Below are 72,089 nucleotides of genomic sequence, written 5' to 3'. Positions count from 1 at the left end.
AAGCATCATTATCTTGAGCTGATGTTCGCTCAGTTGCTTTTTAGAAACTACACTAAAAAAAAAAAAGAGATGAAACAGCAGGTTTTAATCACTTGCAAAATATTAGGGGCTGACCATGTGCTCATTTCACGCTTAAAATATGTTGCATCATGTCAACAGGATGCCCATTTCTAATTATAAATGATATTTCCTCAGACTAAACAAAGTTTGATATTTATGCTCCATTTCCTCCATCTCTGATTATAGCCTGTTCTTTTTTAAAAAAAAGACATGAGAAACAAGCAGGTCAAGAGCTTTGCTCTGGCCACTCTTTTTCTGTTCCTGCTGCTATTCAGGGAAGTTTGCTGCTGGGAGCATGATGATGGGATTTTGGCTTGCCTTGGTGATGATGCTGGTGTTGACCAGGATGGGGGTGGGTTGCCTTGGTCACCAGGTCAGCTGTGGTTCCTGTCCCATCTCAGTCTCATCATACGGTGCCCACACATCTCAGGCACTGTGTCTTTAGTTGAACTCATGGAAGATGCTGCTCTTGGCATCTCTGCAAACTAGATGTGGCTTAGTCCCCTCTGGTACCAACCATAACCTTCCTCAGATACACTTGACCTTGGACCATGAAGACATGGCCATTGCAAGATGCAGACAGCTCCACTTAACAACTGCAAAAGAGACACACTTTAGCTAACTCCAAACCAGCTACCAGTAACCCAAGTAACTATGAAATTAATCCAAAAAGTAGGGTGAAAAATGCATGTATAGTTCTCCTGGGACACCTCACCCAGCCAGATGTGACTAACTACGAAGGGGTTAGCTACATCCATGTTATGAAGCAGTGATTTGCAGGATGGGCATAGTCCTGGTTAGTCTTGTCACTCTTGGGTGGCTGCCTGTCCCCAGGGCACTGCTTGACGCCTAGAAAATTGAGCAAGAAAGGAAAATTCACGTAACGGTGCTCGAGATGTTCATGGAGTGCTTGAGGGATGTTGTACGTCACTTGTAGAGGCAGATATTGTGGAAACTGATCTCAGAGTGAGCAGATATCACTGCAGAATATAGATGAGGTGACTTTGGTGATAAGGGTCTTCTGCAGAGTACGAGACCACAGAAGATAACACAAATATAGTGGAGGAGGAAACGATGGTCAGATGTAGGGGTTGCTGGGACATGAGGAAGTGAGACAGGGAGAGAGAAAGGAGAGGGAAAACACGGGCAAAACCCCCAGGCAAGAAAAGGCAGGTTAAAAAACAGGAGCGGCAGAGAGTCCCATCATTCTGGGGAGAGGTGAAATGGGGAAAACAGAATATGTGTTTGGATTGTGGGGGGACAAAACTGTCTCCAGGGTCCTCTGCTTTTATTTTCTGATGGCTGCGTGCCTCAGATTTACACCATTGCCCAGTGGAACTTTGAGGTATGGCTTGCAAGCAACGTCGAGAAGATAGAAATAAGGGCAGAGACCTTCTGCCTTGTGCTTGCCCTGGCAGCTCTGAAGGTCGGAGGCATCCTGCATCCAACCCACATTTTCCAAGTGTCTCTGGCCTTTGTCTGCCTCCCCTACCATCTCCAGGGACGTCTTCTAGCCTGTGCTTGAAACATCCCAAGCTTTATCAAGAGGTTCAGGAAACTGCGCTCCATGTGACAAATCTGGTTTATCTTGAAACGGCAAACCAGAAGAGACTGATGTGGTTTCTCTTGCAAATATTTCTCATATCTCTGCCTGCCACCGCAGTAGCAGGAGGATCTGTGAACCAGGTGGTGCCAAACAAACTGCAGAACAGTTTGCTCTGTCATCTGTGCTAATGGGGTTAAAGATCAGGTTTCTTTCTTTAGATCTCCTGCTCAACTCAAAGTGTGAAATATCATCCATTCTTCTTCCTTCTTTTCATTTTCTTTTGGGTGGGAGAATGAAGAGGAAAGTCGATCTCTCCTCCTGGCATTTTCAGTCCCTGCTATTGACTCAGACCTTGCAAAAATGGCTTTAAGCTATCAACCACGATTGAAATAATCAATTTTCCCTTTTTGTTGTCCCTTCTCTTTCCACCTCCTTACCGTGTTCACTTTGGGCAGGGAGTGTCTCACTGCAGGGACACTATAGTGAAGGGATTACTGGCATTATATCTGCAAGGCCTCGAAGCTAATCATGAAACAGGCAATTTTCAGTTCTTGTGGAAAAAGGTATCACCAAAGTTGACTGAGAGTGTGATCTGCCCTGTCTTTTGCTCCTTCTATGCTGATTTTTTAGGCAAACACTGAAAAAAAAAAGAAAGTTGCAATCGTAATCCTAGGGAGAGAAGAAATGAGTTAGAAATGCTCTATTTTTGTCATGTTCCTTAAACCCTTTGATCCTTCCCATAGCCCCTTGATCCATCACTACGTCATCACTTACTGAAAGCATTTTTTTTTTTTTTTTTATAGCTCACATCTGGATTCTGGGTTATTTCCAAAATGTCTTTGCTTCCTGCGCAGTGCGTTGGCTTTTCTTGAATAATCTAACTCCCACCTCCAATGACGTATTTTGGATTTTTTTGCATGAAGGAAAAATATTGAAACCCTAGGTTAATCCTTGAGCGTGCTCCTTGCTGTACTGAGACAGTACATCATGGGATTCCCCTGCTTACAAAGCTTGGGGTGGAACACAATCCTGGAGAAGAAAGATACCTGCACCATTTATCTAACAGCCCATCTGGACCAAATAATGAAGCAGGGGGTACATTGAGAGACATGAGGGAATGTTAGAGTTATTTCAGTGGAGACATAGGGCAACAGCCTGAAGGAAACAATGCATTTTTAATCCTGCTCATCAGTCTCTTTGCTTTTTCCAAATATTGAAAATTCAATCTGATGCTGAGCATCTCCTTCTAGATTTCAGAGGTGGGATGCACTCAGCAAAATCTTTATAGCCATTGCCAGCTGCCAGTTCCACTAGGAAGTTTAGTGCACTGGAATGGTGAAATATGGAGACCATAGAAGTGCAGATAATTATGCTTAAATATGTATTATCAGCCCCCTGTCAAGCACAGGTAGAAGAACCTAAGGCAGCAGCATTGAAGAGCTGAGTAAACTTCTGGTCTCTCTTTTCTCACGCAAATTTGTAACCCCAGAATGATGTCATAGGTGAAAAAGATGAGATATCTCTGATCAAACGCAGACATCTGCAAGGTTGACATCTATCAAATAAGCCACTGATCTTGATATCCTTCACAGCTCATGGAAGGAAATGGAAGCTCTTCTTGCTCATGATTCATCTCATTCTCCCGAAGATGAGTCACCTGCAAGGAGCTCCTACTTTCTCCTGTGAACACGAAGGGAGTGGTGAGTGACTAAGGCAGACATCAATTCAAAACTAAAGGAAATGAGTCCCTCTTGCAGTCAGAAAACAGCGAACTGTATTTTTTCCTGGTTGTGGGTATACCTCCTGCTGGTGTAAATCCAGCTTTCCTGCCCAGATTGGACACATCGATCACTTAAAATACTTTCCAGGTTTCCTTGGGAGAAGCCACTTGGGCATGGTATTTTTGGATGTGTTACAAACATTATAAGTGATTCTGCCATTCTGTTGTTACTTTGAGAGTCTGACATCTATTACCCCATTGAGCAAAGCCCTGAACAGAATTCCTGCCCTGAGGAGCCTCTGTACCCCTATATAACACCTCCTGGTACGCAAAAGCAAAGATCTTTCTTAGTAAATTGGGATGTAGATTGTGGGGTTGGATTGTACATCCCTTTTCCTCCTCAGATCAAAGGCACTGGGGGTTAGATGATGATCCTTATATATCTCATGACCCATCGTATCTAGAAGGTCTGTCTGTGCCATATCATAAGCATCTCCTGGTTGGAGGAACGTGCTTCTTAGGATTTACTTTCTGGTGTCAGGGCTCTTGTACTTTCATCTTTTCCATAGCGTGAAAGAAAAGCAGAGCAGCTCTTCGCTGATTGTACCTTTCCAGAAGGTCCATGTTCCTGCTAGCACACTTCACGTCTAATGGATGAAATAAGCTGTTTCCAGGACTCAGGGCTGTGAGAGTGGCCACATTACTTATTGGTTCATATCAGCATCGCTAGATTCAGATCTCAGTTGTTTTCAGTTGTCAGGTAGGTCAGTCTTGATCAATGTTTAACACACCCCAGAAGGGACCAGTCCTTTTACTGTACATCAGTGAATCTCCACAGATTGCAAAGGAATAACAATAACTCATGCATACTGGAAAGTGAACTCACAAAGCTCCCACTGGCCTTCCCCTCTCTCCAGACACACACATGCCAGTATCTATTCCTCTTTCAGCCATGGTGCTGAGGAACCTTCTCCTCTTTCACATGTGACACTCCATGGCGGACTTCTCCCAGCTCAGCCCATTACATTCATGAAAAACTCAGTTTCTAAAAAACCAAACAAACAAACAAACAAACAGCATGTTGTGCAACACGAGGTTGCTGTAAGTCTTGAGACTCAGGGTAAGAAAGCCACGAGAGATGGTCAAAGAAAAAATTGGTGATACCTTTCTAGCCACTTAACAATTCACTCATGGACAAGCACGGGGAGCACGTAGGACACCTGATTTACGTATACTTTGCCTGCCCTCTGGTGGTGAATGGCTGCTGATTAATTGCATGCATACATCCATATCTATGTACACACATATCTGCATATGCACAAGCACATATGCATGTATGCACGTATGCATTGGCACATATGGCAGAAAATGCTTGTACCTGAACTGTGCCTCGAGCCTGAACATTGCAGATGTGCGTGGTAGTTAATTATTGTCATTGGCTGTAGCTGGTCTTTTTAATGCTGAAGATTTTCCGCCTTGCTGTGATTGTATTAACATTGAGTTCAGTTAAAATAATTCAGCATGAAAATAATAGAAATATAGTTCAATATTTGTTCCAGCTTGGAGAGACCAGTGAGCTCGTCATGTGTCCTTTCCCTCTCTATAAATAAACTCTGCCGAAACTGGGTGAGCTGTACAAAATCGAGAGCAAAAAATGTTTTTCCAGGGCCAGTTCTTATAGAAAATACAGGGCAGCATAAAAATAACTGCCGCAGCACGGATGTGCTTTTCCCTACGCAATGCCAGTCTGGGTTAACAGGAGGGTACAGAGAGAAGGGTGGCCGAGGGTTGAAAGCTTGGAGGAGATGTATTCCTTCAGCCCCTTAGTGGGGGTTCTTTTCAGGTCTTTCAAAGGCTCATAATCATATTTCCACTCCTTTCCCCTTGTAGCTGCAAAGAGCAGAGGGATTTGCCATGCAGCCTTCCACATCTTCTACGAACATGTCCAGCATCCGGGCACAAGGTAGCAAAGGTAAGTGTGTTCAACATTGCAGCTCTTAGGACTTACATAAATGTAAGAGGCATTGCCTAAACTTGGTGTTCCCAGCCTTTTCTCTTTGAGATGACCTGTTACAGTGGGAAGAGCAGCAAAGGTGGCTTCTCAGGCTGTATTCATGTTGATGGGGTTTGGCTATGTCTAGAGGGAAGTAAACCAGAGAAACTTCTCATCTCCAGACCTTCATTCACCACTCTGCATTTCCAAGTGAAGCTACAGTCTTTCCCCTTTGGGAAAACAACCTTCAGACCTTGAAGCCCTTGAGATCTGCAAACTTTTCTATAGCTTATTATCCTGTTTTCATATTTGCCTTGGATTGTGTTTCGAAGCCATGCACAGGGATGAGCACATCATGTCCCTGGACTCACGTAGCCTTAGGCAACACAAAGGTGATATCTGTAGTGTCCAAATCCACTATTTATAGCACGTTGTCCAGTGACTGTGCCAGTACTCATCTCTCTTTCTGTCTCATGGTAACTCTATCTGAACTAGTGACCAGTTCCTAGGTGCTGGATTCAACTGTTAAATTTTTATCACCGGTGGTCCCTAGGCCAACAAGCGCCACCTCACAATATCAGGGCATGTCTGGGGCCAGGGATATTCCCACCAAGTAGTTTGGGTGTTTGGGAGGGGAACACAGTTTATTAGCTGGCTCCAGTGCCAGGGAAGGGTGTCAGGCAGGTGTCATTTAGTCATTCAGGTATCTCCACTGCTTTCTGAGGATCATCCATTTGTGCTTGTCCTTTTCTGAGTTCACAGAAGCACCGTGCAAGGTTGGTTGTTTTCAACTCTCAGGGCCTCCTGTTGTTCCAGATATGGGGAATGACTTGTTGGAGACCTCTCAGGATGTGAAACCTACTGTCTCACCACAGCTGGAGGACTCCTCATAGAATCATAGAATGGTTAGGGTTGGAAGGGACCTCAAAGATCATCCAGTTCCAACCTAGTTCTAGTTCTAGTTCTAGTTCTAGTTCTAGTTCTAGTTCAACTAGTTCAGAACCTGATGGTGACATTCCCTTGGCCTCTAGCGTGCAGCTGCTTTGCTCTGAGGGCATCCCTTAACTGTCTCACCTGACTCCTCATCTGGGGAGATTCTTCATTCCATTCCTTTCCACTTGCCTGCCTTCTGCTGGCTGGGCAGATGCAAACAACAGTGCCTGAACATACAACCAAGGCAGGTTCATCCCACCTAAACGGAGACGTTTTTGTCTTCTAACCTCACCTAGTTAGGAGGTTATTATTCTTGTGTCTCCTGTCCCTCTCCGTACATACCAGTGTTGGACAGTCTGCACCATTCCCAATGTTCAGTCACCAGGATAAATCTACAGCAGTAGGGGTAGAGAGAAGAAAGTTTTCAGGCTGATCTTTTCCTTCCATAGTGTGAGAAACAGCATTGACCGGGTCACCCTGCAGACTGGACTTGAGGCTTGGACCCACCATGAGTATCGGGTCATATTTCCCTCTTGTCGTGACTGTATTGCAGTCCTGACAGGTGCAGTCAACCAGAGCAACCTTGATGACATCTCTCCATGAATTGACTTTGGCACCTTATTTGGATAACAACCTGCAATTATTTCCTTCGGTGCTTTCCATGTGATGATGGTGTTTGGGGAGCTAGAGTTACAGCCTCGGCCAGGCAGACAATCACCTCCGCAAGGAGCCCACACAAGTAGGTTAAACAAAAGCTTTATTTCCACATAGTGTTCTCAGGACACGGTGCCAAGATTTCACAGACGGCTCGAAACAAGGACTGGCAAGGAATGCTCTGCTCCTGTGATGCTTTCTCATTGCAAACAGCCCCGAGCCAGAAAATTCAGGTTCAGAGCCAAGCCTGAACTACCTTTAAAATCAGAAGTATTTAGATTGACAATTTTCAGGTTTGTTCTTTAAAGCAATAAAGTGGCAGAGCAGAGTTCACATGCTGAGGAGTTCACATTTCTACAGCACCAGTCTCTCAATCCGTGGTTAAAGCTCTCTGGTACTCCAGCAGAAGAAATATTCAATAAGCCATGATAATTAAAGCAGTTAATTGCCGTACATTTGCCATCAGACATTATCCTGTTCGAACTGTGCACTGCTCCCAGTAAGCAAAGACCTCAAGACTGGAGCTTCAGCCACGCAGAGGCAGTTTCTCCCTGCCCACAGCTTTCTGACTAGCGTGGAGAAAGGTCAGTTGGTTTCCTGCAAGACTTCAATATTTTGAAATGTCATTTCAGTTCCAGCTTTTGAATGAAAAAACAAATAAACGAAGGAAATTGGATGTGGAGGTTGGATCTGAGGCATCTGCCTCCAGGGTTGCTTTGCAGCGAGAGGCTGGAGTCGGTAACTGAGATAGCCCAGCAGAGGGGAAGCTGAGCTGTCTGGCAAACAAACTGTTAGGAAAACCAGCCCGTTTTCCATGTGAAACCTGCAGAACATTTGCAACTTGGCAAACTCTAACAACGATAGCAAAAAAAAAGCTTCGACACTAATAAATGCCTTCTGTTCAAGACCAACTGGAATTTCATGCATCGCATTGTGGTTTTCGGTTGTACATCAGGCCTATGTAGATATAACATATTTCAGCCTTGGTCCTTGGCCCTGTATTGACTTTCCCTGAGCTTCTCTGCATATGTTCATGAAAAATGTTTAGGCCATCTAGCTTTGTGAAAATGAGTGTATTTATTTTCAGAGTCTGTTGTACAGGTTTTTTAACAGCTCCTGCAGTCTGTACTATCTAGTTGGGCTCCTGGTCAGCCCCAAGTTGAGAAGAGATAGTGGCAAAAGGGGGATTTAATTCCTTTGAATAAAACTATTTTAATGTGTCAATGAAAGCAGTCAATAAAAGAGATTTTTTGATATTTTTTTTCTTTACTTTCAGGAGATCCTAAACTGGTCCTACGCAGGAAAGAGAACTGTTGCATCAAGTAATGACAAAGTGACGGGCAAATGTCATGGATCAAGAGTGATGTGGAGGTAGGAAGCAAAGAGGAGAGTTGCATAAGCAGGATTCATTGTACAACAACTTTTGTGGGTGGTCCTCACAGTCCCCTGATGGGTCCTGTGCTGTTTAGCAGAATTTAGAAGTGCTTAGAGACATCGGCCAAGGAAGGAAGGAGAACCAAGGGAGGCTGACATCTGCAGATATCATGAAGTCAGGCTTGGGGAGGATTGTGAGGAACTCTAGCGAGTGAGGAAAAGGATGCTGAATGAAATTTAATACCAACAGCTGTAAAGTAATGAGCACCAGAGGAAAAGTGTTAGGTGCTGCTTACACTGCACAGAACATGAAGCTGGTTTCATCAGCTCAGGAACTCTCCCCTGTGGTCATTGCAAGAAGATCGGGGGAGTACCCTGGTGTGGGATGAATACTGAAAAGCTTCACCTGCCTGCCTGTCTCAGCAGTCACCGGCCCAGGAGCCCTGCATGCTGCTGGTCACTCACCAGCTGCAGGAAGCTGGAGGAGATAATTGCAATGACCCAGGGTCTGGAAATCATCCTGAGTGCAACGGCTCATGGTGAATTTTGGGAGGTCTGGTCCAACTATATGTGCTAATCCAGCCTCTCCTTACATCAAACTCACTGTGTCCTCCAGCACTGTTCCCACAAGCTGACACAGCCATCCTATAGTTCTTCATCAGGCTGAGTTTTGCCTGCAAGAGCTTTGTCTAAGGCCACCATTTCACATGGCTTCAGCGTGAGCTTGAAGAGTTGTAGTTCCTTTGCCTTCTCCCACCTATTCTTTTATTCAAACAATTATTTTTAATACGAGTGAGGTCAGTGATGAGAGTCATAGTAGGACTTTGTGGCACAACTGAAGATGAACGCAAGGATGTGTGGCTACAGCAGTAGGAAATCCATAGCCCACCTTAACGAGCGATGCCCCTGGACTTGTATCCTGCTGATGACCACTGTGACAGGGGTGAGAAGGTGAGTGAAGGAAGGGTGAGGGTTTGCCTATGCATAGGACCTTGCCAGACCATGTTCTCAGTTGCATGGACAGAAGGGAGCAGATTGCCCTGTTGTTTCCCATGTGTTCAACAAAGGGACAAATCCATTGCTGGTGTGAGGACATACAGTTGCAGGGAAGGGAAGGCTCCTGCTCTAGTGATTGTGGAGCTGTCCCAGACCTCATCACTGAAGGACATGTCTCTGCAACGCCAAGGTAAATAACCAGATCTGCAGAGAAGGTGGATGTGCTGATGTTTTTGCATGAGGATGTCAGGATAGGGACAACACAGTTTCATGAGTTCCAAGAGAGGTAATGCTGCAGAAGACTTAACCTCATCACTATTCCTGCCTTCACCTGGCTGCAGTCCCAAACCCCAGAGGAGCACCTTGATATTTTCCAATGAGAAATGTGCTGTGGGGAGTGGTATCGCCTTCTCCCCACTTTAGTATCTCCTGTCATGGGAAACATTCCCAGACATAAGTCCTTGCAGCTGTCTTGGCACTCATCCACACCATGGCTGCTCCATACCTTCCTTGGGTTCTTCTGCATCTCCTCATACTTCCTCTGTCTGACCTGTTGCTGGTTTATGTATTTTGAGATCTTTTGGGGATCTGCCTCTAAATTACTGAATAACGGAGTGAATATGTGAACAGGAGTCTCCATAACTACTTTAGCTGCACAGAGAGCTGATAGGTAAGCTGAGATGAAGGTAAATATACAAAAAAGAACAAGATTTTCAGGTGGAGGATAGGTCTCCAAGGATCTTTATTGGCATTTGGTTTTAATTCACTGGTAAAAATAATGTACGAGATATGAACTGTATTCTGAAAGTGTATATTGTGCATAAATACATCTTCTACAGCTCTTAGAGAGTTTGCACGATTATGCTAAAATTCACCCTCTAATGTTAGTGTAAAGCCTCTGGAAATCACGTGGCAGGTTCTTGCTGATAGTGGTTCCTGGAGCGTGCACTTCACTCTCTGCAAAATCCAGCAAATGACTTGTCCACAATCATCTGAGAGGTCTGCTGAGCTGCAAAATTCACATTTGCTGCTTCCAGCACCCATCTTCCTCATTGCAACATCCAAACACTAGTTTTAGGAGCAAAATAACAAGAAAAAAGCCTGATACAGTAATCACAGTCAGCATGGGAAGAAATCTCATGAGTAAACCTAAACGTGTCTAAACAGAACAATGCCAGGAAAATATAAATATGTTTTATGGCTGTCTAACAGCAGAGGTTATCACACTCAAGGATGAGTCCTTGGCTTCTTCCTGTTGAAATTAAGAGGAAAAAAATACCACTGGCTTCAAAGAGAATTAAAAATTATCCTGAGATTACTAAAGTCTTCAGTGATCAGAACTTTGCTTCTCTGCTACCCTTTCCCACAGATTTACTATTTTATTTTTTTTAAATAAATTCAAAGAATGTTGTTTATTTTAGAAGACTACAGGCTGAAGAAAGAATCCAAAAACTGTGTGCAGAAGGGCAGATTGAAATCTTGTTTAAATGGCCTTCAGCTGGAAAACTCAGGTTTTAACTACCCAAAATTTTCTTAAAATTGTCTCTTCTTGCGCTAACAAAAACACACACTCCAAAGACGATTTCTGAGTAGGTAAGTACGAAAAAACCCTGAGTACCACCAAATTCAAATATATATGTATCTGTACATATATGTGGATGTTGAAAGGGAGAATATATGTATAGTGATAGATTGAAGAGGTGTTGTGGTATGGTGTTTTGTTTTTGTTTTTTTTTTTTTTTCTCATGCATTTGCAAACGTTTAATTTGATATATAGCAGAAATAGAAGGTTGCTGTCCCTCCTGCTCACTGTCACATTACCAGCTAAATGGATCGATGGGAAGTGTTTCAGGGGTGATTGCTTCACAGATTTCACGTTTTCTGCTCATACGTATCTTCCTTTCCATCCATTTTGCCTGAGTGCTGAGAAGAACAAGTGTTTCAGAGAGGGTTAGTACATCTAGACAAGCCAAGTGGCAGAGTTTCCAGACCCAGGGAAATGGTCAGGGAGTCCAGCACCTCCTCTGAACCGGTGACGATATCTGTGAGGGAGTGAGGTTCATCCAACTTGGCTGTAGTCATTCATGGTGTAGGCTTCTCCAGCTGAGCTGATTAGTGTGGCTCCTGTAAGAGTCGATGGTAAGCACTTCTAGGGCATGGTTCATTCCTCTGAATGCAGATGTCCAGGATGGGATTCACTTTCAGATTAAGATACCCAACTTCAAAGGTATATCTCACTAAACATATCTGTCTCGTATCATTTCAGAACTTAGTGTCTGCTGTCTGGCTTTCAGCCATTGCAAAAGGATCTGGTCTTATGACTTGTTTATCAGCTCTGTCTGGATGTTGTAGGAACTCTACACAGTTCCTACATCCTAAATAGCATTAAGCATCTATGTTTAGGCAACCGAATTGTATCACAGCTATCTCAGTTTGGGTATCTTTACATGCACTAGGCTCTCGTTGCTTGAATGGAGACCTTTCCAATAGCGACTTTTGGGGGTGACAGTGTTTGCCAGATGTAGGCAAAATGAACTATTAGGCTTTTTGGACTTTTTGACTTGATCTTCATTAACTGTAGCAGGAGGTGAGACGTCCAGCACACAGAGGTATCCGTATGTAGGAGCCTAAGAAATAATCCTGGGAAGTGCCTGTTTCCCTTCCTTGACTGTTAAAGAACAGTAACGAATTTCCCTTCCATTTTCACTTTTCAGGTGTTTATACTCCAAACAGGTCTTACTCTGACAGTGCACATGTTTTGTACTTGCTACGGCGAATTAGTTGTGACAATAGTGTGTTCCTTAGCTTTGTGGAGTCTGGCTTGCCTCATTTCATAAGGATATTTGCAATAATAAAGGAGGTTTGGTGAATGGTTATTGACTCTTATTTATCATCTGAATGACAAAAATCTGCTCTACTTGCTCTGATGAGAAGAGTTCAAATTGAGCTTGAGAAAGGTCTCTGTGTTTTCAATGAGAACCTTCTGGTGGCAATATTGATTAAGTTACCATATCTGCTGTTCTTTTCAGCCTTGCAGAAGAGAGAACAGCAGTCCCCAGAAGTTTGTTAGAAGTCAGATGTTGAACAGGAGTAAAAAACCTGGAAGAAGTGGCAATGACAAAATTATTTGACCTTGATGAAGCGTGCTCTGTGGGAAGTCTCTACAGGCCAAATGCTGGCCCTTTGCAGAAAGGTATTTTTATCTGCTGAGAGGCTTGCTTTGAAGACAAGTGCCTTTGAGACCACTGAGAGATTGGGAAGGAAAAAAGAGTGATGTGGTTTAGGCTTTACACTGCTCAAGTGATGTACTTTTCATTCCCTCAGCTCCACTTTTCCAGGAAAGAAAATACATGTTTTACTAGTATCACTCAGCTAGAGGAACTGCAGAATGTCATTCTCTGCATCTCAGTTTTCCAATATATTGGCAATCCATTTTCATCCTACTTTGGGATAAAAAGTGTAAAATATTTTAGATATGCTATATGTGCGTGTGTGTATAAAGCAAAACAAAATGTTCTTCCAGTTTAGATCTGGAATTGTGAAGACGACATATTTTGACATTTTGATCAAAATCACATTTTTGGCATTTGGAAACAAATATTGATTCATACCAAACTGTTCCATTTCAAATCTGTCATTTCAGTTTGAAAATAGCATTAAAATGGCATTTGCAGCTGAAATGTCAATTTTAAAGAAAATGTTTCGGCTTAAATTACCATACAAGAACAAAACATTTTGATTCAAAATTTCTCCTTATGGGAGAGTAAAAAATATTTGTTGTTGTTGTCCAAAAGATTTTCTTCTGGATCACACTGATTTTCATGAAACTAGAGTTTCCTACAACAACAACAAAAAATCCTATTTAATGCAAAACAGTTAAACAATTTTAGCACCTGGCGTTATTATTCAAATCCAGGCTGGAGTGCAGTCAAACATGTTTGTACTGGCACAGTGACCTAGCTAAAATATTCTTTGGGCTCATCCTTGTGACAGATGCTGGTGAAGAGCTGGCACTACCATCACCATCACTTTCCTCCCCAATGGACCCCTGCCAAAAGTGCACACGTATGGCTCTGAGCTGGTGCCCGATTTCAGAGGAGATGATGGTCAGGATTCATCTGCCTGCTCAGGTTCACCCCCTGCAAGAGCTAAGAGGCTTCATCAATTTTACTGCTTTTGGCTGGAAGGGAATTAAATGGAGGGTGTGAGCTTCTCTGCTGGGTTGGCCTCAAGGTGTCCATCCTGATCTTACTAGTTTTTGCTGTGCTTTTCTCAGAATTCATCCTCTTCAGTGCTTATTCCAGCCTCTTTCGCACTCCCCAGCTCTTTAAAGGTTCCTTTTGTCAGTGTCCTCTTTGTGCCCCTCAGGACAGATTTGAGTTTCCTAGTCAGCACATCTGGCCAGTTGTGGCTGTAAAACAGAGAAGAGAGGAGGAGTTAGCAAGACTGCTCACTAAGGAATAACCTTTTGTTTTGCATTGTTTTGTGTCAGATGAAGGAGATCATTAGACATTCTCAAAGCCATCGAGAAGCACCAGGCAAGGAGAGATGTTGGAAGAGAACTGCAGGGATGTGGTGGTCCCAGTAGACCATACACCCACTAGAGCCATTGCATGGCTTGATGTCATACATAGAGCTTTCATCCAAGGATTTCTGCTTTACAAATGTAAATTACATTTACATAAAACCAACCAGAGGACTACAGCCACTCATGAAAAAACTTTCATAACAGTGCATCGCAAGCCTCATAAAGCCGCTAGCTGGTATTAACGGGGAATCCCCCTTAATCAGCTGGATTTGTCTGGGTTTGATGTCATTCACTGCCACCAATGAGAAATCTAAAGGTCCAGCTGGTCTGACAGACCCATGGTCTCACCAAGTCCAAGACGGGATGGGCAGAGAACCAGAAATCCCTGACATCCATCTCAGATCCAGGTGGGGTTTCACTGCTTTAGCCTGGCACTGTTCCTGAGAGAACAAGCTCTTCTCAGTACCAGGACTTAAGAGCTGGGCTAACTGAGAGACTACATCTAGATCCAGGCTAGTAACCTGATGTGGAGCTGAAGAGGACCATTTGCTATGATGCTCCAAGTGTCCATGATGCCCAGGTTCTACCATCTGTCGATGGGCACAGATTTATTATAACATAATGGAAGTTTCAGAGACAAAAAAAACATCAAGGACTTGTAGAAGGCCAGAAGCTGAGTGAATGGCAGGGCTTTAGGTAGGTCTCAACTCTGCAGCTTATCTGTCCTACATAAAGCATCATATTAAATTTACTGTGTATAATAGAAGAAAATATCATTCTGGCTCTTGTAAACCAAAAAGAACCAAATGCTCACCCAGACCAATAACACCATTGTGATTATACAGATATTAAAAAGAAATAGTTGAGAAATTGTTATGTATATGTATCATGACCATTCTATGATTCTATGATTCTCTATATATGGTTTCAAACTGCACACACCATTGTTGTGTACAATTAACAAGAAATCTCTTTAGAATAGAAATATATGTAAAACAGGCTACATGAAGCAGGGAACCTATAGCAATAAGACAAGGGGTAATGGTTTTAAACTAAAAGAAGATAGATTCAGACCGGATATAAGAAAGAGATTTTTTATCATTAGGGTGGGAAAACACTGGAACAGGTTGCCCAGAGAGGTGGTCAATGTCTCATCCCCGGAAACATTCAAGGTCAAGGTGGACAGGACTGTGAGAAACCTGATCTAGTTGGAAAAGTCTATGCTCATGGGGCGTTGGAGTAGATGACCTTTGAGGTTCATTCCAATGCAAACCATTCTATGATTCTATCCCAAGAGTGTAAGATAGATCTTGAAAGGAGGGGAACCAATATTATTAGGCCCAAGGACTATTCACATTAATGACCAATTATTAATGTAGGATTGTTAAGCAGCCTAATGAAACTGCCCTTAACGATGGCACAGGATGAGCTGTCTTTAAAATATCTATTAGATATCTATAAAATATATAAATATACTTCAAAGCACATATAAGACTATAGCAAAATCAACTATTAGCACTGGCACCAGAACCAGGAACGCAGGGTTGACCACGCTGATACCCAGCACTGTAGCACTACATCTCTAATGCTTTTTTGTTTTCATTCAAGGGAATTGTATGTTATTATTTGACCTAAGGTCCTGCCAATGGTGTTTGATGATCTTGTGCCTGAGGACTGGCTATGAAACCTGGATGCAACAAGAGAAGAGCCAGGACCTTCAACTCAGCACGTCATGTTCCCTCCACTCTCACACTCTGTGGGAGACCAAGGGCTACCACAGATAAAAGGGCAAAAAACACAAAAGGGATCTGAAGGCAAATTGCTGAATCTTAAGAAAATGCCCAAAAGTATCAGCCCAATGTGATCTAGGATTCAGTGGAGGACCCACCCTGAAAATTAGTTCGTTGAACTTTATGAGATAGAGCTTATGCCCTTGTCAAAGATGGTCCCAAATGTTTTGCAACCACTAAAAAAACAAGGAAAATAATTTTATATTTTTTGGTCTGTTTGGTGTTGGACAAAGAAGATATGCCTTCCAGTGTGTTACTGGGAGACATGCCTGCATACCAAGAGAGAAGAAGTAGCTGATGCAGAGTGAAAGAAAGAGGAAAGAGAAGAAAGACATGGGGGAAAAAAAAAACAATAGAAATTAGTGTTTGGTTTTCTGCATTTCTGGTTTTAATCTTTGTAAAGATTATGTAGGCAAAATCATCTGAAATTATTGCTGTGCTGAGGCTGAAGGAGTAAGCTGTAATTGTATGGGTTTTTGTGTAGGTGTGGGTTTCACCTTTGAGGACAGCAAGCATCCTTACCAAAAACTCTGTCCTGAATGAGCTTTCAGATCTTAACTGCTGGTCAGCCACATCTTGCTAGTCTATGGCTTGGCCAGCAAGATGCAGTGATTCGGGTGTTTAGTGTATTTCCTGAAGACGAAAGAATTTTGAGGCATCTCCTGTCACTAAACTGAGTTCACGGGATGAGAGGTCAGAATAGAGGGAGAGGCAAAGTTCTGATGAAGAAAAAAAGGAGAAAATAACTCCTCAATAAAAATTGAGCCTCTGTACTTTTAGGTGATCCCAGACTGGTTCTTTATCCGTGCAGGACACACCATTTCTATGTTTACATGCTTAAAGAGCAATACAGGTGACACGAAGATTTATATGCCATGGATCCCTCCATAAATACACCAGTTATCAATCACATTGAAGTGAGATCTCGCCCCTTTGAACTCCACAATGAACTCTGACTGACTTGCATGGGGTCTAAGTCACATCTCTAAAGTGAGATCCATCTAGGGATCACAGGGAATCATTGACCTCTTTGTGGGACAGCTCTCTACTGGACCTTGAAGAGAGAAATCCTGTTCTCCATATCAGAAGCACTGTAAGAGGCTAGGGGTGGGTTTCAGCCACCTTAGTATGCTGTCGAGCAATATCTGAGATGCCATGTTTTATCCTAAGTGGTCTTCTGCTGCCTTTTCATCTGCCAGCCTTGCACATATGTCTCTGACAACCATGGTGCTCTGGGCTGAATTGCACTTCCATGAGTGGGTTAGTAGGTCTGTGTTAAGATCCTATTGCAGGACAAAGTATAAGGATAACTAGTGGTACAGCCAAGAGGTTTATCTTCAGGTAACTGGAGGTGCACTTTGGTGTTCCTCATGCTTTGCTGCATGTTTTCATCAAGATCTGGCCAGAACCATCACTCCTCTTGAAAAAAGATGTCTACCAATGACAACAGAGTCCACAGTCACTCTTGCAAGGTTAAGGAATTTGCTTCCTGAGCATGAGGAGCAGAGTCTTGGCCTTCCTCTAGACTCCAGGTCAGATGAATACTCTGAAATATATGAATACTCCGAGATGAGGATCCTTATCTTACTGCAGCAAGGATCCTGGGAGACTGTTAACAGTTTACAGTCCCCGACTAATGAGACTGTAAACTGGATGAATGGACAATAGATCACTACATCTGAGATCCTTATGTAGTGTTCCTTTATTGTTATCAAGGAAAAATAAGGTTATTGATGGCATATTCCCTTTCATCATAAATGTCTAAGATAGATTAGCTGGAAACATCGCTAAAACACCAAGCAGGCATGTGGAAATAAGTGGTCGTTGAAGATATAATTGCCTCCATTGAAAGCTTCATGCACACAAGAAGGATTCAACGAGAACTGTTGAAAAGCTCCAGGTATAAAAGCCCTATCGATTTTTCAGCCATTTCCCATGAATTGAGCCAAATGGGCTAATGAGGACCTTCTGTTCTCTATAATGTACTGCTACTCAGCCTTGCTTTGGTGCAGAAGTTTGTACCTGTGGATGATATATGTACTAAATGTTTTTGTATCCATACAAGTGCAGCTTTTGTCAAGCAGGGCTAACCCACGTCAGAGATTGTCTCTGCCTCTGGCCTTGGAAGAGTAGCTTGTGCTCATAGGTGTAGATCAGCAAGGTGGTCTTCTGTGTCTTGGAGATCATGTTTAGCAGTGAGTGTTCACATATGGTAGTGCTTATGTAGGTCTCTGCACAGTATGTCCCCTATTTAAGTCTTTTTTTTTACATGAGGAATTTCTGCCCAGCTCCTAAAATAGGGAGAGCCTCAGACAAAAATTTAAACATCTCTTAAGGGAGATAAAGCAGTCTAGTAACACGCCCATAATCTTAATTTAAAAGTTGTGGTTGGGAAAGAGTAACACAGCTAAAAGTGCTTTGCTGGGTTTTATCCTTGTGAAAGAATTGGATGAAGCTTTAGTCTTTAAACTATCATCTTAATACAGTGGGTCTTGGGGGTTTGTAACCAGCCTATATCCAGGCACTCTGGGCTTTCATAGAATCATAGAATCATAGAATGGTTTGGGTTGGAAGGGACCTTAAAGATCATCCAGTTCCAACCCCCCTGCCATGGGTGGGGAAATCCTCCACTACACCAGGTTGCCCAAAGCCTCATCCAACCTGGCCTTGAACACTTCCAGGGATGGGGCAGCCACAACTTCTCTGGGAAACCTGTTCCTGTGCCTCACCACCCTCAGAGGGAAGAATTTCTTCCTTAGATGGTTGGGTTTCTTTAATAATAGCTCTGAAAGCAGCAATAATGCTCCTACTCAGTGCCTCTGAACTTACTTTTGCTTAATTTCCACTTAGAAAAAGGCAGAGGTGGATGAAGTGTTTTCTTCAAGCCCAGTACAGGCTGGGCAGAGAATGGACCGAGAGCAGCCCTGAGGAAAAGGACTTGGGAGTGCTGGTGGATGAGAAGCTCAACATGAGCCGTCACCGTGTGCTGGCAGCCCAGAAAGCCAACCATGTCCTGGGCTGTATCAAAAGGAGCGTGGCCGGCAGGTCAAGGGAAGTGATTGTGTCCCTCTACTCAGCTCTCATGAGACCCCACCTGGAATATTGTGTTCAGCTCTGGAGTCCCCAACACAAGAAGGAGATAGAGCTACTGGAACGAGTCCAGAGGAGGGCCATGAAGATGACCCGAGGGCTGGAGCACCTCTGCTATGAAGACAGGCTGAGAGAGTTGGGGCTGTTCAGCCTGGAGAAGAGAAGGCTCCGGGGTGATCTTATAGCAGCTTTCCAGTACCTAAAGGGGGCCTACAGGAAAGCTGGAGAGGGACTTTTTACAAGGTTGTGCAGTGATAGGACAAGGGGCAATGGATTTAAACTGAAAAAGGGGAGATTTCAATTAGATATAAGGAAGAAATTTTTTACATTGAGGGTGGTGAGGTAGTGGAACAGGTTGCCCAGAGAAGCTGTGGCTGCCCCATCCCTGGAAGTGTTCAAGGCCAGGTTGGATGGGGCTTTGGGCAACCTGGTGTAGTGGAGGATTTCTCTGCCCATGGCAGGGGGGTTGGAACGAGATGATCTTTAAGGTCCCTTCTAACTCAAACCATTCTTTGATTGCATGATTCTATGATTCTATGATTCTATGTTAGGTCACAAATTTTCTAGGAAGTCATCCAAGAAGGTTGCTACTATCTCTAGACAGTTTTGCTGCTGTTCCGAGCACCCTTTGAAAGAGAAACTTTAAAAGAATAATATACATTTTTGTTGGGGAAAAAAAAAAAAAAGAGGCATGAAACTAAAACCAGCAAAGTGCAGACAAATAACACGTAAGCAGACACTAAATAGCAGAGCTACGTGGGGACTGTCCTACAGCTACTACTACCTCAGATCTAGGCCCTTTTGCCAAGGAGTTTTTCAGCTTTCCTCCTTTTGAACTCTGCAATCTCTTCCGAGGGTAACCCATGAGCTCTACACCTGCAGTGAACATGTAGGCCATTAGAGAAAGAACCAGTTCAGTTTCATCTGCAACAAAGAACAGACTGTAACAGACACCGAGTGAAAGGTAAGTGTCTTCTGGTGTGAAAATGGAAACCAATATTGGGCCTGGTTCTGGTTTTATTTATTCCCCTCTTCTACCACTTCAGCTCAACTTATTGCAAAGAGTGAGGTTAACTAATTTAAAGTGTCTCGAAGCGAGGTGCCTGCTCTGAGACAGGCATCTTTTGTAATCTGTATAGCCAGGCATTTCCAGATGGCTCTTGGCACGTCTTAGACACTTCTCCCAGGACAAGATGAATGACTTCGTTGATGGAGGAGCACAAACTAGATATCTATCATGGCTGTGTCCTGGATCTATTAGTCAAGATGAATCCTGCAAGAATTACTCCTTTATTCCTCCAACCCTCCCCTTCATTCATCAAAGGGAAGAGCAGAACAAAACTGCTGTGAAGATCTTGCCTTTGGTTAGTTCAGCTCCTGTCTCAGTGCCTTTTGGTCTTCCAGGGATGTTACTTTCAGAAACTCTCAGTTCTCAAAACTACGGGCATATTTCCAAATGAAAATCCTATTTAACTGACCCTAGAGACAGTCAGTTTTCCCTGAAAGCTTAGCACAAATTTAATAGCCTTTCCCAAGGGAGATTGGAGTCAAGTTGCAGCTCTTTTGCCAATTCTGTCCTACAAATGGCAACATCTAACCAAGCTGTCCTTCCGTGCCTTACCTAAATCCTCAGCTCTGGGAACATCTTTCCTTTTTATGGAAACACTGATCTCTGTTTATAAACCCTCCCATGAGTGCTGGAGGATTTAGGGCTGGTTCCCAAGGATGGGGAAGCCGGGATGGTACCATCTTGATGGCCTGAATGAAGAACAGTTTCTTCTGGGAATCCACAACTCAGGTGGGATTCATCTCCCTGAAATTTAGCTATATGCAACAGAGATGTCTCCATCTGAGCCAAATATCTTGGGCTCTTTTCCAAGTCAGTGGAGGGAAGCAGGCGCTGATGGACTACAGTGGGGGTTTATACCAAAGCAGATGTCCTCTGTGGGGCAGAAGAGCTGTGCCTTGAAGTGCCCGTTTCATAGATTTCATAGATTTCATAGATTTCTAGGTTGGAAAAGACCTTAGAGATCATCGAGTCCAACCATCCCTAATCCCCATTAAACTATATCGCTAAGTAGATCATCCACCCTATTCTTAAACACATCCAGGGATGGGGACTCAACCACCCCCCTGGGCAGCCTATTCCAGTGGCTGACAACCCTTTCAGAGAAGAAATACTTCCTAACATCCAACCTGAATGTCCCCTGACTAAGCTTATACCCATTTCCTCTTGTTCTATCACCCATCACTAATGTAAAGAGCCCTTCCCCCACCTCCCCACCATCCCTTCTCAAGTATTTGTAGGCTGTAATCAGGTCTCCCCTCAGCCTCCTCTTCTCCAGGCTAAACAGCCCCAACTCCCTCAGCCGCTCCTCATAAGTTTTATTTTCCAGCCCCTTGACCAGTTTAGTCGCCCTTCTTTGGACCCGCTCCAGGAGCTCAATATCTCTCTTAAAGCGAGGGGCCCAAAACTGGGCACAATATTCCAGGTGCGGCCTCACCAGTGCCGAGTACAGGGGCAGGATCACTTCCCTGCTCCTGCTGGTCACACTGTTCTTGATACACGCCAGTATCCCATTGGCCTTTTTGGCCACCTGGGCACACTGCTGGCTCATATCAAGCCGGTAGTCAACCAACACCCCCAGGTCCTTCTCCGCCAGGCAGCTCTCCAGCCACTCTTCCCCGAGCCTATAGCGATGCTTGGGGTTTTTATACCCCAAGTGAAGGACTCTGCACTTGGCCTTATTAAAGCTCATGCCATTGGCCTCAGCCCAACGATCCAGTCTGATCAAATCCCTCTGAAGGGCCTCCCTACCCTCGAGCAGATCGACACAGCCTCCCAGCTTGGTGTCGTCTGCAAATTTACTGAGGGTACATTCAATCCCCTCATCCAGGTCATTGATAAAGATGTTAAACAGAACTGGACCCAGCACTGAGACCTGGGGAACCCCACTGGTTTCTCTGCATTGACTCTAAAAGATGTGTAAGATGACCAGCTCAGATGGAGGTGTCTCTGCTAGAGGCAGATAACTTTTAATAAGATGAAATCCTACTAGTTGGAGAAGGAAGAATACTTTGTCTTCAGACCTTTTATGCAAGCAGTAGCAAAATTCAGGCACACATGAGTTGCTCTTTGAGTCCACCCAGCAGGACTTCATCCACAGGAGGGTGGAGGAGGTTGTTGCCTGTTTCTGCACAATAGTGCAGCAGTTTGTGACCCACAGAAGTGAAGACCTGACCAGGGTATCTGGAGATCAAGCGCAGTATCAGATTGCCTGAGCTCTACCTCCAAATGCTGGTCACACAAGTATCAAATATCCTTTTGATGATGATTTGACCTTCATCCATGACACAATTACAAGAAGAAAGGTCCAGTGTAAAGAGCACTGACACATCTGCTGAGCTCACTGGTGTCTGAGCAACTGAAGAGGGCAGATGCATCCCAACATCTCGCAAAACTCTTCTGTCTGAAGTCAGCTGTTATTTTTCCAAGGTCCTCTCTTCCCACCATCTCGTTTCCCAAGCCAGCAGGAGAAAATCTTTAAGGTCCTGCACCCCAGCTCCCTGGACACTTAAGGAATTTGCCTTCTGTTTTCTGAATATGGTGTGTTACAATGATTTTTTATGAGCACTAAAAACGCAAGTCACTGGCTTGAACCTCAGGCAGCCAGTACAGCTTCTAGTTCCCAGCTGTAGGGGGAAAGGCTCAGGCCCATAGACAGAGCATCTTTATGACTTGGCTGCTCTGTGCCCTTTGGTGAGAACAACTGTAGCTCAAATTGCCTTGAGACCTTGGTCATACAGATGCAGAGTCTCCTCTGCTCTCCTTTTCCTCTCTCTGTTATCTCTACCTTGCACAAACCCATATGCTGGAGCAATACGTGCTCTACCACAAGGCTCAGGTGTCCTGGGCAGCCCAGTACATCTCAGCTCTGTGGTCCTGCTCCAACCAGCCCTGGAGCCCTTTCATTGACTGCTTCCCACACACCTTTGTCTTTAAATCAGTCAGGATTGACTCTGGGGCTACTTGTTTCTGAGATGGTTTATGTTATCTTAATCCACATTTCATCATTCTCCAGTTTTGCTTATTTTAAATGGCTGGTTAGCTTTGTAGAAACAGATGGTTGGGGAGCAAAGGAGGCTAAAAGCAGCTCCAAGATGGTTTCTCCTTGGTACTGTCCCTCTTGTACCTTAACACTGATGTTTAGAAAAGAGCTTTTTGGCTGATGAGTAATGAGAAAGCCTGTTTAGATGGCATGAGGGAGGGCAACGTCCCCCAATCAGATAGAGATCAGATAGAGATCTCGCGTTCCTAGACTCAAGCTGGCCCCCATTCAGACAGCTCAGATCACTTGTCACTGGGCTTCCCTCTGCTTCTTTTTTCAAGGGAAGCATGGGCAGATCCAGGGAGAAACATCCTCAGATGAACTCCTGCAGCCAGGACCTACCCTAGACAGCTTCTCCTGCTGTTCTCGCTCTGTTCCTCCGCAAAAACATCCTCCAAAAGGACTTTTACCTCCCAGCCTGCTTTGGTGAGACAGGAGGAAAAGACTGGGCACATTCAGACACATCTGGGCACATCTCAGCCATGCCTGAGGCCATACCTGCAAGCCAGAATACGATCCATAAAGCCAGGCAGGTCCTGAGCACAGTTTTAGAACTGCCTTTCTCTAAATCCATAGAAATTTATGTGCATTGAATCACACCTTTCATCCAAACAGTGCCACTACCTGACTCTGCTTCTTTTCTGAACACTGTATTTAGAGATTCTTGCTGTTGGCAGTAACTCAAACCTAATACTCCAGCCACTTCTTCCAGAAACCTCAGCTTGCTCAAAAAGAGCTTGTTTAAATATATCAGATGGAGCAACTACACTCCAAGTCAGAGAGCCTTGTTCAAAGGGAGACGAGTCACTGGTTTTCATTCCCTTTCACCTCTCAATCAGATTTCAGAGAAAAATTCTTCTTTCTTACCTGCATTGTGCCAGTCATGACCAGAACATTCCTTTTTCTTAATTTTGCTGTTGTATTAGATGCTCAGAAATAATTTGAAAAGAAAGAATTGATTGTGAAGCAAAAAGGATCTGTCCTAACATTAGGTGATCAAGCCTATGAGCCAGAGGATGCTTTGATTTCCCCAAATAACCCTTGTTTCATGCTATTTAAAGTTTATTTATGAAATGTTGTTATGCTGTTGTATAATTCCAGCTATGTAAGGACAACAAAAGTTTTTTGCTGTTTGCTCCACCAGCTCTTTTCTTTCTTATTTCAAAGTGCTTTGGGTGAAATCCTTCAAATAGGAGACTGAGTGGAAATCCTTTCACTTATCTCTCCAGAGAAACACATCATCAGCAACAACAGCAACAGGAGAGTAACAGCTCTCTACTGATCCTCTCCCATCACGCCAAGGTGCCTCGACATAGACAAACCAATGAGAGTTTTGTACTGTGTAGAAGCAGCAGCCACATTGTCCTACTGAGTGTCTTTTTCCTGACTTGCAAAAAGGTTTCTCATCTGGCATTGGCAGATGGATTGATTCTTTGAACATCCTTCACTGTTTCTCATCCATTTCGTCTTCAAATGAGGATGTCAGTGCTTTCTCCAGGGTTGATCCTCATGTATGTGAGGATGGGAGAGCCCCCAAAACTCCCTCCTATCCCTGGCTGCATCTTCAGTTTTCAGTGATTCCTCACTTCAGGTTGTACTTATCATTGTGGATGGTGGTGGGTTAGATGCTCTATCAGCCCTTTTGGGCTTTAGACCTACTGCTTGATTTCATACAAGGGAAGGGATCCGGGTTTGACGATGAAAATCCAAAACTCTCATATGTTCTTTACCTGGGCACTGGGTTCATGTTTAAGAACACTTGAGAGGGCCCATGATCTGTATCTTTGTCAGCTGAATTGTATTTTTCTTTTTTTTCCCCCAGTTAACTTTCCATAGCTAATTTAAAATAGTGTTAGAAAAGGAAAGTTCCTAGATAAAACTGTCTCCTGGGATAGAGGGCTCGTGCTGCTTGAGAGCACTGTATTTAGTACCAGAGCAAAGGATTTCTGAGACAGGATGGAAAAAGTTGGAAAGTCAGAAGACTGAGTATGTCACTCATCTCCCTGAAACTACAAATGAGCATTGTCCTGGCTCTTATTTTGTTTCTTTTTTTTTTTTTCTTTTCTGAATTTCATTAGCTATTGAATTTTTCCTAGCACTAGAAGAGATTTTTCCAGTTCTTTGACTAATGCATCTGTGATTTAGTCTAGATCAGGCTTATATCTGCTAGATTTGTATAACCTCATATTTTTTCTGCTGTTTCAGACAAGAAGAGTGCTCCACCGATGCTGACAAGGTGCTGCCTGCCCCAGAGCACCGCAGGATGCCAAGTTCCAATATCCCACTTATATAATCTAGCAACTTTATGCTTTTTCTTCAGCCCCAAAGCTAGTCTCCTGGTGTAACCTCAAATAAACCACACAGCCTTTCTTCAAGCCTATCTGACTGTGGAATCTCCAAAAAATACCTAGCCTACATATAGGCTGCTGCTTGACTGCTCAGCGTGCTTGTTTTTGCAATCTCATCATCTTGTTACACCTTCTCTATGTCCACCCCAATCTGCTATTATTTCCTGTGACAGTATCAGGCTTTTGTGGAAAGTTTTTTTCTTTGCCTTCCATGGCTATTGCACAATGGATCCCCAGCCTACAAGATCCTGAGATGCAGCAACACAAATCCTAACGAGCTGCAACAAAAAAGGAGAAATAATATTCAGCACAAGGAAGGCATCTGTCAGGGAAAGCGTAGAAACTTGCCTTGGAGCAAGGAAAGAACTAAGGAGCTTATTGAACTTCCTGCCCTGTTCTATGTGATGCAAAGTTCACCTAAAACTCCCATGTAAAGCAGGTAAAACTGAGATTTGACCAGACCCAGACAGAAGGAGGTTATCCTTCAAACAGGAAAACTCTCTGGGACAGGAGCCAGCACGTCCACGTTCCCTATGTCCTGTGACTACTGCTGAACCTCCACCCTGCCCCATAAAAAGAGCATGTGAAGAGGTTTCTTATTTGATTTCCAGGAAGCTTTTTACTTCTGAAAACAAATATACAGACGCTAAGCAGCTTGATCTAAAGTTAATTTTAAAAACAGCCTTTTAGTTCGTTTGATTTTATGCACGGTTAGAAGAAAGCAGGGGTGTTAAGTAGCATATTAAGCATTTTAATTGAACTACCTTTCTTCTTAATTAAATTAAAATGCTTTGTATCTTGTGTGAGCCATGTCACCCACAGCACTTAGGTTTGAAGAGTAAAGTGCATTTATCTGAACGTCCTTACACAACTGTAAATGTATGAAAGCCTAGTGCAGACCACAAAAAATCAATGAGAATGTTCCAACTAATGCCTCCAATAAAGCTGTAATTGGGATTAAACAGAGAGGTCAATGCACATCAATTAAATTCAAATTATGTAGGTGCAATAATTGTTCCTTTGTTAGTCATTTGGTGGTGGCTTGAGGTTTATTACTAGACCACAAAATGTGTTGTCTCAGCAATTTCAGCAGTACCAGAAGGAGTTGTTGGTTCACAATATTTTACTCGGCCGTTAGTGTTAACTCAATCACATAATTAAATATTCTTCCACACTTTCAAATTTGCTGAAGTTTGGCTACTAACCTGCATATAGACTCACCTTTGGAAGGTCAAGGACCATTCTGCAGGTCTGGTGTGCTAAGACTACTGCAAGCACTGTAGGAAAATGAAGCTTGATTTGTCCCTAGACATCTATTAACAGTTCTACGTCACATGTCAAGAAATCCTCCTGTCAAGGACTGCTTGCAGCTTTGATTGGCTGATGGGTTTTACATCACGGGAAGTAATAGGAGGTTAGAATTTTTTGTTAATGTTACTGTCTGCTGTCTTTTCTACAAACCACTGCAGTGAAGTCCTGAACTGCTCCATATGCCAAGGGCTATGACTTGTCATGGCAGTAAGAAACATGGAAGCTGAAGCTTACTTCATCAAAGCAAATCCCCTTTCCTTGTTGCACAATAAGTGTGGTTCTCTGTGGTGGTCTAAGTCAAGAGCTCAAACAGCAAGCCAAACTGTTGACTGGAAGTCTCATGCACACCATTCAGAGGAGGTCACCGGCTTCGGTGAGCCATGAAGAATGAAGTGATGAGGAACATGCCCCTTGCTCTTATGGAAAGGAGGAAAAAATCTGCTGCTGCCCACTGATCTCACCAGATATGAGGGACTGAGTTGCGCAAGATCTCATGGAAAGGGAAGACCTAGATAGAAGACAAGTTGCTTCAGAACAGAGTGAAAAGATGAGTAGAAGAGGGCTTTATTCAGCACCTCCTTCCTCTACACAAAAGCCTATAGATGAGGGAATTCCTGCAGAAGTATCTTGAACCATCTTGAAACCACTGTTTTGGCCAACATGTAGACATAACAGAGAAACAACTTTCAACCTTGTATAAACTGCCATAAAAGTGAACCATCAAGATAAGGCTGGAAAAATAGGACACCATATCTGACAGCTGTCTGATGATAGCACAGTCTGTGCATGAGGCAGTTCACCAGGTATTTACTTTGAATGTCCAGATACTTCTTTCAACCATTCAACTTCTGCAGGGCACAGCTTTCATTTTGACCCTTCACTAGGACAGATTCAGTTTCATATGACTTTGCTTTTTCCTCTGATTTCTTTCACATTCATTAAACTGATGTATGATGATCTATAGGGACAGAAAAACTGCAGAAGAACCATAAGGATCAGGGCCTTGAGGCCACAGCAGAGGATCTCTTCCTTCTCTGCAGTGCTACTGGTGGATTCTTCTGAGGTTACAGAAGGATGCTCAAGATGCCCTGGTTTTGGGTACATGGGAAAATATTTTTCCTTCTCTTATTGCCCCCCTGGACTTGAGGTATTTTCTGTCATTTATAATCTGTATTAAGAAACAGCTCTGGCCTACATGATTTTGGCACAAACGACCAGAGGACAGGTTCTTTGAGGATTATGGAAAGAACTTCAACGGTCAACAGGGGCCTAACACATGACTTCTAGATGTTAAAACCAAAATGAGAAGAACCTACTCTGAAGGTAAAAGTCTTTATGCTTCCTTGGTTGCATGGTAAGTCAACCTACCTTACTAATCCAGCAAAGCTCCTCCAAGTTTCATATTTCCCATGAATTGGTATCAACACACATTACTCAATATCTCATTTTCACCAAGTATTAACATTAAACACCTCCAAATCTAAGCAATAGTGTCTTTCAAAATTATCTTCCAGTAACCTTCTATCTTTCACCCTATTGACATCCAAATAACTTAAAAGTTATGGCCCAAAATACTGTTAATTCCATGCTTCTCCAAGAAAGCTCTGGAAGGGCTCTGAGCACACGGACTGCCCTATATGCAACCGCCCAAGTAGTTAACCATTATCTGCAAAGGGAGACAAAAACCGTATTCACATTTCTAAGAGAAAACGAGGCAGAACCCAGAACAAGATTACTCAGGGGAAATCAGAGTCAAGGTGAAAACAGGCTCTGCTTGCTGTCAGACATCTCTCTCTGAGCTAGTCACTGTAGGACCTCTTTACAGTCAACAAAACAGGCATCTTGCAAGGGCGATTCATCTTCTTCTGTTGTGATAGGACAAGGGGTAATGGTTTTAAAATAGAGGGAGGTAGATTCAGGTTGGATATTAGGAAAAAATTTTTTACCATGAGAGTCGTAGAACACTGGAACAGGTTGCCCAGAGAGGTGGTGGGTGCTCCATCCCTGGAGACATTCAAGGCCAGGTTGGACGAGGCCCTGAGCAACCTGATCTAGTTGGAGATATCCCTGTTTGTTGCAGGGGGGTTGGACTAGATGACCTTTGAAGGTCCCTTCCAGCCCTAACCATTCTATGATTCTATGATTCTAACATAGAAGTCCAAGCAGGCCAGTCGAATCACACCCCTGAGCATGTATTTCTCCTTGTTGACTACAAAGGGAGTCAAGGTTGATTAGCTCTAATGGGGGTGACTACACTCTTCTTGTCAAACAAATCCCATTCCTGGTTTTTATGTCCCGACCACAACATCCTTTCCAGGCATACAGGATGTGACAGCTGAACAAGGAGTGCTCCGTTTGCAAAGTCAGGCATTGCAAAGCTACAAGATGGCTTAATGAATATCAAGTGCTCAACCTTTGCTCACCATCGCTTGCATGGAGGCAACATCATTAAGTCTTTAATTACATAATGGTGTAATATTTTTACAGCACAAAATCTCATTATTGTTCTGTTTGAATGAACAGTGCTACAGGTAAGAAACATGCTTACATGGTGAATGAGGCTGGTGTTTTCTGCAGGAGTCTGATGGAAGGAGAGAAAAATGTGTCACCTATACACTAATGGCACCAGAGTTATGAAAGTGTCCCTGTCTGTGTGTCTCTCACACACACACAGAGTAGGAAGGAGATTCAGGAAGGAGATTCCTGGTGCTCCATCTCTCAGGGACTATAGTAGAAAAGCAACAAGTTTCCATGCTACTTCTTGGGAATCATGATTAAGGAGAGGAGATGAAGAAACTACATCACTTCTGAGTACCAGTACTATGCCTGAAAATGTAAGTCACCTAAGGAACATGATGTAGACTTTGCAAACTGGTACCAGAGAAAGAGAGCTATTCAGCCTCTGAATTCCAACAAGGATCTTTTAATGAATGTATTGAAGAGTGATGAAGTCACACTTACCCTGGCTTTATTTCAGGAGGTTTAGGTAAGGGCTTCAGAAAGCCTTTTTTCCCAACTAGCCAATATGTGTCTTCTACTCCTTTACCCTAGAATAAAAACAAAAATTCAGATAAAAAGCAGCTTTCTGACCGCCCTCTGCTCAATACATAACTTCTTCACTGGGTTTCTGAGGGCTTCATATATATCCAGAGATAGAGCACGGCTGGAAATCTTGGGCTGTCCTTCACAATGGTTCATGGATGATTTGAATGCCACTATCCTAAAAGAAGAAGCCTGGTTCAAACAGTCATCTACAAATTGATCTGGGTCATTGAAACCATGCAGCTTAACAGGAATGAGAAACTACAAGATCTCTAATCATCTTATTTGACAGCACTAACATAAATAATTCAGATATTTTACAGCAGTTGCTGGGCCAAATATCAGACTAATAACTTCCTTTCCCACCACTGATTCAGCTTTTAAGGTGAGATGCACCTGAGGAAATGCAGACATCTATGTTAATCACCTCTGACTACGGAAGTGGAAGAAAACGGACACTTCTAGAGCAACGTTCATCTTCACATAAACTGGACTCTGAAAATAAGTCAGGTTAATAATTTCCTCAAGTGCAAATTTATCTCTACTAACTGTGTAAAGGTTCCTTTCCATTGACTAAACCTGGAATAATTACCGCAGATCTCCACTTGCAGACTTATGAACTTGGGTGAGATGATTCTACTTGTCACAAAAGATTGTTGAGAGACCTGGGACCATATTCAGACCTCTTACTGTAGACATTTAAGACAAGCAAAGCTCCTACCTCTGCCTATTGACTATGTAAGGGGAAAAGTGATTTTTGAATTATTTAGTGTTGTCTTGTTTGGACACTGTGAAAAGTAGCACCTTCTGTCAAGGGTGAACTAAATAGAATCCTAAATAAAAACTTAGATCCAGCACATACAGCTGATTGTTTGATCCCATGGTCCTTCAAGAATTACCTCATACGCTGAAACAATTGTTGGGGACAATGTCCTTCAAGAATTACCTCATACGCTGAAACAATTGTTGGGGACAACTTGGGATGCATCCAACAGAAGAGTGGTGGATGAAGGCCAAGCAAGAGCTCACTATGAAAATTCCTTAAGCAAGAAGATTCCTCTGTAAAGCGTTTCACATAGTCCTGGCCTCCTTACCTTCAGTTCTGTTTTTCCCCTAGGTACAATTTCATAGCCTTCGTTTAGACTCCGAAGCGTATCCACTGTACTTTGGCTGACATGAATTCTGTAAGCTGGGAACAGAAAGGAAAACAGCTGGATCACTATACTGCACACACACTGCGAATTCCCCACTGCTTCATACTGGCAAGGAAAAGTGCTCCAAGGCACGCAGGCGTGTAGCTGGTGTAGCTATGTGGTGCTCCTCTACATAGAGCACGATGCTGACAGATGGATCCTTCCATGTAGGGCTGTAACGAGCACAAGGTGAGAGGAGATTTACGCTGGGGACTTTCTCAAGAAAGATACCGAACATGCTGAGTATAGAAGTCCAGCTGTTAATAAAGATGGTAAGTGTTTTTTTCAGCAACGTTTCCAGCTGGAATCAAAAATGCCATTTTTATCTATTGCCACAGCGAAACTAGGCAGCAAGAAAGAAAAGAAAAACAACCAACTGTCCTGCTCCAGACACCCAATGTCATTTGAAAGTTGAGATGAAGAGCAGAGAGATGGAGTTTGCAAGGGGACGTAATGAAAATGTGGCTGTGCATCTAAATCCATCTGGGTTTTCAGCAATCAATTTTATCCAGAGCTGCCATTAACAGTCTATGAACAAACAGGGCAAAGGTGGAGATCTTTATGAAATTCCTATCTCCCCAAGCTTGTTTTACAGTCACTGCTGGAACTGTCTGAAATTTGTTAGTGTTCTCTTGGTGTGAAGAAGCCAACGAATGGTTCTAAAACATTTCCCCCCCAGACAGTTTTCTTTGTTGTTGTTTTTGTTGAGCTTTTCTTTCAAATCTGTCAATCACATTACCTTCCCCATTGAAGGATGGGGGATGAACTAATTATTTTTCTTTTTTCACAATAATCTGAAAGAAAAACATTGATTCAAGTATACAGAGGAAGACCACACAGCTTTGAGCTACATTTCCTGAGACACTAACATAGAATCTTCCTATTGCTGTGTATCTCTATACATTTCTATTAATGTATAATGATGTTCTTGTATCTGCAGTGCTCTCAGTTTCAGTGAGACTTTGCATTTCCAAGGGTCTAAACCTTGAGAATCTTTAAATATCTGCCTTGCCGTTAGAAGTCTGCTGTCCAAGTATTCCCTCCTTTCCACTGCTTTCCAAATGCAATGCATGCCTCTCAAAATAAGCCAGCCACAATCACAAGAAAGGCAGTTTTCCCTAATTAACGATTAGACTAATTGTTAGTCTTAATTAGTTTAATCGAAATCACTGGAGCTAGAAACGTGAGAATTGCATGAAAGAGTGAAAAAGTACCAATGTGTCATATATACTGCAACATATTTCTAGCCTGGCAAGACCTCAAGATTTTAATATTAAATATCACAAACCTTGTGTAGCTTGTAATCTAGCCATAATGGGCAATTTCTTAGAACTGTTGAAAATATCAAAAGAGAGATCAGAGATCAGGGATTAAAATGTACGAGACGTTTCCTTTGGAAATAAACTTGTACTGATAGCCTGGACATCAAAAGCAAATCCAAAATTCATCCAGGGCTTTGACACTGCTGTCCCTAGCTGCCCACTGTGTCATCCATACTTCATCCACTAGGGTTTGCAGATCCAAGTCTTAGACAAGGACACTAACAAAAAGCAGATCTGTGTACACATATGACTGAAATGCAGGTAAATGTTCCTTCCCTGCAACCTCTTTTTACATGTCTGGAAGCCTCCAGCCATGGGACAGTTGGAACCAGCTGAGAGATGGTACTGTCTTATCTGCTGCAGCTATTGGGTCTGTGTGTCTAGACTTGCCTTTTATAACTGGAAGCCTCAGAAGAATAAAGGCAAGAACTTGAGGGAAAAACAGCATGAACATCGACCCATCAAGAAAGACATCAAGAAAAACCGAAGATGAAAGAAAACTTAAGGATTTTGTTAGGACCCACCAACATTTGTTTGTGGAGTTGTTATTTCTGATAAATGAAGCCATCACAAATGATGTCTTCATTTCACAGGACATCGTTGCCTGTGGTCTGCTTTCCTCTCTCTCCAGCATGATGGAAACAGTGTCCATGTGTGTTTCTACCCTTGCCTTGTACTGACCATGATAGTTAAGTGCATTATCTTACTGTACAAGAACAGCTCTGAATTAAAGGTCCTCAGCACTGCCTGAAAGCAAGATCCAACTCATGTAGGAGAAATCTAGGGCAAGATTCATGTTCATTTTGGTTGATGGGATCCAAATCAGAGGACCGTAACTGGAAGATGAGGTCTTAAAAGCTGACCTATGAATGCAAAGCTGACAACTTCTCCTCCAGGCTGCTTTGAATTTTGTCATTTGACTTTCCCCTTTCCTCAGAGCTGGTTCAGTTGCAATGCAACTAAAGATGAGCATTTCTTTGTCTCTCTTAAGAAGTTTGTCACCCTCCCACCCCAGGGACTGTCTCAAATACTCACGCAGGCCTGTGGACTCCATTCGTGATGCCGTGTTCACCGTGTCTCCAAAGAGGCAGTACCGTGGCATGGTGAGCCCCACCACTCCTGCCACACAAGGCCCTGAAAGACATGTCATCTGTATAACTCAGATGGTACTACACAAATCGAGGAGCTTACTGACAGACAAATCTCATTCTCTCTCTGATATTCAAAAACCATCTGAGAATACAGGAGAAGGGTTTTTAAAGATCTTATTGGCCTTGGTGCTTGCTACGAGCGATCAAAAATTAGGCATTGCTCTGGATTGCTCAGTGGTGTTTTATGCCTGAGAAAGGTCTTGTGTGGTAGGACCTCCGTTCACCATCATCTGGGATAAATTTGTTCAGAGTTCACGGAAGCTCAAGGACTATTGCAATCTCATTTTAAAACGTCAGCTCTGACCTCTTTTTCCATCTGAGAAAAGTTCGGATCCTGTGACATGCCCTGTGTCCCAGTGAAACAGGATTGAAAATCAGCCTTGGAAACCCAGAGATGCTGGCAGCACGCTGGACCACCCTGTGTCCCCTCCTCGGAAAGGAAGACATCATTAGCTCGCCTGTCTAGCCAAAAAATGTTTATTTTTCCTCTCTCTCATTCTTTAGAGGAGATTCACTCCCTTCCAAAGTATCTCCCGAAGAACGGGTGCCAAGTTCTCAGGGAGAGGTATGTGTGCAGGATTCACACAAACATACACACATGCAGAGATGAAATGTGTGACAGCCATACAGCACAGACAACCGTCATCTGGGGCACTTGAGTTAGCTAATGTTTGGACTGTGCTCTGAAGGATGAGATGCTAAATTTCATCACCCACAATTTAAAATACCAGGCTTGTGAAGTACATTAAAAAAAAAAAAAAAGGAAAAAAAAAAGAGAATGCTCTCAACAACGTAAAGAAGTGTGGGGCTTACTGCAGAGAAAAGACAGGACTCTGTATTTTCCATTGGATGCTTTTATGCTGCATGTTTTTTCAGGTTCTGCCAGCTTTTTTAATTTCATGATCCTTCTGGGTCAAGATTTAGCAAAACTAACTTTTTAGGACATCTTTTTCCGTGCATGGTTACAAGAGATGTGAACGTAGTACATCATCAATAGTATCTAAAATGGTGCTATAGATAAGGTTTTTCATAATTTAAAAAGTTGTAGGTTGAAATGATGTTTTAAAAATAATAGTAATAATAATAGTGACCTAATTCAGAAGTGATCAGTTGCTTATTTTAGGACAATGTAATTTTACTGTGATTTTAGCCTTCTTAGTTACAAACCCTGATTCTTCATATAGTTTTCAGATATATCTTAAAGATAATGAAAAAATCCCTCTTGCTCTGAAAAGTTCTTGCTGCAGATTCAAAATAACAGCATTTTAATAGAATTTATGAAGGATGCAAACTGAGAGGTAAGAGATTTTAACTCCTGCCTAATGAAGCACTACTTGCTTAAAGATTAAGAAAAAATTGAATGTTAAGAATGGTTCATACAAAAAATGTTATAAGGACTTAAACAGAGTGTCTAGATCAAACACAGCGTGTGGAGACTGATGGAGATCAGGAGAACCTGATTTAATCTTGTATTTTCACTGCCAATGTGCCATGCAACCTTGGATAAGGCACTGTACCTCAAAATCCCGTTTCATTTAATTCCCATCCTTATCAGTACTCACTAATTTCATTCAAGCTCTTCAGGAGAGGAGTTATATCCACTATAGGAAGTTTCTTCAGGGTCTAATCTACAGACACTTCCACAGCACAACTGTAAAGGCACTGTTAATACCGCTGGGTCAAGGACCTGACGCTTACCTAACTGGTCCATAATGTGTGCACACTAATGTGGCATATGGATAAAAAAGGGTCTCACTGGAGACGTTTTACTTCGTGCTTCAACAAGAGCTTTCCCAAGAAAGCACTAACTCCCCTAGCATCACCTCTCTTCATCTTGTGGTGATGACATGACAGTGGCACTCAGCAATCTCAGTAAGGACCAAAGCTCCTTCTGCAATAAATGTTGCAAGGCCACAGAAAAGTGGTTCTTGCTGAGAACCAGTCCTCACTGAGGAGGATTTGATTTAAAGCACAAATATAGGTAGCTGAGCTCCTACTGTAGTTAGTGGAGGCCAAGACAACACAGTCAACCAAGCCGTGAGCCTTTCTGCTCCTGTACCTGAACAGCTCTCCAGGGTCCACATATGCGTCCGCTAGATCTCCACTGACCATAAAATGAGTGCAGGCTCTCTAGCACTCCTGGAAACATCTCCATGTGGGTGCCTAAATTTAGATTTCCTATCCAGTCAGTGCAATCGTTCAATCATTACTGCAAAGCTCACAACCTAGGATAGGGAAGATTTTTAGGGCGAGGTACTATGTTTCTAGATCACTATTCTTAAGCCTGTCTGCCTGTCGCAGAAAGTTCTTAGTACAAAACCAACTCTACAGTGTAAGCATGGCCAAAGGACTTCTCCATGCTGAAAGCATCCAAGAGTTAATTCACTCTCTGCCTGTGTGTGTTCCCCCTTGTCTAGACAGCCTCAGTAAAGGGCTAACAGAAACTTCCAGTGATAAATCTCCCACAGTAACAAGTTTCAGAGGAAACCAGAGACCCTGTGATGAGAACGTTATGGCCGAGTTGTTTAGTTACACAGGTTTGCTGGTTTGTTTTGAAACGGCACTTTGGCAGGGCTTGCAGGGTCAGCTAACGAGCCGTGCGGGCTATGGCTCTGCAACAACCATTGGTGGTGCTGCAGCTGTTAATAAGCTCAATCACAGCGCAGGGCTGCCTGCCAGAGAGTCCTGACTGATAAACAGAAACTCTTCAACCTCTGTGGAAAAGTTTGTCTTTTAACCACCACTCTTCCCAGTCATCCAGCCCCAGCACAGACACGGCCGGCATGGAAACAGCTGAGTCAGCTGAGTTTTTCTGGACAGGCAGTCAAGTTGAGAGAGGAGAGCTGAGACTCCAAGGTGCATTAAAGCAGGGGAGAAGCTGAAGACCAAACACAGGTCTTCTTGTCCTCCTCACCTTACCCATGCGTTGACACAAGTGGGCCATGGGCATGGGCCAGCAGAAGTTCCCAGAGCTGCAGCCCTCTGTTGGGGTCCTAGGGACATGAGTAGCCCATGCCCCATCGGCATTTACTGCTTTTTCAGAGGGAACCACGAGCTCTTCTTGGCACTAGTTTCCAGAAAGCAGTTGGCCTGCAAAACTAATGGTCACACCCGTTCTCCATCCTTTCCAGGACAGTGAATGTGTTAGCCAAACCATCCTCTCCCCTGAGCGCTTCCTCAATGCTTTCATGATGCTGGTGATTCCCTCTTCATGCTTCTTTCCTCAGGAGAAATGGGGTCTAGGGTTAATCAAACTCTGCTGTCAGCTCCATGGCTCAGAGAGCTGGTTTGCTTTGGAGCATGCATTTCTCACAGCTCCCATGACAGTGTGACGTTGGCAGATCTGAGCAAAGCAAGATCTGGCTTCTGCTTCTTTAAAAAGAAAACATCAATTCCTCCCCCTCTTCCTCTCACATCCTACACAACATCTCCCAGCAACACCAGTTCCGAGATACCCAGAGTTCATAAAAACAAGAAAAAATGTAACTACCCCCATACACATCACCTAGGGATAGATTTTGGGCTGGGTGCATGGAAGACGTGTTGTAGAGCTGCTGTCAACAGACAGCGCCAGATGTTACACACCGAATTCCCCTCTTCCCATGTAGAAAATGTGCTGCTGGTGCTCCAGAAACTCCTGCTCTGGGCAAGACAAGCTGGGGCCATAGTCTCATCTCATTTCTGTCAGAGTATAAAACCCACAGTGCTCCTGCAATCATTTCTTAACACTTTAGGCTACTGGGAAGGGCCAGCTAAGACCCATGAACTGCAAAGAAAACAGTAGGGACATGAGTTCTCAGAGATAACCCAAAAAGGAGAGGTTATATGGTCTAGGAGATCTGAAATACTGATTTGGGCTCTGACCAAGCCACAGTTTTGTTCTTGGTGTGTTCTGGGTGAGATACTTCCTCTGCTCTTGTTTCCCAATGTACACAACAGGGACGAGGATATTGACTCCTGTAAAATACTTGCTTGCCAAAGCTGCAAAAATGTGAGCATTGTCAGATAGGCAGAAGGATAAAACCCCTGTAACGCTGAGTCAGACTCCTGGACAATCTTATTCATTTATTTGGCTTCCCACAATGGGCAGTACCTGATCCTTTAGAGGAAGACATGAGACTTCTGGTGATGAACAGCTGGGAAAAAAATTTGTTAATGGATGACAGCAGGGCCTGTTGTGATAGGACAAGGGGCAATGGTTTTAAAATAGAGGGAGGTAGATTCAGATTGGATATTAGGAAAAAATTTTTTACCATGAGAGTTGTAGAACACTGGAACAGGTAGCCGAGAGAGGTGGTAGATGCTCCATCCCTGGAGGCATTCAAGGCCAGGTTGGATGAGGCCCTGAGCAACCTGAGCTAGTTGGAGATATCCCTGTTCCTTGCAGGGGGGTTGGACTAGATGACCTTTGAAGGTCCCTTCCAGCCCTAACCATTCTATGATTCTATGATTCTATGACTATGGTATAAAATTATGAAGACTCTTCTAAAAATATTGATCCTATGATAACAGCAGGTGTATTTTCCTCCATTTAAAATCCGAGTCGTTTTTTCACTTATATGATGACTGCAGTCCTGCTGGGTTTTTTTTTTTGTTTGTTTGTTTTGTTCTGGAGTTTAGTTACACTTTGTATAAGAAAGAGAACGTCCTCTTTTCTTTTTAAACAAGTCGCTTCTCTGTTAACTGAATAGATTATGACTTCTACATTAGAGACAGTTTATCTTCTTTACAGCATAACTTCTTGATAGCTGCATCACATACTCTTCCAGTTATGTCCTACCTGTAATAAATCTCACATACTCTTCCAATTATGTCTTACCCATAATAAATCTCCCCAACCTTTTAATTCTTTCACGCCATATGCCTGTTGTTCTGTGCTTTTTCAATTCAGAACAGAGTTACAAAGACATCACTGGATGTCTCCATATCACATCATGAAGAACCTGTGGCACATCAAAGACCCACCTTTGCAACAAAACCCTTATGTCTAACGTTTCTGATGTAGGTCCTGACTGCGACAGAAAACACTATTTCTCTCCCTAATGGTACTAAGCCATTTTCCTGCTTGGAGATTGTGTTTCCATTTTAAAGCCCTTCTTGCTATGGAAGATTATAAAGCATCTTCTAAGGGTGCTTGTTTTGGGGCAGGCAAGGAGAAAGCATTCAAAGTGGGAAATTCAATTGCAAAGGAGTATATTGATGTTAAGACACAGGCGAGCGCTGCTGCCTACCTGTGTGCAGCCCGATTCGTATCCTGAGGGGGATGTCTGGCATATGTCTCATTTTGAATGTTCCCACCGAGCTGAGGATGTCCAGGGACATGTTGGCTATCTCAGCCGCGTGCTTGTTTCCATTGCGTTTTGGGAGACCTGAGGCAACCATGTATGCATCGCCAATTGTCTCCACCTGCCAAATACCATGACATAAATAAATAGAAAAAGATGGGAAAGAGCAGTAGACGAAAACTACAAGAGCGTTTGACCCATGCATAGCTTGATACTCATGCCCAGGTACTCCTCACCTTGTAAACATCATGGTTTCCAAGAACAGCATCAAATAGCGTGTAAAGATCATTCAGAAGGTCAACTACTTCAATGGGTTCACTGAGGGCTGAAATGGTTGTGAAACCCACGATGTCACTGAAGTAGATGGTCACCTGGTCAAAATACTCCGGCTCCACAGTGCCACCAGTCTTGAGGGCTTCTGCCACCGATCTAAAATAACAACACAAGCAAAGATGACAGGGTAAAACCTCTTGTATGGCATGTCCAAGAACTCAGAAACTCTTGTCCTACTATGTTCAGAAGATCTTCCAATAAACAGAAGGATCTATATGGCTGTAACAAGCACTGATGAAAGTTTCTTCCTTTGACGGAAAGGGGCTTGCCAAGATCGGAGCCCAGCTCCGCCAACTCACTGAGTTCTGGGGAACTCTTTTGTCCAATCTAGCTCTGTTGTGCCAAGGGGCTTTTTTACCATCTAAAGTACTAGTACTTACGGCGGGAGCATTTGTGACAGTAGTTTTTCTGTCTTCTGTTTTTCAATCTCTAGCTCTTCGGTTCGCTCCCTGATTAAATCTTCCAAGTTGCTCGAATACTGCTCAAGCATCCTGAGCATTGAGTCAATGATATTGGTTTTTTTTCCCTTTGTTGATGGTTTTGAACTGGAAAATCAAACTAGAGAATTATTTGCTCCATCTCATCACACCATTGTAGCACTCTGAGTTTGGAAAGGAACAAAAAGTAAACACTTATTTTTAAAGAAACAATGCTAAAGACTTGTCAGTGGCAAGACATCAACAATAAAGACAAACTAGAGGGTGAATTTGCGTCACTAACTATGGAAGCTGCTCAGGACTGTGTTGCTCCTCTATGAACTTTCAGTGAGGGTTAAGTGAAATACCACCTTCCAGGAGTTGGCAACGTGTATGTGAGTTGTAATTGCAATTGTGATTTGTAAATCTGCACCCTCATTTATCCCATGTCTAACCTTCTGGGCAACTTGCAGCCCTTTGCATTCAGACGTGCAAATTTCAGGGCATTAACAACACTTAGAATCATAGAATCATAGAATGGTTAGGGCTGGAAGGGACCTTCAAAGGTCATCTAGTCCAACCTCCCTGCAAGGAACAGGGATATGTCCAACTAGATCAGGTTGCTCAGGGCCTCGTCCAACCTGGCCTTGAACGTCTCCAGGGATGGAGCATCCACCACCTCTCTGGGCTACCAGTTCCAGTGTTCTACAACTCTCAAACTTATAACCTTCTTATGTCTTACTGGTCTTAAATACACATTTGCACACTGACACGTGTGCGTACTGCCATGCCCACCCTCAGCTCCTCATTGAGTTGTGCTCTCTTCTCTAGAGCTGAAGTTGAGCCTCTGGATTGTTTGGATAATCCATGTCTTCATATGCTGCCTTAGACTCAACAGTGGAGTCACATGGGTGTGAAATTATTCAGTTTCATAGAACCAAAAGGTAAAATTCAGGTTTATCTATTTTAACCTTACAAGAAGATAGGAACCGTACTGCTGCATCAGACAAAGGATTTATTTTGCCAGTACCTGTCCATGAGACTGGCCAGTAACAGATGTCTGGGAAAGCTGTTCAAACAGGGCTCAAGTACAGTTATATTTCCCTGGGATATGTTTGCAGCCTCCACCAATCTGCAGTTCAGAAATCTCCTGTGCCAAACGTTGTATCTTTCTGTTTAACAGCTTTTGGTGAATTTTCTTTTTAAATTAATCACCTTTTAAATACTTTAGAAGGCCAAACAACATGTTGATCTGAAGGTGCCATCACAGTTTACAGATCTTTGATTTCCATGAGACTATCCAGGCAGGTACACTGCGAATGTGAAGACACCAAGTCTATGTTCAATCTGCTTCACACCCCCCATGGTGGTGCCATCATGTGGTGGTACCATGGCAGCTCAAGTTCAAGACAAGATCTAAGCCAGACACCACGAACTGTAAAATAACCCAACAGCAAAGGGTTGGGAGCTAGAGCTCTGGGACTTCTTCCATCTTATTTAAGGACTCACTTAAAGAAAAAAAAACACACTTTCTTTTCAAGTACAAAGAAAGTATTGCACCTACTGCTGCATTCACCCACCTTATGAAATACCTCCTCAAAGGTTGGACGTCGTTCAGGGGCTTCACCCCAGCATTGCTTCATTACCTGGATACATTCCAGGGGGGCCAGCTCCGGGGCTACGTTTGGGCGGCACAGGGGAGGGGGCTTCTTCACTTTCTTTATAATTTCTGTGACAAAGAGAAGAATGGGAAGCACGTTGTGAGATGGGTGGTCTTAGTGAGGACAAAGGACATGGACCTTTTCACCTCTCCCTTGCTCACTCCTTCAGCTGTCACAGCTATTCCTTACCATCCAATGGCTGTGTCAAATGAACTTGGGGGTTTCTGCTTTCCTCTGCCAGGAGTCTTTTGGTGAATTGAAAGAGAAGAGATTCGTCTGCCACCTTGTTCCTGCAGAACCAGGTTGTGAGCAATAAAGTGGCTGGATGGGGGAAGGTTGTGTGACAGATGGATGTGTGAGCCTGCAGGCTTGTGTTTAATGAAATTTCCTCTGGTTCTTTCCATTAGGATCTGTGACCCTCTAAGAGAGCCGAGGGTTATGGCTGAGCCTGGACAGGAAGGATACCAGCCTCTGACATTTCGTCATTAGCCAGGAACCAGTACGTAGGAGGTCGATGGGAATGGAGGCAGTGGAAATTATTTTAAGGGGGAGCCTTTGTGTTCAAAACAATGTCTGGGAAGTGACTCCATATCCAGAGGTGAAATAAGACTAATAAGCAACTGGGTTTGGGCTTTCAGATCCTGACAAGTCAGTCCCTGAGTCTACTCTTTTTAGAGAAAACAGCCCCTTAGTGACAGAGCGAAGCTTCAGGTTTCATTGGCAGCTGAAGCACAAACAAGGGAGTGTGATGTCTGAACCCAATCTCAACTTCAATTCAAGTATTTCTTAGTAAGAATATCCTGCAGGAAATGTGGGGTTTTGTAAGGTAGAACTATGTCTTCCTGCTTAAATAAAACCCCAAAGTGATTGTGTTTGAAGTTTTAATCTTTTGTAGTGCAGAGCAGCCAAATGGAGGGCAAACCACCCTCTTTCTAGCAGGACCTCTGCATTTCCACAGCTGTTACTGTGAGTACCCAAAGCTTTTCAGTGTTGACAGTTTACTTTAGAGCTCTTTGGCTCGTCCCACCAGTCTCTACCGAATGAACTTAACGAAGCACCTGGCCCAAATATTTCAAGGGACAGCCAAGGGAAAATGCCTTCCTCAGACAGTTTTAAAGTTCACACCATGAATGAAATCTCCCTGAGGATTAGGAAGCAATAAGTAGAAATTCATCATGTTATCAGGTCAGGAAAGTGGAGTGCACTGTGGTCAATATTTGTTGAAGGTTCCTCAGGGGGACTAGGTGGGGGGATACCTGCTAATTACATCATAGGCTGCGTCATAGGTCCAGCTCTGAATTAAAGAGTGGGTTACATCATAATCATCATTGTCATTGCATTGTTGCAGCAGCTTGGGGTGCAGCAAGGTCAGGGCCCCATTTTTCCAGGCGCTGAACTGGCAGATACTGAATGGCCATACCCTACTTGATGTCTGTTCACCTTAAAATATGTCAAGAACAGTCTTTCACTGAAATCAGCTCTTTTTTAACTGTTCTCACCCTGTCCCTGTTAAAGTGTTTGTGACCTGACCCTGACTGCAGTGCGTTTGCTCTACCTATGCATGGACAGCACAGTCTGAACTAACGAGAGTTGTGCCATGAGCGGTTCCTAAGGAGTTCACCTATTTGCTATTTCTGATACAAGCCACCTTATATATGTCAGTGGGGTCGTGATGTGTCACTGTGGTCTCTGCTAAAGAGAGAAACTCTTTAAACAGGGAAGTAATTAAAGAAAAATAGATGGGCAGATGGACAAAACAGGATGGTAGCATGGGGTCGAGTTCAAAAAACTTAACCCCTGTGACATACAAAAAAAGGCCGATGAGTGTGAAAGCAAAGGAGTTTCCAAGCTATGGGAAATTCTGCCCTCAGAATTCACCCCACATCATGACGAAAAGTCAGAGTTTTGACAGGGAACTGGAAGTGCTGCAGGTGTCCAATTGCTGGCCAGCTCTGAAGCATCTTGGGGGTTACCCAGAGCCCCAACCCATTGATAGCAGTGATGAGTCATGTACCGTGGCTGAGATCAGAACTGCACATCTTGATGTTTATTATGGATGTTTTGTTGAAAACAGCCTTTTGTCACTGAGAAAGGTCGTGAGATTGGGACACTATTTTCATACTAATGTTTCACCCAAGGGGCTTGGCCAGACCTTTTATGAGTGCTCTGTATAAAGCCTTAAAAACGTACTGAAATAGTTGCCTACCTTCAGCTGAGAGCTCTGACATGCAGTATGGTGGACCCCGAACAACCATTTCTTGTAGGATGATTGCAAAGCTGTAAATGTCCCCTTTGAACGTGCCTTTCCTGCACATGTCCGGGTCCCTCAGTAACTCAGGAGCTGTCCAGAGCAATTCTGAAAAATTCAAGAGCATCACATTTCTTGCACTTGAGTTCAGACTATTGCAAACTAAGTACTTAAATGAACACTTTGTTTCAGCCATTTGAGGAAAGGTTCAAACATACTTCATTATTTACTGGATCAAGTCTTCTATTTCTTGTGATGTGTTAAAAATATGAAACTCCCATCCAGACAAAAAAAAATTTGAATTTTCCAAATTTCACTCTGTCTTTAAAAAAATTTGCTGTACCAACAGCTTACATGCTAAAACACCAGCCCTGACCATCTACATGAGAGGTCTTCTAACCATTGCCACAAGCGTTGACAACTTTTTTTGAAAAAAATATCCCTCAGACAAAACGTTGGTGCTGAAGCATGGATTTCTTGTTACTGTTGTTGCTCTTTAACAAAACAACAGTTAATAAAGTATTTTCTGTAGTTCTTAGATGAAAGTAGTTTCCATAAAAGCAGTTTGTGGCTGTCTGAAGTACAATCAGTCTTTGTAATCCAATAGTTCAAGTGATGAAAGACACAGTTGTAAATCATACTGAGCCTCATCAAGAAATGAATCTTCTTCAAACTGGGATATTGCTATCCTGGCAACTGTGCATTCTGGATAATGAGAATAAGGAACATTTCAGCCATTGTAATATATGTAACTTTGTAAAGGAGGAGAAGAACGTCTTCTGGCAACTGCCCTATCTGAGACACTGGAAATGCATAGGAACCAGTTCCTGTGATAGAGGTATCAAAACACTACATACTACTTGAAACCAGGTTTCAAGAATAAGCTGGGATACCAGAGGAACCCCAAGGCAATGGCCAGGTGAAAGAAATCCTGTCAAAGTCTCCAAACCTGGTCCCATGAGATGCTGTCCCTAAGTGGGGGAATGTCATATGGCAGCCATTGGTGATTTTCATGTAGAGGACCTATTTCAGAGACACCTGTATCATCTTGTGTTTCAGATGATTTAGTTTTATAAAACAAGGCTTTTTGCATTTGAGTTAACCTAAAACTTCAAATACAGGGTTGAGGATAAGGATATGAAGCCAATTCCACTGGTCACAGAAATTCAGGATTGATCAGATTTCAGGGGCACTTAAATCCTTCTCCAACTACAACAAGCTTCAGTTCTGACACTGCTTAAAATAAAATCTTTTTTTTGCTTTACCATGACACTCTGCTTTTTGTTTCACTTTCAAAAAGTCTGAAAAAACTTTGCTTATCCTTTCCTGTGACAATGCACTACATACAGGCAACTAGATGTTGTGAGTTTGAGCACAAAAATCCTTATGTGGCCACTGGCCTGCAATTGCATTAGGACAAGCATCTGTTAAGTCAATAGACAAATATTTCCCCAAAATATTTCCTTATGGCACCTACCTTCTGGGGGTGGCTGAACATATGGGCATTTCTGTGCTTCTAAGAGCTCGTTATAACCATAGTCAGTGATCTTCAGCACAAACCTGCCATCCACGACGCAGTTACGAGACTTGAGACGTCCATGGGCAAAATCCCGATGATGCAAATACCTAATTCCCTATGAAACACAGAAAAGATTGAGTCTATTCCTTAAGAACCATCTTATCTGTCAGCATTAAAAGTCCCCAAGCCAAATTGTCACCTTGGATGGCATCAAATACAACATTGACTTGATGTTGAATGTAGTGCTGATCAGCCCAAGAAACCATGGGAGAAGTCCAGAAATGGGTTAGGAACAAGAATTGGGCTATCTGCACCCTAAAGCAATACTGGAAAGGACTGGCATCTTTAGGAACAGTCAAATGCTTTCCTCTGTAGCCCTAGGACTCAGAAATTATACTTTTAGACAAGGTTTAGAAGGTGGACACAAGTGGTACCAAATGGTTAAGTTAAGGGAAGTCATGAAGAGCTCGATGCCCCAACCCAGCTCCCTCAAGAAGGATCTGAAGGTGGGCCTCATACATTCCATGATGGGCTGTATGAATGGTTCTGGAAGTCTACCCTCTGTAGGTCACCTGCACCATACTGATAGTTCACCATTAGGGGGTGAAAACACGTGGGACATGATTGAAAATGTGTGAATGCTCTTTAAAATGTCCATACATGTAGCCATCCTGTGACAGGGGATGTCTGTGGATTGGTTCTATGCTGGATGCGTTTCTGATTTATGACAAGAAAGGGCCTCTGGAAAGTAGGAATTTGCCACCAAATTCATTGTTCTAGGTGATCAGTTCTAGCCTGATGTGTAGTTTCAATCTCTCATCCTGCTGCGTGGATATGGTCCTATTACCCCGAATAGTGCTTCTCTCAGATGGTGACAAAACAGGGATAGGAGATCTCCATTAAAGACCCTATATACCAATATAATTACGTCCACATTCGTTTTCCCTGCATTACTATAAAAATCCCAAAATCTTGGATGAAATAGCTAGGTCAATACAAAAGTCACGTGCAGGTCAAGCCTCAGCAGGAACAATGGATTTACTTTAATTAGATCCATCACAAGAGAGGACTTGAACATCCAATCCAGTTTCATATCTTCATTTCTCAACAAGTCCTCCAGGCTTCCTCGGGAGCAGTACTCTGTCACTATGGCAAAGATGCCACAGTCAGAGAAAAAGCCCAGGAACAGATTCACGTTTTCATGACGCAGATCTTTCATCTGAAAAAAGATAGTGAGTCATAGAATCATAGAACGGTTTGAGTTTGAATGGACATTAAAGGTGGTTCCAACTCCCCTGCCATGGGCAGGGACACCTGTCACTAGACCAGGTTGCTCAACGCCTCATCCAACCTGGCCTTGAACACTTCCAAGGATGGGGCATCCACAACTTTTCTGGCCAACCTGTTCCAGTGCCTCACCACCCTTACAGTGAAGAATTTTTTCCTTAGATCCCATCGAAATCTCCCCTCTTCCAGTTTAAAGCCATTGCCCCGTGTCCTATCACTACACACCCTTGTCCAAAGCCCCTCTCCAGCTTTCCTGTAGCCCCTTTAGGCACTGGAAGGTGCTGGAAGGTCTCCCCGGAGCCTTCGCTTCTCCAGGCTGAACAGCCCCAACTCTCTCAGCCTGTCTCCAGAGCAGAGGTGCTCCAGCCCTCTCATCATCTTCGTGGCCCTCCTCTGGAATCACAAGAGGCCAAGTCAGACAGACATCTGCTCAGCAGCTTCTTTATATAATTAGATGTCCTTACCATTCCTGTACTCCCAAATAGTCTTTCACACAAGGATGGGAAAGCAAACAACCTCTTTGCTGCTTACTTTCAGCTATCCTACAGTCTTTTTAAGCTTTTCTTTTTGTAGTCTTTCCATTAAGACGAGGAAAGCAAGACAGCAAAAGCAAACTGAACAGAAATTTGTTTTTCTTCAAGCAAGCTGGATTGGATCTCTCACTAGGACAAAGTGGCTGGGGTAAATTCAGTTCAGCCAGTGGAGTCTTGCTCCAGCTCTGGTCTCATCTAGAAAGCAATACTATGCCTGGAGAATTCAAAGTTATCCATTACTGGTGCCTTTGGAGACATGCCCTGGTAAATTTGTTATATTTGTATGCATAAAAATGCCACTCCTATGTTAGCGGTAGCTTCCAACAACTAATGGCTTTCAATTCAGAAAATAAATGTGTTTGCCTGTCATTTAGGAATAATAGTAAAATTGAAGACTAAAATTAAACTTCTAACAGTCATCTTAGCTGGAAACACAGAGCAAATCCCAGAGAAATGCACAAGGGAATCTGCCCCACGCTGTTAGGCAGTCAACAAATAACACATGAAAACAGCTACCGGAGCATCATCCTGCCCTGACACGGGCGGGGATGATTTCCTTCAAACCACTCTGCCTTCATGGACCAGGCCACTTAGAGGACTCATTGTACACTCAGCATTGCACCAGCTTTGAAGTGGCAGGCCCAGGGTGGGGTTTTGCAAGCCGCTAACTCTGACACATGGGTCATTGGTGAGTTTGTCAGATGCAATCATGCATGGTCCATTCCACCGGATTTCACCGGGCAAGACTCATTGATGGCCATGACGTGTCATTCAATGGATAAACAGGAGACAAGGAGAATAGAAATACCCTGCAGTCACAAAGGTCCTCCGAGCAACCTTCCCTCCACATGCCCATCCCCTCTTCCTACCTTTCTCAAGATGCTGGTGGAGCTTTGCCGCAGATTGTGAACTGCTCTCGTCTCAAATTTTTTCAGCCACACCCAGTCTCCCTGTTCACAATACAGGTGGATGAATGATAGAGCAAGTCTCTGAGAAACAGCTAACACCAGGACCCAGGTCTGTATTCTGGATCCTTGACTTTGAAAGTGATTGGGGATTTTCAATGTTCTTGGCAGTAGATTCTTTCTATATTGCACCTGAACAGCAATATCCATAGGAAGCCCTCAGAAAAACAGGGAGAGGCAGGACCTTCACCAGGATCAAAATTTCATGCTTGGAAGGTGTATTAGTATCTGATAAACAATGATAAATTGATTAAAAAGGAAAGCAACTCTGTCCAAAGTTTTCGTCTGGCACTAATGATCCAGTTTATTTTGCTCCTTTTTGGGAAAAAATTGCCATGTAATTTTTCAAAAAAGCTCTATTTTTAAGAAAGAACTGATGGGTAGGGTGAGTTTTCTTGGCCATTGCCTCTGCTTTTGCTCCATATGGTCTTATTAGTACAAAGGGTGATTTGATAGCCTTTATTCTGTGTATTTGGATCCAGTCTTGTGAGAAAGGTCCTTATTAGAGATGTCACCACCTGTCTTGTAGGAAAGGTTCTTCATGGTGCCATTAAGTGGTGACATCTCTAAAAGGGACCAGACCTGGCAACACTACATAGGGATGTTGAATACCGCCGTCCCACGTGGCTCCAAGTGTCAAGGTGAGGGTTGGGATAGAGTCAACTTAAACACTGGTAAGCCTCTGCTTGGGAGTAACTTATTTTTGCCCTCAGGGTAAACAAAAAAAACTGACTCAGCAGTATTCATGTCCTGGGATCTACTGTACTGCAGCCCAAGACTTTCTCCACTTGAGCAGCTCAGTGAACTGAAGCAGTGGGAGGAGGCTGCACAAGGTCCCTACGTACCTCGTACAAAGCCACGTTGGAGGTTTCGTGGGTGGCAGCTGCACTTTTCAAGGAAAAGGAGCGGGTTACGGATTTCAGGCTTCTGCCGTCGGCTGCTATGCTGTTTGCATCAGTCAGACTGTCCAATGTCAGCCTCTGGAAGGCATGGAAAGCAGGTGCAAGACAGTTACCAACTTTGAGTGTAAGCCTCCACTCCAGTTATGCCTCAGGCCACACATTTTACCAATGCTAGCAACCTCCCAAACCTCCCAAACATCCCATCTCTCCCCTCTGAATTTCTTTAAAAGGCTCATAAGGTTGACCCTTGTTTGGTACCTTGAAATACTACAGCAGCACTTTCGGTGATAGAGATGTCGTGGCTCGGGGTAGACACCAGATGAGGGAGGTCCCTCTCTGAGCAAGGCACAGGGAAGTGTCTCCTCTGGCATCGGCAAGAAGTCTGTCTGTGTCAGTGACCTAGGCAAAGGGATTGCTCCACAGCAGTCCCTATCATTGGCACGGTCTTGGGCATGGCTCCAGTCAATGCCAAATCATACTCCCTCGGGAGAGCCCCAGCTCTGGGCAGGAGCCAGCACAGGCCAGGAATGGTTCCCAACAGGTAGTTTGGATGCAGTCACTTTTTTTAGAGGATAAGATGGTTTAGCTACATGGACATGACCAATGCTCGCCATCCAACTTTAAGAACAAAGAATAAGCCCTGGCTGTTAGAATAAACACAACCAAGGGTACTATTTTACATCATCATAACCGTTCTGATACTGCATGTGCATCTAATCCGAAACTCAAAACCACTCATTATATGGGAAATCTTCTGACATGCAGGGGAAAATGAGACATGAAGAAGTGAATGACCTTCCCAGAGCTTCATAGGTATGAAAACACCACACAGCAAACACTGTCTTTGAGTGTCCCACCAGATTACTTTCACAAGTGGTAGGACTTACCTTTTTCTGTAGCTCTGGGTTGATGAAGACAAGGTCATCCAAGGTCAGTATTATCTTGTTAGCTCCCTTGAATAGCTGGCTGTTCAAGATACTATGTCTGTGAGATTTGGAGAGTCACGGTTATCATTTTTAGGTAGGTAACCAGTTTATACCACCTCCGAGTCCCTCACATCTGGCTTCCCTGCAGTATTAGGAAAGTTCAGCATGTTGTATGGTAGTGGAATGGACATGGGTGAAAGGAGTAGACAAATTATGAATCTCTGACTTGGACTGAAGTCCCTTGAGTCAAAGGTTATCCGATTCACGGACTACAAAAGCTGGAACCTCAAAGGGTTTCACCACAAACAGACATCTTGAGTCAATCTGGTTACAAATACGAATTGGATGTATATGCAATGTATACTTTGTTTTGCTTGGGTTTATTTTTCATACCCTAAATCATTCTCCATTAGGAGAGACTAATAGTTTTTATTAGACCAGCCAATCTGGCTGGTGAGAGAACAGCTCTTGGGCACAGCAGCCTTTCTTAGGGACTGAAACTGAACCATGGGCAACTTATAAAAGCTGCCTAGACACAAGTTACCATCAAAATGTGCTGGCTGAATCTCCATATTGTATCATGGTGCAGTATGAAGTGCACAGCAAGATACCCACTTGTGATGGCTGCAAGCTCATACAGAGGGAAAAGCTACAGGGGATGAGCAGTTTGGTGTGTGTGGCGCAGTGTAGTGCAGCATGGAGGTCTTGGAAGCAGTAATGCCAAACCAGCGCTGTTCCTCTTGGTCAGGAGTAATTAGATCAACAAGATGACTGTGCTGATTCAGATCTACTTCTTCCAGGACCTGGGCCAGATGGGATGTCTATCACACACTGTGTAACACAGGACAAATGTGCTTCTGGCATCTCCACAGGATGCTGCTGTCTGTTTTCCAAAGGATGACTCTCTGCAATCCTTGATAGGCTACCAGATTGGAAGAACTGCCACAGGGAGAGAGAAAACTCAGTATAGTCATCAGACCAGCAGAGACACTATCTGTTGCTTGATTGTACCCTGCTACTTGTCCAGCTTCTCTTGAATTTCCAAGGCAGAAGAGACCACACAAGAAACGGTGCACTGCCAAGGACTACATGTTCGTGGCATTGTTCGAACAGAGTTACATCCACTTCGTGCAAATCAATGCAAAACATCCCAGAGTTTCATTGTCAGTTTTTAGCTGGGATTCATCTGACACTAATACCCAACACATGGCCATTTTAAGGTCTTAGGGAAGAGGCAGAAGTCGCACCCCATCATTTTGAACCCACTATTGCAATGGATGTCAAGATCTAACGCTGAGCACAAAGCATACTATCTATTAGACAGTCAAAAACTCATCAAGCAGGAATAGAGGAGGGAAAGGAAATCTTCTCCATTGCCCTCAATGTCACATTTTTTTTTTGTTTAAGGAACTTTGTTGACACTATGGCAGATGTCTGATCTACTCACACCTAAGATTTCTGATAAGGTGAGCAATTTAGCCATTTGCTAACTGTAATGTAGAAGAAATCCATTTCACAAAATATCCATACATCCCCACAATGTGTTTTTCCACTGCATATACCACTCTGTGTGTTTTAGAAGAGCACAGACAGCTTTATGGAGTTCAGAGGGGGTCTTGGCCACATAACCACAGGCATCACCTGGGATGATTTTTTATAATCTTTCTCTAACCACTTTGTCCCAAGCCACCCAACTCCATGCAAAAATCTCATCACTTAATGTTACCTTTCACCTGTGCACCTGAAAACCTTGCTTGCTCAATCACGTCCTCTCCTCGTATCATGGAGGAAAGCACTCCTCTGCCGAAAGCAAAGTTCACAGAGTGGAGCGACTCATGTAAGGTCCCTGGCAGAGCTGAGAACAGAGCTCCCACGTTTGAACTCAGACCATGCTGTGGTTTAAATTTAGTTCCAGACATGCCCTTCCCTGACATAAATCCTCGTCTGAGTCATGCTAGACATTTTTTTTTCCTTCCCTTGCAGATGGCCATACATCTTTACTCATGACTGAGCCTTCCCAAGCACAGCCTGGTACTTGTGGAACAGCTTACAAGTAGAGTAGGCAGAAAAATTGTCTTTTATTTACGTAATTGTAGAGGCTGGTGGCCAAGGAATAGAGTAGGGTTTTAAAGTGCGGGTGGATGGAGGCAACCTCCTCAGTGCCTGCAATTATGAGATATCAGAAGCAGCTGTGTGCTATAAGCAGGGGAGCTGTTTGGGGTGTTGCTTGCTGGGTGGCCTTATATCATCTGGATTTGGAGGGATGATTCATAAGCGGAGAGAAAACATGTTTTGGGATTATTTGAGAGGCAAAACTGGATGGGATAATCCAGGAACCCTGCTCTGTTGAACTCATTGCTGCTGAGTAAATATGTCTTCTAATTTCACTCTAGTTTCACGCTAATTTCAGTCACGCACCACATAGACATCAATAATGAGAGACAGGAGCCAATTTGGAGCAGAAGATTACCTTAGGATATGGCCACAGCATCCTTGCCAAAGAGCAACCCATAGCTCCTGGACCAACCAGTCCGTGCTGCCTCATGTTCACCTTGGACATTGAGCTGAGACAAAAGTGTGACCTATGGAACTGTTGGAAATTGTCCCTTCTCCAGCAGACTACTTCATTTGCTCCAAAGATCTCATGCCCAGACCATTATATATACAATATGAATGGCCAGGGAGCAGGACTTCTGTTCAAAACAGGGAGTGAATCAGCTTGGTAGTAAAGAGGTATCCTAATTAATTGCTCTGAACCCTCTCCAGAGATATTGTCTCTCTCTGTAGTACGTGGAGAAAGTCAGCCTAGGTGCTTCATAAGAAACATGATTATATTAGGGACAGATATCCAGGCAAGAATGATCTGAAGTAAGAAAAAAGCATTTAACATGGCAGCCCATTGAGTCTCCACCCCAATGTTCTCAAAGTAGATTCCAGTCTTCGGCATACTTTGCACTTCCAAAGCGATAGTCGCTTTCCTAATGCTTCAGAGCCATCATCCAGCTAATCCTTCCAGCAACAGACTGCGATATTCTCCCAAACCTGGACTGGATCAAGGGCAGAATGAGAGTCTCTCCTGAGACTGCAGAACTGATGCCCGCAGTGCTCAAGCCACTATCACTTAATAAAGTGAAGAGACAGGTGTCTGGAGAGCAAAGACCACGATCAAACCTGCTATGTGTTCACATAGCCTAAACTATGCATAGCATAAACATAGCACAAGTCTCCCATAGAAGCTAAAAACATGGCATCACATCAAATACACACTGCAATTCTCACCTGATGAGAGAAGCCAGGCCCACAGCACAGAGCACCAGGGCAAGTATCAGCACTATTCCCAAAACCATGACTGCAGGCTCAATCCCTGTGCGAAGAGGGGAAGAGAATTAGAAAATCCCTTTGATTTAGGCAATAATATTGAAAATATCAACATCAGACCGTTAGACTGCAAAGTCAAATATTCAACCAGGAGAATAGTAGAAGACAGTTTTTCTGCAATGTTGATTTGTGAATGCACAAATAGTTACTGACTTTACTTACATGGGACTGCAGCTACTTTAATTATTTATTTCCATGCACTTTTTTCATATGCCAGACCTAGAGCCTTGGATCAGAGAAAAATAGTTTTTCTTCAAGTGACTAAAGACTGGACTCGCAAGAAAGTATGAAGTTTTAGAAGCAGTTTCTTCAAAGTTCATAACTTTTGAACATTTGACCCTGTTCTCTCCAGGAACTGAAACGCTGAAAAACCTTTATCATGTGGTACCAAACTGACAGCCAGTGTGAGTCACCAGCCCATCTGGGATTTTTCATTCCCTGCTACAGATTTCTAAATGTTGAAAAGAGCAGAAGAGAAGGAGGAGAAGGATCATGTCTTCCTCAATGGGCTCATCAACAGAAAGAAGTGGAGACACATACTTTGTTCATGAGTGTCATTGCCAGAGAGCTGACATGAGTGGATGAGCTGAATTCCAGTGGGAAGTGTTTGCTGTCTCTGTCTCTTCTGTTTATTTCTATTTTATTCTGTCTGTGTTCAGAGATCTTTAAATACAAACAAGCATGGAGAAATTTGGGTTGATAAAAGGTTCATGACTCTAAATCACTCTTGCACCTAAATCACAGGCCTTTTTGCAAGCACTGGAACCTAGAGCTTCACAGTGAAAGCTGCGGGAATTTTTGAAAATTAACATTCTTTTCAGGAACAGAGAGAGCATTTTAGCTGAAATTTTCCTCCTGGGTTTGGACTTACTTTCTACTTCAGCCCAGTCCCTGATTGTCCTCACACATACACTGGAACCTGTTACCCAGAAAAGTTGTGGATTCCCCATCCCTGGAAGCATTCAAGGTCAGGTTGGATGGGGGCTGGAATGATGATCTTTAAAGGTTCCTTTCAACCTAAACCATTCTGGTACTATGCTTCTGTATAAGAAGTCACTTTGCTTTCATGCTCCAGCCTGGAACTAGCCTTGTACACCTCCATCTGAGAAGAAATCCGGGCACAGTGGAGTGAACACTTCACACCCATTTCTTTACCTTGCAGACAGTGTGGATGTAGACCAAGGTTTCATTTCACCAAATTGCAATGGAGGAATAGCCAGCTTTCTCCTGGAGGTGCTCACCTTGAATACAGGAATGAGCAAGACCACATCAAGCTAGCCTGGAGGCCAACGTTTGTTTTTCATGCAAAGACAAAGTCAGAGTGTTGCAGCCCTTGTAAAAGTACGTGACAGCAACCCAATGTTCATCACTAGGAGATAAGAGAGCTGCCAAAGATGTGTCTCCCTCCAGAAGGACTGGTATGAGTGTGAAGCCAGAAAACACCCCATAAAGGTCTTACGTGATGCTAAATCCATGGAAAAAGAGGGACTTCATCAGCTTAGAGGTACACTTGCAGGAAACCTAGTGCTCTGGAGCCGTGGTTGCTTGCTAGGAGTCTTGTTATTAAATAGAGAATGAGGTTTGAATAGTGCAGTCACAGGGGCATGGGTTGATTTTCTTGCTGGACAAAAGAGGAAATATCTCCTGGACAAACCAGCCATGAAGTGTAGGGGTATGAAAGTCCCATCTCACATCTCTGCACAGCCTTCTAACATTTTCAGAGAAAATCCGTAACCCACACCACAATGTGGTTGGAATAATGTGGAGTTTGTTACTGCTCTCTTCTGCATTCGATTATTTTGTTGATGTTGTCTCCTAAGCTTCCTCAGATAGCCGCCAGAGACTCTGCTGTCTGAACATATCTCCTTTGAGAAAGAGCTTCAGAGAAATTCTTTTGCTTATTACCATTGCATTTTATAACCCAAAAAGTGCTTGACTGTACTTCAGAGGACTCCAAGGCAACGTGGTACTTGAAAGGCAGTGCAGAAAACCAAGGAAGAGCAAAGGGTCTCTCTCTGATCATGTCCTTTGCTTGAAGTAGGGGCACAGCTACGCATCATGACATGAGGTCTCTTCCACAACTGGAAAACATTCAAATCCAGTTTCATTCACTGAAGCAGCATCTGATAAGCTGAGAGCAAGAGCTGGTTGGAGCACAAAATTCACTGGGGTGAACAGTAAAAGGACAAGAGTAATAAAAAATAAACACCCAGATAAACAAACCCAAGGAATAGGAAGCAGCGAAAGCAATACCAAAGACCAGAGGGCTCGTGTTACTGATGGACGGGCCACTGCAGGAACTATGCAAAGCCCTGAGGAAGCTCAACCAGAACTTTATAACTAATCAGAAGGTTATCATGGGCTCATGGGAAAGAGCAAACTTACAGCATACTTGAGGGGACTTATGGGACTGTGTTAAACTCATCGGGGACCCTTTAAGGGGACTACAGAAGTATATGAAACTTCTTATGGAATGTTTAGAGGAAGGGAAAAAAAATGGAGAAAGGAAGGGATGGGAGTGAGCTGTAGAAGCTTGAGCGTGAGATACTGGTCACATGTAAGATTCATAGATTCATAGATTCATAGATTTCTAGGTTGGAAAAGACCTTAGAGATCATCGAGTCCAACCGTCCCTAATCCCCATTAAACCATATCCCTAAGTAGATCATCCACCCTATTCTTAAACACATCCAGGGAAAAGCTTGTTGTGTATTTTTCCAGCCAAACCCTGCACCTGATCGTCACTATCTGTCCTACTTTCCTCTTAACGTCTGTTCCTGATTTCTTTTCCTGGATGAAGGTGTTATTCTGCCTGTGTGTGACATTTGCAGACTTCAAGTCAGCCTAACTGATGAGTAAGTTAAGAGGACCTAGACCCTGCAACTCATGAGAGACCACAAGTCTGGAGACCAGCTCCTGGGGAGACCAGAAGGTTTGAGAGCTGGCTATGGAGGAATTACAGGTCTGGACCACCTACCAGAAGATACATTGGTCTGTGTGCAGGGGCTGGGGTCGTGACATGTTCTAACAAGCTTGGAGCCTAATTAGCTGGTGTATGAGAACAGAATCAGGCCCTTTTTGTTGTCTGTGTTTCTGAAATGCTGATTGTAGGTGGTGGTGCCTGTAACTGCTTTGCTCTCCCCTATGTGTCGCTGACTGGCTGTGTCTGCACTCTCTGTGCGTGTGTGTGCGTGTACTGGCAGCACCTTCTCAGCCCTGCTCCTGGTGGACCTGGGGTCAGGGACCACAGCAGCCTGGCAGCTTCGCTTCCATCCCCCCTCCACCTCTAACGCCACACGAAAGCCACGCTGAGGCCCAGATTTAATTTGAGTCATAAAATTCAGTCTCTGAAATATTAGTAATAACAATAAATTACTTCTTCGCTGGCAAATGCCTGGAGCGTTATGCTTTTGTAAAGGTGTGAATATAAAACCTGATCTCTCTAAAAATCGGTGAGATTTTCCCATGGACTGCAATGGGATGCTAAATTGCTATGCTTTTCCTAGTAGTGGTGAAGAATTAGATGTATGGTAGCATTTATTCGTCTCTTCTACAGCTTGCCAGCTGCTGTAAGACCAGTATATCTCCCATTACTGTGGAGCGATACTGATTTAAACCAACTGTGGCTGAGCCAAGGGGAATGTTTTTCTCAGCTGCTGCATGAAATATTCTGTAGATGTGGTTAATTTTGTCTGTTTAAGTCATATCCTGGAGCAGTAGGAGTAAATGCTTAGTATTAAAAGTAAATATGTCAAGTGGAGGCTAAGTACCCTACCCTGAGATTTTGGTTTCCCTGTCGACTTTAAAACTGCACCACAGTTGCCTCAAATTAAAAATAATAAGTAAAACCAGTGCCCAGTCTTGCAGACCCAGGAAGCAGCACAGATCTCTCTGCCCTGAAGTCTTCAATTACCACCTCTGTTGTCTACAATAACTCAAATTATTTTGAGCAATGATTATCACCTTTTCTTGATGAGGTGAGCTCTGATGATCCTTAAAGCTGCATAGCTAACTGGATAAAGAAGCTGGGGTTAACCAGGAGAGATGGTGAGAGCATCTGCTGTTGTGCAGCTCACCTAGGCTGTCTTCAACGCAAATCCTCTTAGTGTCCTGCTCTTCACAAGGACAGGGACACGGTGCTGGCTGGAGCCTCTGGTATATATTGACTGCTATCAAAATAGGCAGATGTTGACTGTTAGACCTGGAAAACTCTTTCCAGCACACAACAGTGGCAACAACGTTATTGACCTAATAAGCAAGAACACAGTCTTGTGGATTGGTAGTGGGGTCTTTGTATAGGACTCCCATTACAAACAGCATGATGACTGGTCATATTTATATGAATTTCTTGAGTTTAGGGTTTTCCTTTTGGGGTACTCTCCCTCAGAGTGAGAGAAAAGATGAGATAAATAAAAAGCATGGACCCAATGCCATTTGACCCTGTTTTTTTGTCTTTCTTACCTCCAGTGCAGAGAACATCTGGATCAAACCAACAGCTGGAGTCTGGCTTGGGTGGAGCTCCGCTCGGAAAGTGGATGTCCCGACCTAAGGACTTCACAGAGTCTGAAGACATGTCTAGCAAGTGGGTTGGGAAGAGCTGGTTCCCATGACCGTCTGTGTCCAGAATCACGTAGTTGCTCAGCCCCTTCCCACAGTTGTCTGTCTCTATCCAGTGATTAAATCCAGAGAAACTGAAGTTTTTTGTGTGCTCAGCTATACTAGCTCCTGAGATTCTGACTCCTTTCCTCCGAGCACTGTCTATAGCCATGGCCATGAAGTAAATGGCATCATAGATTGTTCCAAAAAGCGGAGAAACCTAAAAATACAGGAGAAATTGAGGTCAGGATATACTGCTGCCAACACCTGATTTGAGATCTGTGGCAAAAGACGTCCCACTGGCTAAGCTATAAACTCAAGAACTGAGACACCTGAGCATTAAGGCTCACAGGGTAATGGGTTTGAAGAATCTTAAGTTGAAGGTAGCTCTGGATAGACCCAACATATGGGTAACTTTGAATAACTGAATTTCTTCCCGAAACAGAATTTAAAAATATTTTTAAAACCATGTAAAATTGCTTTATCATGGGAAGAGGCAAGACTTTGAGCCTGATGTTCAGGTGGCATCTTATCACAGCCTGCCTCAAAGCACTGCACTAAAACATCTTCCTTAAACAGAAGATCAAAGCCAGAGGCTCACCTCCCTATCCAGGCAGGAAAAATGCCATGCCCAAAGGATTAGTTCTCTCTGTCAGAGCATTGTTTATTCCTAGAGGCATGAAAACTACAAAGCAAAGCCACAGCAAACTCATTCCCTGGAGAACCAGAGCCTTTTATCCTTGCATTGCTCCCTTCTGTGCCAGGCTTGGTTTAGGAGTCTAAAAATTTCCCCTCCCCTAAAAACACACATGGTGGCTTTTGCAATCATATGGTCACGCACAGTTGGTAGGTGAAGAGAAATTATAGCCATATACACTCCCAGCAAAATGAGGAGTGCTGTTGGGAGCCACAGAATTTGACATCTGTGGTGGGATTCATCGACCAGATGTAGACACCTATAATGAAGAACCCTACACTCAATATAGTTAACCGGAGCTCTCATTGCAGTGAAGGGAAAGCAATGAATGCTTTGAAGGCATGATTCATCTCCTCCTAAAGCAGATTTCCGTGCAGATCTGATAAATCATACCTTAAAAGTACTTAATAACTTTCTGAAAGACCATAGAAGATTAGTTCAATTGAATACTGCATCTCTTCACCATATGACAGATTCTTCAATTTTTCTTGCAATGTTCACAAGGTCAAAACTGTCTTGTCTTTTTTTGCAGGTTACTGCTGACATTTAGATAATCGTGCTGACAAAGAATAACTTTGTCTACAATGCTGAAAAGAATGAGACAACACTCTTAAGCATCTCCCTCTAGAAACATTCAGTATTTCACCTGTCTGTCACATTTCCTCAAACTCTTAGGTATGTGGACATCTTATTCTGCCAGAAAAACTCCATGGACTTTATCTACCTTAGGAAACACATCTTCAGCTTGGGCTAACGGCAGTCAGCATGTAGCAAACCAAATCTGAGAGCCTCAGAGTCAACCCCTTTCTCTTGAATACCCACCATGGTCCCGAAGTTGAACTAACTGAGTTAGATTGTCAGACATTCAGGAGAAATATCCTTTCCAAATGAATGCAGACCACATCCAACTTTCTAATGTTGTTTGTTGTTTTTGGGTTTTTTTTTCAAAATAAAAGCATACATTCTGGGTAGTCTCTCACTTGTACTTTCTCTATAACTATTGCTTGTCTCATGTCTCCCATTACCAGGTCCCAGAAAAGCCCAAGAGAAAGAATATTTACCTGGGTGGCTTCCAAATCCCTGGTTATTTCACCACTTTCTGTAGCTTCCCTGAATGCATCATAGAAGGTCCTTTCTCCAGACGTGAGTGTGATAGTCAGCACAGCATCATATGCTTCCTGGAGCTTGCTGTCGTTATCAAAGACGTTGAATGAGTTGTTTTGGTAAGGAAGACTGTACAGTAAAGTGTCATATGGAACGAAGATGTATCTTCCATCTGCTAGTCCCATTTCCAGAGCTTTTGTGAGTAAGGTGGCCTGTTCCTCCCCTCCAACGAGCACAGAATGCATGCACAGCAGAATAACTGAAATACAAGATCGCAGCATTGTTGATCCATGTGGGGTTTTCTACACAAAAATTAGATGATTTAGATTGATATAATAAAGAAATTTTGAAATCTATGATTTAGATTGGATATAAGAAAGAAATTTTTCACTCTGAGGGTGGTGAGGCACTGGAACAGGTTGCCCAGAGAAGTTGTGGCTGCCCCATCCCTGGAGTTGTTCAAGGCCGGGATGGATGAGGCTTTGAGCAACCTGGTGTAGTGGAAGGTGTCCCTGCCCATGGCAGGGAGGTTGGAACTAGATGATCTGTGAAGTCCCTTCCAACTGTAACCATTCTATGATTCTATGTTTAAAATAGCTCCCTACCTCCAACAAAAGAGCTGTCTAAACTGCTGTATCAGGTCACACTTTAATGATGGTCCCACCACTACGATGTTCTGAAGAAGTTGGGGGCTGTACTCATTTTGTTTGACCTCCGGAGGTCTGCAACATCTAGCAAAGGAGACTGTGAGCATTACCCATTCCTGGAGGCATACAGAAGGAGGAGTGGAGAGAAATTTTGACAAAAGTGAGGCACAGGCTAATATGATGGGAAGTTTTTGTCCTGTGCTGCCATTGGCTGAGAGACCTGAGCTTCCCCTTTGTGTGCCCTGAGCTGACAAACACCACACAGCCATTAGCAGTGACCAAGCTCCACCCGTTCATCTTTTCACCATATATATGGATTTTAGCTTGGGCACTGTGTTGTGTTTCAACATCTGATCTTCAACACAAGAAGGACATGGAGCTGTTGGAGCGGGTCCACAGGAGGCCATGAAGATGATCTGAGGGCTGGAGCACCTTTCCTATGAAGACAGGCTGAGAGAGGTGCAGACAACTGGGGTTGTCCAGTCTGGAGAAGAGAATCCTCGGGGAGACCTCTAGCAGTCTTCCAGTACCTAAAGGGGGACTACAGAAAAGCTGGAGAGGGACTTTTTACAAGGGCATGTAGAGATAGGACAAGGGGCAATGGCTTTAAACTGAAAGAGGGGAGATTTTGATTAGATCTAAGGAAGAAATTTTTTTACATTGAGGGTGGTGAGGCACTGGAACAGGTTGCCCAGAGAAGTTGTGGTTGTCCCATCCCTGGAAGTATTCAAGGCCAGGTTGGATGAGCCTTTGAGCATCCTGGTGTAGTGGAGGGTGTCCCTGCTCATGTCAGGGGGGTTGGAACTAGATGATCTTTGAGGTCCCTTCCAGCCCAAACCGTTCTGTGATTCTATGATTCTATCCCAGAGTCTGCGTCTTTGCTTACAAAACACCATGGGGCCAATGTCCCCATGTTTGGTGGGGAGATCATACAAATACAAGTGTGTTTGTTTAACAGGCTTTCCATGGTGCTCACTGGCCCTTCAGGAAAGGAAGCAGTCCTGATTTTTCATCCAAGACAACATTTCAAAACTCAGTCAGTGAGAGAAGCAAAGTAGGGCAATGATGGGAACAAAAGTTGCAAAGGAGACCTGCCTTCTACTAAACCAGGAGGGAGTAGGATCTCTAGAGTAGCTGTGGTTCCTCCTTAAGAGAAAAAGTGTCCTTGGCAAAGTAGAAGCTGAAGTGAACAAGAGCATTTTCAGCTTGCTGAATTACAGGGTACTTCTAGGCAATGATTCATCCCATCCTATCGCAAAGATCTTAAGCTGATCAGGTGAATCTTGTAGAGGGTCTGGTTCTCTCCGTTGATTATGAAAGGAGACCATCATCTCTAATTCACATGGAGAGCTGTGATGGTGATGAGACGAACCCACTCAAGGTGAATTTGGTCTCAAGCATAGATTCGAGCACTGATAAAACTCCAAGTTAGACAGCACCTTGATACTCTTGTTAGTCTTTGGTATAAAAGTCAAAGTCTTGGCTAAAAGTCCGTGTCTGGATTCACAGTGCTGACTGCAGAGGTGCACACCCAGGATCAGAGCTCCATCACAGGCTTCCTAACAAGGCTCTGAACCAGAAAAACAAGACTTTTTTCCCCACATTTTCTCAAGAGAAAGATGCTCATTGTTTACTACATGCTGTACATCAACAAGGATACTTCCACTGCTTTAGTATGTGGTGTATGACACTGGATTTCACTTCTGGTACCTTCACTCAACACACATAACAAGGACAGAGCATCAAGGCATGAGATTTTTGATAATTCATAATCCAAAATACCATAAATATAAAACCTTCCTATAAACCCCTCCTTACACTTGACAGGGTCAAGCACAGACATCTGTCTACCAAATATGATTTTTTCAGACCAGCTGGACCCAATCTTTCGTGTTGTCGAAGACTATTTTGCCCTATCTCCATCACGTACAAAACGCCCAGAACTCTTTTACATGAAGCCCTGTCTCCGTTAGAGTCAGAAATAAAATTCTGCTTGACTTAAATGACTTCAAAATTTCATTCTCTAAGCTATGTCCGTTGGATAACAATACAATCCTATCCTGGAGAAAATAAAATTAAAAAAGGAATGAGACTGAAAGCACTTACTTCTAATGCCATCAACATCTTTAATCTCATTCCAGGTGTCTTCAATGCCTTTTTCTCCTTTACGCATGGATGTAACAATGCCTACGGGAAGCCCCTGGTTCCTGAGTGCACTCGCTAACTTCTTGGCTGTGTCCATCCAAATATCCTCGTTGGAAGCAATGATGCCAACATGAGCCCAGTTAAAATATTTCATTATTGTAAACAAAACTCGGGTTGGAGAGGGCAGAGTCCTTGCAAATGTTGGGTGATGGATGGTGGAATCCAGTTTATAATTGATGCACATCCATGAGAAGATGGCTTTATTCCAGTTTTCCCCTAAAAATGTAGCCGCCTCACAGAAGCCAGGGTTCAGAGGGCCTATGAAAGCTGAGGAAAGCTTACTGAAGTCAGCAAATCTAAGCAGAGCTCTTGATGTCTCACATTCTTCTTGCAGGACCACGTAATCCAGCCTGTGGCCAAGATCTAGTGAAGGATCTTTGCTTATTCGTCCCACTGCTAGCCTGGCAGCCACGTGGGGAAAGGCTTTAGAAAAGAAAGGGTCGCAATTCCAGGGTCCAAGCAGTCCAATTTTAAAAACAGAGCAACGTGTTGGAGAGCAAAGTAGGATTATTCCAAACAGCAGCCACCAGAGAGCCTGGAAAAATGTCTTGAAAGAATTTCCAGCATTAAACTGATGCAATCTAATGTGCCTTGACAGCACCCTGGACAAGCTGTTAGGATGCAGCAGGAGAAATGACATTGTTTTACAGGTGGGTAGATCTGCGCCGAGTTCTTCAGGAAGCCAGGCAGTGCATTACCAGCTGCTGGAAGAAAAGTAGATTACATTTTCCTTCCTGTGCGTGTGTTTGTTCCGTGCATGTAGATAGAGCTGAGTCAGCCCAAATTACACAACTGTTCTCCAGGTGCAAGTCTATGAGGTGCCAAAACCCTGCAGAGACACGTGGACGTGCACCACACAAGCCACTGCACCGTGTAGACATGTGTCCAACCAGTGCCAGTTAAATTGCCATAGTCCTTAAATGCACACTTACATAAGCACTTTAAAGTGCTTTGCAACATATTCCGAAACCAGGCAGTGAAGGCTGATTTAATTTTGTTTGCAGCAATGAACACAAACTATGGATACGCTCTGGTTTTTTTTTGGTTTTCGGAAGGATAAACCCCAAATCACACAAACGCACCTACACGGAGATAAAAAGGTGAAACGTGCTGAGACAGCAACTTCTGCCAGTTCAGAATCTTCAGTGAGTTTTGAATATGAATCAGAGCCCATATATACATAAGCGTGCACACACATATAAATACATAAATGCATATAATTAGAGATACATATGTATGTGCATGTGATTTTGAAACTTTCTGAAGAGGTTTCCAGTGAAAACTCTCTTAAACCTGGCAATGTGAAAAGTGGATAAACAGGTAGTTGCAAAATGAGGGAATAGGAGGATTATGATTTGCATTTAGATAAAAAAAAACCACTTGTAAATGACAGTCAAAGCAAAAGCTTTATGTTCAGTCTTGGCTTAAAACAGTTTTGGTTAAAGACTGGGAGTCATACATTTTTTGGTAATAACAATCTCACCCTTCCCAGCCAGGCAGAGAAGTCACAAACCCATAATGGTCTCCCCACCACCCACGGTGTCACCTGGTGGCTTAGAAAATTTGCAGATCCAAGCAGGTTGGTGCTCTGAAAATAGAAGGCCCCTTACACCAGCTTACCTGTTCATTACTGGAGAAATATTTTTATCCTGGATCCTCAGCCTCCGAGACATGCAGTGCAGTGCAACATTTGTGTGAACGCATCTGCAGGTCCTCTAGCCTGATGGAGAGAGACCTCCAGAAGGAACCACCCGCCAGTGGAGCAGCTTCACACTGGTGGTAGTGGCTGTCCTCAGACGTGGGTCTCGCCTCAAGGAGGGGCGATACACGGGCAGCCTCCACTGCAAGTGTGCTTGGGTGCCCACCTTCTTCAACTTCTTGTTTGCATGGGCCACTACCACTGGGTGGGTGCTCTGGGACCCTCCACGTCGTGTCAAAAGCTTCCTACATCCCTGTTAGTGAGGGCCATCCTTCTCCTCCAAGGTTTCATGACTTAAGATACATCCTCCCGAGCCCTCAGTTCCTTGAGGAAGGTCTTGCAAGAGTTCCAAGGCTGCCTCACTCTGAACTGCCTCAGTGCAGAGACATGCTCATACTTAACTCAGTAATTGTAGGGATAGCATCTTAAAGCTCTGCCCTTGGATTAGTGGGATTTATCTGCTGGGATCCGCCCCTGCAGAGCACCTCCTTAAGTCTCTCTTCACTGCAGCAGGGACATCCCCTCTTCTGCCCTGTAAGCAGCAAAGACAAGAGATAGTTAAGGTGTGAGGCAAGCAGAATATTTTATTTTGGGCTCTACCTTCCTGCTGCTGTGTTGCATTCCCATTTTCTCCATTTCTTCGTTATACCCATCATGACACACACAGAGATTTTCATGCCTGTACAAAAATCTTCTTGGTAATTTCCCTGGGTCCTCTAGACATCTCCCTACAACTGAGCCCTCCAAAACCCTCCCCACACTCCCAGACACCTTGCTTCCCCGGTGGACCTGGCAATAATGCTGTCATCCTAGTAAGACCTCCAACGTCCTCATGCCTACCTTAGCTAGGAAGCCCCTTGCCTGTGGTCTAGAGAGAATCACTTGTAATTCAACCTTTTAGCAATATTCACTTCAAATACATGAAATAAATTGTGCGTACCTCATCGGTGTGTGTTCAGGAGCAGTTCTCTCTTCATGAGTAATGATTATGGGAAGCCACAAAGTCTTTCACATGCAATAGGGAGAGCATCTCTTCCCCTTCATTTCCTTCATTTCCTTCCGTTCATTGATTTCCTCGCATGGTCCAGATCCAGGAAGGTTCCTGGACACATGCTCCATTGAAGACTGGTGCAACTCAAGATGGTTATCAGGAATTCCCAAATTACTTCACATTTGGAAAGTGCCTAAAAAGCATGCTAACGTCAACCCTAAACTGAGAACACTGCTTTGTATGCTAATGCACTAGATTTTGACACTGGGTTTTGATCAAAGAATGAAATTAAACAAAGTTTTTGCAGGTAGGAGCCTGATTTTTTGAACTGAACGTAAAAGTTTGATTTATCCATTCACAAAAATACCTACATCTCTAGTCATATATCATATGCTCACTGGGGTCACGGTCCTACACAGTTTCATTTCATTCAAGGTCAGCAGTTTCAAAGTCTCCTGGAGTAGCTGCAAAACCCCAGTGACTCCTTTTTAAGGGGATGTTTATAGCCTTAAAATCTCCTCTGCTGAAAGACCTAGTGAGTCAGGCATCCAACAATGCAAGATTAAAAAATAATCAACTTAGAGGTCTATTTATTAGCATAATTAATCTGACTCTGAATAATTCACATTTTTTCACAGCCAAGAGGGTTGAAACCTTTATCACTTTCTCCCTTTTATTCTGCTTCTGGTTTGCCAGTGAAAGAAAAGACCCTCTTGTAATCAAGTGAAAAGCTGGTTGTCCCAAGTAGCTCTACCACGTCTGTCCCATGTCTGGGGTATCCAGGACTGAGGATAACACTCCTGCTTTTGCAGAACAGGCTCAAGTCTTGGCATTGCACGATTTGCATCAGTAATAAATGAGCAAGGGAAGTAATGCAACTGAGGCAAAAAAAAAAAATTAATAATATTATTAAGGTAATTCATCTGGCTGGAATTAACACAAAAGTTTAAGACCCGGCGTATGCTTCCAAACTTTGCTTTTCTCACATCTTAAGCTCATCATTAGTGCCACAACCACATCACAGAGCCAAGATTTCTTTGTAACGCCATCAGATCAATTCCCAACACTCCTCTTTACTCACTGAAGCGAGCGAGAGATGCGCGTGTTCCTCCAGCCGTAACACTTCCCATGGGAAGGTCAAGCGGCAGCTCCATCGCTTTGCTTTAAATTTTTAGGGCAGAAGAGGGTGCTCTAATCTCTCGGTCTGACCAGGCCGCATCAGCCTGGCCAAGCAGCCTCCCAGGAGCTGCTGCTGCTCTGAGCTCTTCAAGCATCCTGGAAATAAAATGCGTTTTGTAATGAATTATACCAGAGGGTACCGCCGAATAAAGATGGTTTCTCTGGAAACTCTCTGCAGCCAGCAGAGTCTCCTGTTCCAGCTTGGCTCCTGTTCTGACTCTCCCTGCGGAAAAGTCTCGTATCGCCACTGATTATAGAGAAAATCCAGGGAAAGCAGCATGGCAACGCTTGAGTTAGCTTTTCTTCAGGTCCTCTAAGCCTTAATTAAAAGCTCCAACCTTGGAGGATCTACCAGGTTCCCACATCTATTATTCCAACTGTTAATTACCCTCAACATTAATAATACTCACTTAACATCTAGTGTGTCTGGCTTCAGCTTCTTGCAACTGGCTCTCACTCCGCCTTTGCCTGAGAAACAAAAAAAAACCAGGGAGCACAATAAATATCATCTCCCTGTAGACATTTGCACACCATAATTAGCTCACATCCCAGTCATCCTCTGAGCAAAATAAATAAACAGCTCCTTAACACTTTTGACACAGAGCAGGCTGTCAAGATTTCATCCTTGCAACGCTCCTTTGACATTCATTTTTAATTTTCCTTCTTTTTGCTAAATTAAAAACAGTATCCACTAGTGAGTCTCACTTCTTAATGGTGAATATAGAGGTGATGGCATCCTTTGTCACCTGTTTGATTTTTCTTCACTTGAATTCTATAACTTGGTTGAACATTGTTGCAGCATCACTGTTTTCAAGCTCTGCTTTCCTTCATGCAAACCTCTGCCTTGGAAGTAGGAATGAATTCTTTGTTCCCAGATGTATGCAAGCCTGTCTGGTTTTAGTTTAGTGGATCCTTTTCAAACATCCCCATTTAATGAGAGGTCCAGACCAATCTGCAAGTTTTATGAATAATTATTTTTCTGTTCCTTTCAGATAATGTGATACAGTTACTGAACAGCAGTGGAAAAAATGAGATCCCAGAGGCTTCACTAGAAAACACTGCCAAAGGAGGCTCCTCATCTGCTATTTTATTTCTAAACATCAGTTAATCCTTTTTTATTTCTTTATGACATGGACACGCCGACTATGTAGCACTGATCTTCTCTCTCAATATCACCTTTCAGTAGGATGACAAATTGTAGAGATTTAAGAAGACAACGTCACCACTTGACTTTACATGCCAGACTTGCGACTTGATCACAAAAATTATGCAAAGTCAGACTGACAAGATTTATTATCACTCCAGCCTCACTGCCTGGCATTAGTTAACCTCTATCCTTTAATTCGTTACAAGTTCCTGTCCATTTTGTCCTTTCCATGACTTTGAGTAAGCTTGATGTCAACCCAGTCTGACATCAGTTTCTTGGCCATGCAGCAAGGGAAGGGTTTGATGTCCCATGATGTTGGTGAGATTGTCTTTTTTGGAAGGGAGTGCCCTGCTGTGTCATATTATCCTGTTTTCAAGTTGCAGTCCAGCATGTGGAATCCCTTTTTCTCCACATTATCTAGTTTGCATCAGAGCAGCTATATGTCAGTGTGAAGAGTCCTGTACAGTCAGGTTCAAGTGGGTCCACTTCTTTCCCCAAATGGTTAGATTTATTTGATTTTCTTTGAAGCTGATTTTGTAGCCTGTGAGATTTGAAGTCTCTTACACTGGCATTAGTGGAATATATGACATTGCAGGTAGTTTAGATAGTCAATATTAGAGCTGGCAGGAAACAGCCTCATAACACCAGGTGAGGTATTTATGTGTATATTTATTTAGGCATCAAAACCTGAGTGTTTACTTTGACAGCCTCTTCTCCAGATGCTCGTTATTTAGCAACTTGTAGAGAAACACTCCTTTTCCAGGGGACATTTCCAAACATCTTAGAATTCAGCTATGATTCAACCTAAAAAGTGGATACTGTTCATCATTTTCTTTACATGAGGTTTAGCAAGGCTGGACTTTTAATAAGCAAGCTAAAGCCAGGTAGATGGATTGTCTCATGTGATGTCAAAGCATTTGCACAACATGTCTAAAATATTTTTCTTAAAATATGTCAGATTCAAAACAACTTCAGGCCTTAGAAATTGCTGGGTGTCTTATCTGGGAATAAAGACATCAAGCAGGTCTGTCTCGTAGACAGGGAAGCTGAAAGTGGATGAGTGTTCGATATACGCTTTGCAAGCCTGGAAACCAGCCACAGCAGCTCAGTGACGATGATGATTTCATTGATGGCCTTAACAGAAAACCTAAGGGGAACAGCAAACCCACCCAGCACTTGCAGAGTTCAGGAAGCTTGTAGTTCTTGGATATTTAAAAAATATATCGCTTTATCATAGTGCGGCCAAAAAAAAACCCCCAAAACAAAAACAAAAACAAAAATATCACACTAAATCTTCTGGCAGGCAAAGAATGATGGGTTTTGGCCAACCCTGCTCACAGTGAATGGTAACAAGACTTCCAAATGCGTCAATGGACTCATGAATAGCTGGCTGACGTTTTGCATGATGACTTACCCTGTGCTGTGTTGCAAACTTTCCCGCAATCACATAACCTCACTGGAGCATTCATCAGGTCCTGCCAGATCTGATAAATGACATTTATCCCTGAAATAAAACTTGAACATCACACTGAGTTGCATTTCCTTTACACCAAGGCTTTACAAACCTCACAGAGGAAGTAATCCCAGAACATCTTCTGTCCCAATAGTTCTCTCCTAGCCTCTGGCATCCTTGGCAGCTTAAAAAAAATAACCAGTTTTACAACCTTATCTAAACATGTGAGCTTTCAAACGTTTTCTGGAGAGACTTCAACTTGTATACCGAACCAAACCACAGGTCATATAGTACTGGTGTTACACCTTCCTCCAGCTCTCACCTTGTCTATCACAATATATACCTTTGTTAATCAGGCTACCTAAACATCTACCCAGTATTTGGTGGTAGAACAGAACTGTTAGCATCATTTAAAGATCTAGAAACTGAGGACACACAAGGTTTAGCTGTCTAGCCTAGGCTGCATAGGAAATGCATGTGGATGCCCCATCCCTGGAAGTGTTCAAGGCCAGGTTGGATGAGGCTTTGGGCAACCTGGTGTAGTGGATGGTTTCTCTGCCCATGTCAGGGGGGTTGGAACTAGATGATCTTTGAGGTCCCTTCCAACCCTAACCATGCTATGATTCTATGTACTAGACCCAAAGCTTTATCTTCTTTTTAGTGTGGGATGAAACGAAACCCAAGAGGTATGTTGCCTCTGTTGTAACTGTAGACTTGCATCATGTAGGACTCAGGCCAGTACTTTTAAGGCAAGGTCCCTGCATGACCTGGCAGATGTTACACAGAAGATCATACAGGAGCAAAGAAGCCACCCCAGGCTCTGAGCTGCATGTCCATGCAGCCCTAAATCACTTCTCTGACAGCATCTGGACTCCCTGACATCCAACTTCTACTGCATAAGAGCTCTCCTGTCACAGGATGCTTTATTAATTTAACAGCAGCATATGCAATGATTTCTTATAACCCCATTTTCCAACAACGCTTTATCCATAATATGTAATTACAGAAAATAAATAAATTAAATAAATAACTAATTAATTAATATGGAGCATGTGTTAGGTATGAACTTTCCAGGGTTGGTGGAAGGTCCTAGCAGGCAGCAGCCTCCAGCAAACTGGTGGCTTCATCTCTCCTGTTTCAGTTATATATATATATTTTTTTTTTTTTTTTCAGTTTTATATATATCCTCTGCACTGCTCTGGCAGTGTCTGGAAGCTGCTTTGCATTGCAGCGTGACAGGAGAGTCACCGCCTGGCTCTGCTGACTTCCTGCAAAGCCCTCTCCCATAGAAAGCCCCATTCTTCCCACTAATTCCCTCTGTGCCCACAAGGCTGGGCAAAGCCTGTTCAATTTACTGGTAATTAACTGGCCCTATTTCAGACTGGTAGATAAGCTAATCTGTAGGAATTTCTACTGGCGTTTTTTAAAACTGTATTTAAAGCCTTTCTGGGGACTGTCTCTGAAGGAAATATTTTGATTTCACTTCATTTCTAGAGCCTGCACAAAACTTAACAAGGGTCAATGAACCCCGTTTCAGAGCACACTTACTTTTTAGTGCCCTTTAATTGTCATTCATAAAGACAACCCTTGAGATGACTATTTCCAAGGGACATTCGAACCACACAGGCTGTCGCAGATGGTTATTTTGTAGTGCTACTCAAACTCAGTTAACCCAACAGGAGTGACACATCTGTTTAACACATGCTTTAACTCTTCAGTAAAGCTAAGACTGGACATAAGAGAGCAAAACACCCCCAAAGTCTCTTTTCCTTTGCCTCTTCAGAGTATAGAAACAATCAGCCCTAACTGCTACCTAGACATCAGCAACCAGCAATCATCGAATCATAGAATGGTTTGGGTTGGAAGGGACCTCAAAGATCATCTAGTTCCAACCCCACTGCCATGGGCAGGGACACCCTCCACTACACCAGGTTGCCCAAAGCCTCATCCAACCTGGCCTTGAACACTTCCAGGGATGGGGCAGCCACAACTTCTCTGGGCAACCTGTTCCAGTGCCTCACCACCCTCTGAGTGAAGAATTTCTTCCTTATATCCAATCTAAATCTCCCCTCTTTCACTTTAAAGCCATTGCCCCTTGTCCTATCACTACATGCCTTCGTAAAAAGTCCTTCTCCAACCTACAATGCAGCTAACCACAGAAGGGGGAAAAAAACTAAAATAATCAATTGCTCTTATCTATTTTCGTGCCAACCATGTGATATAATATTTTTATAAAGTAATTATAATTTAATGAAGACGTTGACAGAAGCAAAAGAAAGGATAAATCCCAAACTAAACGTTGCCATATTTCAAACCCAGAGCCCGCAGGAATCCCAAATAAGCCCCCAGATATTAATCCCTTCATCTGAAACACACGTATCCAGGCTAACACCTCTCTAAGTCCCTGTTATCTGTTGCTGCCCAGCGTGGTACCACTGGGCAGGGCGAGTGCGGCGTGTCCTCGGAGAGAGGGAGAGAAAAAACAGATCAAAAGGACCGGTGAAAGCAAGCGCTGACCCAGAAGACAGCCAGACATTTTTAAATAGCATCAGCTTGCTGTGCCCTGGTACAACTTTTCAGGGTGGCCATCACAAAGGGTCCCTTCCAGAGCAGTGAGAGAAATAAACAGCATGTTCCTCTTGGAAAAGGAAATCCTTCAAGAGAAATTTAGCTTTCAAAATACATCTGCAGCCCAAGAGCCAGAGCATTAGGAGTTGGGGATCAGTGTGGCATCACTGCGGTTTCGTGGAGTAAATTATTTCAGACAGGATGAACAGAGGAAGAGTCCCAAGAGCTGCAGCTCAGCTCTTCTGGTGCCCGTTTAAGGGACTTGATAATATCTTTGTCTCTTTGGGTGTGAAAGTATCTCTGCTGATTAAAATTCCCTGAAGACCTACATCTCCTAAGCTGATAAAGATAAGCCTCTCAGGCTGACTGTGTGTTGCTCTGTTACCCCCAGCGCTGCTGTGGATGGGTAGCAGGCACCAGGCATGAGTCATTGCTGAGAGCTCTGCAAGCCAGAATGGAAATTTTGGATGCTGGGAGGCATGGGATGCTCGGAGCCATGGGAGAAAAAAAGCAAAAACAACATCCAAGTCTAGGAAAACAGCAAATCTGCTGCCCTAGGAACTGCCTGGCTTGCCTATGGCCAGGCCAGGCTGCATCAATGTCTGCAAGGATCTGTGGAGAGAGCTGCAGGGAGATTTATCAGAGGTTGGTCAGGAAAGCCCCTTCCTAAACTGTCCTTGGCTCTGATGGGCTGGTCCTGACTTCCCACGGTTCCAGCTTCATTGGCCTTCGCTCTCCATCGGAGACCACAAAGTCCCACATCTGATCTGATCTCAGACTCCAACCCCGGCCAGGTCAGTTCTCATTTGACATCTCGTTTCAAATCCATGTCAGAGTGTCTCCGTGAAGCTCACCATGCTCAAAGGCAGGCAAAACAAAGAGGTCTGGTGAGAAAACACTTGCTCAAGTTCTAGGACTGCCTTCTTCTCAGATGAACTTACCAGGGGGAAGGCAAGGGGAGGGCAGCTTGCCTTTTCCTACTAGCACTGCCTGCTTCGTGCTGTGAAAAAGGGACATAGTCCTTGCCTCTTTTCTTCTATCACTTTACCTTCTGCTGCTGTCTCTAAAGCAGACCATGTAGTCTCATACAATAAGACAGACACTGGAGCCTGGATTACCCTTTCCTGTGTTTTAAAGAGCATGAAACGCTTCCAAGCCTGCATCTGGATCATCATCACTGTGAGTGACTG

At 43.5% G+C, this 72,089-nt stretch overlaps 1 protein-coding gene across 1 annotated transcript; it reads right to left on the bottom strand.

Annotated features, from left to right (window-relative positions):
• Positions 1-19,475: 19,475 nt before the first annotated feature.
• LOC104378100 (retinal guanylyl cyclase 2) lies at positions 19,476-62,502 on the bottom strand. Its single transcript, XM_086616399.1, is given in 19 exon segments — positions 19,476-19,560; positions 29,414-29,499; positions 30,589-30,683; positions 33,045-33,143; positions 38,392-38,566; positions 38,682-38,874; positions 39,159-39,307; positions 39,309-39,323; positions 40,775-40,923; positions 43,062-43,211; positions 44,581-44,737; positions 45,665-45,841; positions 47,312-47,392; positions 48,253-48,387; positions 49,197-49,293; positions 52,515-52,599; positions 57,075-57,429; positions 58,968-59,269; positions 61,764-62,502. Coding segments are annotated over 19 exon segments (3,324 nt in total).
• Between the last annotated feature and the right edge of the window lie 9,587 nt (positions 62,503-72,089).

This window comes from Tauraco erythrolophus, chromosome 1 (genome assembly GCF_009769465.1).
Source record: "Tauraco erythrolophus isolate bTauEry1 chromosome 1, bTauEry1.pri, whole genome shotgun sequence".
Taxonomy (NCBI): domain Eukaryota; kingdom Metazoa; phylum Chordata; class Aves; order Musophagiformes; family Musophagidae; genus Tauraco; species Tauraco erythrolophus.
The sequence above is the reverse complement of the archived record's forward strand: the minus strand, read 5'-3'. Positions and strand labels throughout refer to the sequence as shown.